Source organism: Saccostrea cucullata, unplaced genomic scaffold (genome assembly GCF_032062105.1).
Source record: "Saccostrea cucullata isolate Sc308-1 unplaced genomic scaffold, CSIRO_AGI_Scuc_v1 ctg1691, whole genome shotgun sequence".
Taxonomy (NCBI): domain Eukaryota; kingdom Metazoa; phylum Mollusca; class Bivalvia; order Ostreida; family Ostreidae; genus Saccostrea; species Saccostrea cuccullata.
The window spans coordinates 4,062-76,150 of NW_026918178.1; the positions used below are offsets into that span (position 1 = coordinate 4,062).

General features: G+C 32.3%; 5 protein-coding genes and 4 long non-coding RNA genes across 12 annotated transcripts in view; 4 read left to right on the forward strand and 5 right to left on the reverse strand.

The window, feature by feature from the left end:
- The first annotated feature begins 9,138 nt into the window (after positions 1-9,138).
- Positions 9,139-10,968, forward strand: LOC134258734 (uncharacterized). The gene is made up of 3 exons (XR_009990217.1): positions 9,139-9,439; positions 10,155-10,319; positions 10,834-10,968. It is a non-coding gene; the product is annotated as an uncharacterized LOC134258734 (long non-coding RNA).
- A 270-nt stretch (positions 10,969-11,238) lies between these two features.
- Positions 11,239-16,987, reverse strand: LOC134258726 (uncharacterized). Of its 2 annotated transcripts, XR_009990215.1 has the most exons (4): positions 16,687-16,987; positions 16,457-16,569; positions 13,196-13,305; positions 11,239-11,374 (listed from the first exon to the last, which is right to left on the reverse strand). It is a non-coding gene; the product is annotated as an uncharacterized LOC134258726 (long non-coding RNA). The 2 variants fall into 2 exon arrangements; XR_009990216.1 differs by lacking the exons at positions 11,239-11,374; positions 13,196-13,305 and adding an exon at positions 14,970-15,009 and having other exon boundaries at positions 16,687-16,966.
- A 9,609-nt stretch (positions 16,988-26,596) lies between these two features.
- LOC134258756 (uncharacterized) lies at positions 26,597-30,416 on the reverse strand. Its single transcript, XR_009990219.1, has 4 exons — positions 30,291-30,416; positions 29,402-29,631; positions 28,137-28,376; positions 26,597-26,949 (listed from the first exon to the last, which is right to left on the reverse strand). It is a non-coding gene; the product is annotated as an uncharacterized LOC134258756 (long non-coding RNA).
- Positions 30,417-36,134: 5,718 nt separating this feature from the next.
- On the reverse strand, positions 36,135-37,916 carry LOC134258750 (uncharacterized). The gene is made up of 3 exons (XR_009990218.1): positions 37,630-37,916; positions 37,170-37,395; positions 36,135-36,375 (listed from the first exon to the last, which is right to left on the reverse strand). It is a non-coding gene; the product is annotated as an uncharacterized LOC134258750 (long non-coding RNA).
- A 9,824-nt stretch (positions 37,917-47,740) lies between these two features.
- Positions 47,741-50,429, reverse strand: LOC134258737 (uncharacterized). Of its 2 annotated transcripts, none has more exons than XM_062741311.1 (4): positions 50,321-50,429; positions 48,670-48,842; positions 48,528-48,555; positions 47,741-48,408 (listed from the first exon to the last, which is right to left on the reverse strand). In XM_062741311.1, the coding sequence occupies exons 2-4, from the start codon at positions 48,840-48,842 to the stop codon at positions 48,010-48,012; spliced, it is 600 nt and encodes a 199-aa protein (XP_062597295.1). In that variant the 5' UTR covers positions 50,321-50,429; the 3' UTR covers positions 47,741-48,009. The 2 variants fall into 2 exon arrangements, with proteins under 2 accessions (XP_062597295.1, XP_062597303.1); XM_062741319.1 differs by lacking the exon at positions 50,321-50,429 and adding an exon at positions 49,274-49,352.
- Positions 50,430-50,882: 453 nt separating this feature from the next.
- On the reverse strand, positions 50,883-54,155 carry LOC134258662 (uncharacterized). Of its 2 annotated transcripts, XM_062741208.1 has the most exons (9): positions 54,110-54,155; positions 53,925-53,990; positions 53,684-53,785; positions 53,274-53,318; positions 53,103-53,168; positions 52,423-52,458; positions 52,099-52,167; positions 51,808-51,876; positions 50,883-51,510 (listed from the first exon to the last, which is right to left on the reverse strand). In XM_062741208.1, exons 1-9 carry the CDS (start codon positions 54,131-54,133, stop codon positions 51,136-51,138), a joined length of 852 nt encoding a protein of 283 aa, XP_062597192.1. In that variant the 5' UTR covers positions 54,134-54,155; the 3' UTR covers positions 50,883-51,135. The 2 variants fall into 2 exon arrangements, with proteins under 2 accessions (XP_062597192.1, XP_062597199.1); XM_062741215.1 differs by lacking the exon at positions 53,925-53,990 and having other exon boundaries at positions 54,110-54,153.
- Positions 54,156-54,514: 359 nt separating this feature from the next.
- LOC134258678 (uncharacterized) lies at positions 54,515-55,136 on the forward strand. Its single transcript, XM_062741226.1, has 2 exons — positions 54,515-54,590; positions 54,683-55,136. The coding sequence occupies exons 1-2, from the start codon at positions 54,588-54,590 to the stop codon at positions 55,103-55,105; spliced, it is 426 nt and encodes a 141-aa protein (XP_062597210.1). The 5' UTR covers positions 54,515-54,587; the 3' UTR covers positions 55,106-55,136.
- A 969-nt stretch (positions 55,137-56,105) lies between these two features.
- LOC134258689 (uncharacterized) lies at positions 56,106-56,835 on the forward strand. The gene is made up of 2 exons (XM_062741233.1): positions 56,106-56,155; positions 56,272-56,835. The coding sequence occupies exons 1-2, from the start codon at positions 56,117-56,119 to the stop codon at positions 56,680-56,682; spliced, it is 450 nt and encodes a 149-aa protein (XP_062597217.1). The 5' UTR covers positions 56,106-56,116; the 3' UTR covers positions 56,683-56,835.
- Positions 56,836-71,161: 14,326 nt separating this feature from the next.
- LOC134258701 (exosome complex component RRP41-like) overlaps positions 71,162-72,089 on the forward strand; it is a 2,187-nt gene continuing 1,259 nt past the window's right edge. Inside the window, exons 1-2 of the mRNA XM_062741243.1 lie at positions 71,162-71,364; positions 71,625-71,831. Coding sequence (XP_062597227.1) covers positions 71,194-71,364; positions 71,625-71,831 — 378 coding nt within the window. The 5' untranslated portion in view covers positions 71,162-71,193. The remainder of the gene's footprint in view (positions 71,365-71,624; positions 71,832-72,089) is intronic.

Sequence of the window (72,089 nt, forward strand, 5' to 3'; positions counted from 1 at the left end):
TCTGGGCGGTTTTTAATGTCTTTAATAGGGGTACAATGCATAGCATGTAACGTATAGTTACATAATGTAACCATTGCAGTTCTTCATTGATCACATACACATTAGTGTATGACTGTTTGCTATGGATTGTTAGTTAAAGAGATTTATGCCGTATTAGTGTTTTATTTTAAAAGAAATAAATGTATAGGTGGTGTCTCATCAAGTCGTAACGGTATAAGTTATATACTTTCTGCAAATAAGACTATTCCACTCCATCACTTTTAAAAGTTATGAAATATTATTAGGTAAAAATTATTTTCTCTCTGAGACGGATAATAAACCGCCTCTTATTGAAATATTCATGATCACGTGGTTTCGCATGCTCACAGCAAACAATGGTCCAATCTCGTGAATGAACCGAAAAGCATAATGGTCTATACGTTTTTACTACAAACACGTGAGTTAGGGATTGTCAATACGTGAGCACACCTCAGAGGTGGTTGCTTTTTGTACCGAGGAATAATCACGTGCAATTGTCTTTTTACTAGCAGTACAGCACGATGAAACTCGAAACAAACGGACCTGTACAATGGAGTGGGGAAAACTTTAATCTTTATCATTGTTAATCATTTGTAGGCAAATATGAGCATGGGATTAGTAGATAATAAATGTATATTTCCTTGACCTGATTATTCTCGCGATGCTTTTCCGCGCACATGCGCAGATCCAGGATAAACGGTCAGTCCTATAAATATGCATGAGAATATCGTGTTCTTTTCCGGACCAGTACTTTGTTAATACCGAACAATATTTCGTCGAATTTTCAAGAATGCTTCATTTTTGATAGCTTATCAAAATTCAAAATTTTTTGTCCGGTTTCAGCTGTGCAAAAATACTGCTTAACACGGCACACGTATCTTTATGCTTACAGCTTAAGTGTTGTATTATTTGTCTATTTTGATAATGTGTGAAGAATATACTTATATAAAGCTGCTACAATAAGGTAAACATATTTGAAAAATAAGCCAACTTAACACATATTGAGAGGGCAAATGTAATAATTTGATATGCTGCTTAAGGATTTGAAAAATAAGCCAACTTAACACATATTATGTAATTTTGAATGTTTGATATGAGAAATATCATTTAATAGAGCAAACACGTTCTTTCATGTAGTACTAGTACTTTGCATTTCTGATTATCATTTTCACACTGCATGTGAAAAAAATATCACTTATATTCAATGGACGAAATATATTGCAAGAATTTCACTGTTGAAAATGATGTATGTATTGTCTTAATTCACGAAAGCAAGAAATGCTTTGTTAAAAGGGGGTTTAGTGGAGTTGTAAGTTTTGTCAAAACTCAGCATTTTTTTTTTGTTAATATTTAGTAGAACTACGATTGTATAAAGATAAAAAAAATATTTGGAGTTAATTTTCTGACGTAAAAACCTGAAAATCCATGGGCTTACAGGGCTTCGCTATAAATGGTTTATCGAGTTACTGAGATTTTTTTATATACATATAATAAAATAATTCCATGGTCATACATGTATAGTCAGGGAGATTTTGGCTATAAGTTATAAAACTGATTCCTGGACTAAATCCGTTATTTTGCGTAAACGGGGAAGAAGGGATATTGGCAGGTATAACAAAGTAGTGGCGCTGTGGGGCCGTAATAAAACGTACAGGGTAAATTGAAGATGCCGTTTTCCTTATGTATATATAGTGAAGCAAAAAACTGTCTTTTGAACACATCCACCTCATTCCTTAAAAAAAAAACGTAAACCCCACCGACAGCGCATAGAAATAGATTATTTTTACACGTTTGGGAGATGATATAACATGTTTTTTTTTCCTTATTTATTTTCATTTGCTATTGCTTATTAAGGAATTTCTGGATTGGAAATTTTTGGACTAAGGATAACCCTTTCCCACATTGAGAAATCCCTCAATCTGCGCGTGAAAAGATAAATAAATAAACATGTCCAACCATCTTCCAAACTTAAATTTATAAATATGTCCCCATTTCTGTTCTTTGTGTATGAGGGACTGAGTAAAGGTCCCCAATTCTGTAAGCTTATGAGAAGTTGGGTCCCCTACATTTACACAGAGGTCCCCATATTGGCACTTCCGGGTCCCCATTTTCTAAATTTATGAATATATCATTCTAGCTCAAAGACTCAGTTTATTTACTTATTCCAGGATACTTACGGGGTAAAATAAGTTAAACAATACCAATTCTGCCACGAAATCGCTTAGTCCCCATTTTAAGATTTTTTGGCAGGGTCCCCAGATCGAAGTCCAAACACGTATGTGTGTGTGTGTGAGGGTGAGGGTGTGTGTGTGTGTGTGTTTTATAAGTTAATTGACTTTTCTTTATTATTTTTTTTGTAAATAAATTGTTTTTCTTTGAAGAAATTCTTGTTTTTGATTTGAAAAGGAAAGCCTGGCTCATTCCACGTTACATATAAATAGTGAAAAATTCTCGAAAGGAAAGTGAAACAATATACAATCAATCAATCCATGTAAATATATATATATACTTCATATTGCGTTAATAATACTCTGAATTGCAGACATGGAACAAGTTTGTCTAGATTTAAGATAACAAAGCATGGAAATAGGTCCACAAACTTTTAAAGAAAAAATATGTCTTATGATTTAAAGAGAGAATGTCTTTATTTTACAATAAATCTAATGTGACATACCTAGAAACACATGAATTTCCCCGAGACAACAATTGCTGACATCATTGAATGATGCTAGTGATTTGTTTTCTGTGTTATAAACTGTTATCGGGTACTGTTGATCATCAAAAGTGACACAGGATGATGTGCTTATCTTTGTGACTCTCTTGACGTATGGTGTAGAAAGAAAAATATCACGACAGCAGTTTGGATGCGAACATTTTACGTTCTCGAATATTGACATGTTTTGTCTAAACATAAATTGAAATTATTTCTCATTCAAATCCTTCTGCTTTTGTATCAACCAAATACTAAATAATGGGTTTAAATTATATATGTGTTTTGAGCATATAAATAAAATCTACATAGTATATATATAAAATTTGATCCAGAATACTTATCAATATAAAAAATTATAAGTTTATTGTATTTGAGTCAAACACTTAAATCAAACACGATATATAAATCAGGATACCATACCTGCTTACAAGGAGTCCCTTCTAATCTCTGACACCGATTTGTTTTGTTTGTGTTTCGGTTTTTTGTGTTTTTATACTTAAACATGTTTAAAATGTCGGCAATAATCTATTTTAACCTTTTCCTGAATGAATCAGATGATAACGTTAGAAAGTGTGACTGTGTCAAACACAGTTAACCACTTATATTTGTCAACGTAGAGTAGTTATATCACCAAGTCAAGAATGATGTTATGTAGGATGCTAAGTACATGTAGTGCTACTATGACGAGGTCTTGGCGTCAGATTACAATGTTTATTTTATTAATGTATATTTAAGAATATAAAGAAGATCTAAAAATGGAAATAAGAATACGATTTTCTATCAATAAAAATAAAATTTTATTGACACATTTCTAAAAAATTGAATTTCCTCTTTTCCTCATAGCCCCTCAATTGAGCTAATCTGCAATTCATATTTTCTTTCATTTTCAACTTCACTTCAATTCCGAAATTCATAGAAAATATATAAAATGTTCACTTCAAACCAACTTTCATGCATCATCATATTAAAGCTCAAAGGGGAACAGTTACTGTTAATTATGTACCAAACACTTAAATTTCTTTTAATCAAATGTGCCCCAATGAAGTTTCTTGTTCAATATCTTATGGCAGGGCCTAGAAATTCGCGATTATGATAGGTTAACAAGACTTTTATTGAAACGTTAAATACACTAAAACCGTCACTTTTTGATAAAATTAACTGCATGATAAGATTTAAAAAAAATAATTCAGTGTCATACAATGCTTTAATCTTAGGAAATATATGTATATTTTCTTAAAGTTTAAAGGTTAATGTTTTTTTTTAAAGTTGTTTCTTCTTTTTGTTTTGATGCCCCCATCCCCTTGATAAACGTTGCTTTCAGTCGTCTATCTTCTGTTTTTGTCTCTCCTACTTTGATCCTCATAAGAATAGTTCACTTACTCAGACTTGGTAGTTATTGTTCAAAAATGTTATGGGTTTATTACCATTTATAACATTGTTCAAGAACTACGCAAACTGACTCCCAATTCCCAACTACATTTTACCCTCATCTATTAAAACATTTTTGTCCCTTGAAATCCGGCTTTAAAACATTACCATATTTAAATATGCACGGAAATGGATATATGCCCCTTAAATCTTTCCGTTAAACTATGTAAAATTCAAAGTATAGGATTTATAGAGTACTATAAAACAATACAATTGAATTTGAATTACGGTATCTTTATTAAGGAATTTCCATCCCTTATGGGACCACCCTTAAATGTCCATCAAGTACATAGTACTCTGCTATTATATTAAAGCACTTTATAGTGGAAAAGGATCGCTCGCGAGAAAGTTTTAAAAAAATCATTAATTAAGCAGTAGTTAATTAACAAAGATTGTATTGAGGTCTATGAGAGAAAGCTTTTTTTTCTAAATAAAAATTCAAATAATTCGAATATCTATAAATCCTGTGGCGGAATGATGCACTGAAACATTAAAAATAGAATGACAATTGAAAACAATTTTTTACCGGCTAAATTTTTTTAATTGATTTTTTTTTTTCATTAATTAAAAAAGAGGAGATAACTCTTACCAAAATTCAAGGTCATAAATTAGGACACACCCCATTATATATACGAATAGAAATAAATGGGAAGTATGCCTAAATAGACTGAGTATTTGATGCCTACATATCTGTTATGTATTCAATTCACTGAATGTGTTCCTATTAAGGATTGAATACCTTAATTTTCAAAACTAAATACATGTACTATGTAATAAAATTTTACGACAGATACATTGCTGAGTCTTGTAAATGATATACCAAATCCTTATCCTTAATCCTAATAACACTGTTTCGAACTACCGTTGTGCATTGCTAGGAAATATTCATATCTTGTTTTGAATCATCCACAAATTGCTTTGTTAAAAAGAAACATAATTGTTTCTACTCTCGGGTACTCCGAACTCGTACTTGTTCCAGATGGGGTCTTCCAAAAATTATTTAAATTCCATTGGGCATTTATTCTGTTTGTTAAAAAGGTTAACTGGTTTTTTTAATCTTATGAGGCAGAATTTATTTTTCAAAAATGTACTAGAGAAAAAGAAAATTACTGATTGGCCTTCAACTTGACATTACGTTATATTGACAAAATACCGGTATGTTCGATAAACAATAATCAAGTCGACTCGATTTACCCTAGTGAAGGACACCAAAAATCAAAATTATACATTTGGTTCATATGTGGATATTTTACTTATCACTTGACGATAAACGAAACGACGTTGGGTATACCATCGTCACTTTTCCCTACTACCGTTGTTATATTCCAATATTACCAGCATATAGTGCTAATTAAGGTCTAACAACTGTACAACTTTAAACTGATTCAAACCACTAACAAATAAGTTGATGTTACAGGAATATCTACAAAGTAGCTGAAAGGAAGCATTTGCAAATCTAGACCTCTTTTAAATGACTTTGTTGGGGAAAAAAATCCCCATCCATTAGTCACATGCAATCTATTATTGTGTTGCATAATGTTTCATACAAATCAGGTCTTTTTTTTAAGAAATAATGAAATACATGGACATAAAATAACAATATTCAAGCTGAAAAATCTATTCAAATAATTCAACTCCGGAGCAGTGCATACATAAAGCTCTAACACATTATAGTCTGGATCAGGTGCCATGGAGGAGTGAGTCTCACCTGCCGACCACTCACACCCGCCGTGTACTCCTTGTCATGATCGAGAAATAATGTTAAAATCAATCGAAAATTCAGTGTGTAACTAATAGCACCAAACAATAAATAAGAAAAATTCAGTCAACGCTTGATTCAATGCTAGATTGTATGTGCTTTAATACAAGGTCACTTTATGAATCATAGAACTTACGAATAATGACTTTAAACGAGGTTTCTGATATACTTTTTCATAAATTTTTTTTTAAATAACTTCCCTCGTTTTAGAAATTGTTCATACGTAGAGCATCCTCTTGCGTATCGAATCATCTGAGAACTACAACCAATATATCCCGTGATAGGGGTATACTGCTGCATAAGTAAGGGACAGTAAGGATTGAAAAGTTACAATTATCATGTTTATCGTAAAGAGTATATCGCTGCTTAAGTAAGGAAAGTTAAAGATTGAAAATTTACAATGATAATGTTTATATAATGTAATAAGTAAGGAAAATTAACGATTATTTATTGTAATTTGTTTATCAGAGAACGTTGTTGTTAGGTTACTTTTGACGTTTTTTTTTTTTTTTTTGGTTAAATATCCTGATATGAAACAGAAGTGTCAGACTCTGTGGTATCTTTTATCCCGTCTCAAGCTCACTGGAATATACAGTGTCGATAAATAAATGGAAATAACTTTTTTTAAAATTCTGTTTCATATGAATACAAAAAATAGTTCTAATAACGGGGCCCGATTGATACCCCTAGAAATTCTAACAAATCTTTGCTATATTTACTTCGAATTATTCCGTTGTCTGATTATTAAGAAGTAAAAATGATTTATGGGAGACCAAGTATTCTTAGCCGGCTGACTCAACATCTGTCTAAAGGCATATGTTTGTGTCCCTTTACTTTTTTGTTATTGACAAAGGGATATATGACATTAATCAAAGTAAGGGGTTTTTTTAAATTGTCATTTCAAAAGTTTATCCGCCGAAATATGGCTGAAATATTGCCGACTCGGCGTTCAACAAAAAACAATCAATCAATCAAAAGTTTAAGGAAAATATAATATTTATTATGAAGGATAAATAATTATCAAAATTTTAATTTGACCTACTCCTTTCACTCATGATTTTCAATATAAGACTTAAAATTGTTTGAAACACAAAGACATTCTTTTCCATCTGAAAACAATGTTTAGAAATCAGAAGTCGATAAGAAACTTATTGTAGAATAGCTCTACAAAGAATCATATCTATCTATTGAATTTGAAGCTTTATTGAGATCTTTATTTATCGCTCTCAAAAAAGTCAGGCGATTACTTCACAGTATTGAGGAGTTTCGTTGGTTATTGAATGTCTTTGGTTTTCGTTCCTCGTTTTTGTTACTGGTTCTACGTATTCAGTTGCTAGATCAGTTCCTTCTGGTTCTACGTATTCAGTTGCTGACCCAGTTCCTTCTGGTTCTACGTATTCAGTTTCTTGATCAGTTTCTTCTGGTTCTACGTATTCAGTTGCTGACCCAGTTCCTTCTAGAGGTACATCTAGCAGTGTATATACACTATCAATCTGTCTTTGAACGTCTCCAGCGGCCACGTATCTAAAAAATAAAGGTACTTACTCTTCGTTTTCAATATTTGAATTTTTCTTATTTCGAGTTTATAATTAAAATGTTATTGTGAACTTAATTAACAATACAATTTAAAGATGCTCAAGATCCCCAGCTAAGAAAAGAAGGTTTTTGTTTTACTTTACCTATTTATAAAGTCTGAAAAATAAAAGATGGAAAAACTGAGATGACGAGTTAAAGTGGCGAGGAATTTAAACATCCGAATTCTTTCTTCGTTAGTATAGGAACAACAGTTGCTTCTTTGCATAAAAAAATAATAATAATTTTCCGTGGTAACCGTATTTGAAAGATTATGCGTTATTTTTCAATATAGCGTATTAGCGTTATAGTTCAAACATTTGGCTTTAAAATGGTTCTAACTAGATAATTGTTGATAAATTGATTACTGCAATCAGTTTTCAAAAGACATAAAGGAGAGAAACGTCAGAGGATGTTAATACTTGTATATTTACATCGAAAATTTATTATGAATTAATAAAATAATAAATTAATTAAAAGAAATGTGTCCCTTGAGCGAATTACAACTCTTTCCATGGATTATTCTCCAATCACTTACTCTTTCTTTATGAATATTTGTGCCAATTTATGTTTTAAAAATTATCATTGTGTTACCAGTAATGTACATGTCAAATGTGAAAGTCATATCTCTTCAAGTTATCAGGAAATATTTTTGAAAAGTAGGTCAAACTTCAAGGTCACAGAGTCAAAAGTCATGATACATTTCGAAAGGTCGTATCACAGGTAATATACATGCATGTATAATATGATTGCCCTATCTTTTCTCTTTCAAAATGATCAATTTAAAACAATTTTAATTTTTTTTTTTGCAAGTAAGTCAAACTTCAAGGTCAAGGTCACGGTTTAAAAAAAATCATGGTATATTTAGAATGATATTGTCACAGATAAATACTAACACACATGTTTAATATGAAAGTCCTGCCTCTTCTCATTCAAAAGATATGACCATGATGAGCACGGTTATATTTATTGTGACTGACGGACAGACTGACATACAAATAAGATTTAACGTCCCCTACCTTTCGCAGAAATGGGGGACAATAAATGTCCTTGCTGTTCTTGTGAGAAGGACTATATGATGATGATTTTATTCTGTGCATGGATAAACCTTGATTCTGTTACTTTACCACGGCCGAAAGGTCGAGTGACGCCTCGGTACAGGTATGATGGGCAGCACTGGCTAAAACTGCGCACAAGTTACTTAACGCACTTTCCGAAAATTTATGATAGAAAAAGTCCCCTATTTCTATGTAAATTGGTTGAAATAAGCCCAGTGGTTCTCAAGAAGAAGCTAAATATGTGAAAAGTTTGCTGCCAAACAGATGGACGACAGAAAAAATGTGTTTGGGGAACTAGAAAAGCTCAAATAGCTCAAATGATTCACAATTATTCGGAAAGGGTTACATATGGCAAGCCCTTTTACTATTTATTCGTAAAATAAATTTTTCTTTCAAAATGAGAGATATCTCTCTAGCATAGAGAGATATCTCTTTAGCTTAAGGAGATATCTCTTTAGCTTATAGAGATATCTCTTTGACTAATAGAGATATCTTAATACTTTAGAGAGATATCTCTTTCAACAAAAGAGATATCTCTTTTTGAAAGAGAGATATCTCTTTTAGTAAGAGAGATATCTTTATAAGCTAGAGAGATATCTCTTTAAACGAGAGAGATATCTCTTAAAGTTAGAGAGATATCTCTTTAACAAGTTTAAAAGAGATATCTCTCTTAATTAGAGAGATATCTCTTTAGATTTTCAAAAAGAGATATCTTTCTAAGCTAAAGAGATATCTCTTTTAATGAAAGAGATATCTCTTTTCCAATCACCCTTAAAATAAAATAACTAATTCTCCCGTTAAAAACGAAAGCGAAACAGGAAGTAATGTCTGTTAAGTCGTTCGTTTTCTGGTTATTGAAAAGAAGAGGATAAAATGGACCGATTGATACAGGTAAACAACGTTTAATTGCTTTATTGTTTTAAGCGAAAGTAACAGGATTTCAAACCAAAACGTCCCCCAAAGATTGGTTCCATATTATATTTATTTCATTTATTTAACTCACAGGACAGCTGAGCCGGGGATATAGAATGCGAAGTCAATAAAAACAAATTCGAAATAGGCCTACATGCACCCAATTTCATCGATCACAGGAATACAGGATTGATTACTACGTCGATTAAACATAATCCTGATAGAATTAATGTTCTTTTTTAATTAATTAATACTCCAAAAATAAAAACGTCCAACATTACTTCTTTCATGTAAACAGGGATGTATTATATATTCAACTTCAATATTAACTGTTGGACGTTAAACGACATACATGTACGATCAATATATTAACTGTAAAGCCTTATGACCCCCTTCCCAAACACAGGCACCTGAAGTATGGATAATACCCCCTTTTTTTTATAAAATTTAACAAAAAAGGGGGGGGGGGTTATTACATACTTCAGGTGCCCGTGTTCCCAAATACTCTTACAATTATGAGAAAGACATTTTATTTTCTTAATATAGGCATTAGAAATAGGAATTTTCTTATTTGTCTTAGCTAGAACAATCCCCAATTTATCCAATGTTGTCACCAAACAGGTCTGCACTGGGTCCATAAGACATTCATCATTCAATGGTAGAACATTTTATCTACATTTGTCATATTTTACAGAGATCCAGGAGGTACTGAAAAAGGGACAATGCTTCGACTGAATGTGTCATCCATGTACCAGTATAGACCTGTTAAATTGTTAATGAGGCATATCCAATAATTCTTATACTCATGAAGAGTGCGGCAACTCCCAAGTAGTTAAGGATGGCACTCATTTTAAATCAGGTACAGGATAATTTTTTGGGCTGCACTTTTCTTTACTTCAATATTTCTTAAGTATCAAGTCCACAAAAGCTCAAACACCATGGTGAATCAATGGACCATAATGATAGTTAAATTTGTCATATGCTTTCTTATTAAATTATCAATTTGAAATTTGATTGGTAAAAAACATTTATTAACAAGTACAATTCTTCTACTGTGTGCCTGTCATCCCAACAATTGCAAATGCACATTGATACATGTAGGTTCTCCATGAAAATTGCTAACTGTGCAGAATGGTTGCACATTTTTTCAATGAACGACATTTTCTTAACATTGAATCCTTCAGTATCACAAGACAAATATTGCATGCTTATTTTAATACAATATAAATAAACTTAAGAACAAATTTAAGGATTGAAGTTTAATTTGTATATATGGTAGTTACATGCGTAATTAGTTTTATATATAAAGGATGTACACAAGCATTTTATAACATTGAAAATATTCAAGAAAGTATTCTCTTAATTTCTTGTAGATCCTCACTTCTAGGATGTTTTCCATGTTCTTGTGAAAAGTGTTTTACATGGCACCATTCAGCTACAAATACTTTGCCGGTGGAACTGTGACATCAATCAACTGCTCATGCCACTGCTAATTGGCAGAATTTCCTTTGGGACAAGCAAATTGTTTCAAATATTTTACACCTGCAAGTTAGTACTTATGAAATTTTGTTTGCAGGAAGCTAAAAGCTAATGAGTACTGAAAATACAAGCCAGATGAAGTACAAAAGTGTTGATACAAGTCATTTAGAATTTTCAATTCTTTGCAGGTAGTGATGAGTGTACTGGAAGTTTTTTCGGGATCTTGTCCGACATCATAGGTACAACTGGTCACTGTGCTTTCTTGGTTATATAAGCAGGCATATTGTTAAAGCGGTGACACATGTAGCTTCAAACGATGCTTGACTGTTTAAGTGTTTTTCTTTGATTTATAAGTAAACCTGGATTGATCTCTGATGCAGTAATATAGAGCCATGTCCATTCTTTAATATTCCATCATCCCACTGTCACAAAGTACTGAAATAAAATTGATTTTGATTTTAAAAATTTTTGGTTTTTATATGTAACATAAAATTCTACAGAAATTCAAATATTAAAACTACTTCAAAACAAGATGTGTTTGTGAAACACTATGCACCAGGCGGCAACAAATTCAAACAAGTTTTTTTAAGCATATAGGTCATAGTCAAGGTCACAAGGTCATTGGCCTTGGTGTCATTTGAAAGAGCTTAATTAGTGGAGTATGCAAATCAAATATGAAGTCTCTATCTTTAACGGTACAAAAGGTATGGTGAAAGTTCAAAATGGTATTTATAGCATTAAAGTCACATTAAAGGTCAAAAGTTCACTGGCCTTGGTGTCATTTGAAAGAGCATAATTAATGAAGAAGGCATTCCAAATATGATTTCTCTATCTTTAGTGTATCAAAAGTTAAGGCGAAAGTTAAAAAAAAAGCTATTTTTAGCATATATGTCACAGTCAAGGTCACAAGGTCATTGACCTTGGTGTCTTTTGAAAGAATTTAATTAGTGGAGTAGGCATATTAAATATGAAGTCTGTATCTCTCATGGTTCAAAAGTTATTGTGGAGGTTAAAGTTGACAAAAGACAAAAAGACATAGAAACAGGATATAAACAATAGACAATAATTCACTTATTTTATGATTGTGTATATTAATGTGACTGAATTTTGGACTCATTTTGTACAAAGGTTTAGTGTCATTGAAAAAGATTACAAAATATCCAAAAGAACTGTTTTACTTGTTAATATAGAAGGAAGTTGTTTAGAAAATTTTCTTTTATTAGTTGCAAAAAATTTTATTTACTATTCAAGATCACAAGATAGTAAGCCATTATTTATTGATGCAGTAAAGTTATTCAAGTATTACAGAAACATAGAAAATTGTTGTGAAAAAGTTTTTCAATGTAAGGACAAAATACTCAGTAAATGGGTCCTGTGTGATAATGTGTACAACAAGTGATGAAAAAATCAAAATTGTAATTTTTTGTTAATTTATATCTACACATTCGGTACATCTGTTTTGTTTTTGGATAAATTGTATGTTTAACTGTCATATGTTTACATATATGTACATTTATTATGCCCCCCCCCCTCTTTGAAGAAAGGAGGGCATATTGCTTTGCTGCTGTCTGTTGGTCCACTTAGTCTCCATTCATTTTCTTCACAACCATTGCACTGAAATGAAATTTGGTATACAGCCTTACAGGTATATCAGATGAATATCTAGGTCAAGTTCTGTTTTGGGTATGATCATCGCACCATTTTTGACAGAGTTATACCCCTTGGCTTTAGAAAAATTCCAATTACTTGCAGTTTCTGTTCATTTCCTTTGCAGAGGTTGCACATAGTGAAATGCAATTTAGTATACAGATTTATCAGATGATCATGAATATCTAGGTCAAGTTCTCTTTTGGGTATGCTTGCACCATTTTTGACAGAGTAATGCCTTTTTCGACTTAGATAAAAAATTCCAATGTGGGGGGAGGGGGGCATAAGTATTTTACAAACATCTCATTATTTTTAATTTTAGAAAGTGCACTGTGTGAGTGTGTGCAATTGTGGTGGTGAGTGGGTGAAAATTGTCTTGTGTTTGTACAGTGTATATATGGATATGGAAAATACTTCAAAATAAAGCATTTAAAAAAAAGTTTTGGAAAGTATGGCAATCATATACCATGCAGTACTCAGAAATGCTAAATAAAAGGCTGCGTAGAAGAAAAAAAAAAATTAAAACTACCAATCAAATAAGTATTAAATGTAAATCTTTTAAGACGAAGGTTTTGCTTTGTCAGATTCTTTGCTTATAGGGACACTTACCTTTAATAATGTCATGACAGGTGAGGCACATGGCTGGTCTTCATGCTGGATCAGTTCTTATTTAAAACCATCCAGTATTGCCCCAAGATTGCCAGATGTACAGACAAAACCTGTAATTTAGCAAGCTTCTGTAATATGCCAATTGAATTATTACATAGGCCATAGTTGTATGTGCAACTGATAATGATGTAGGACTAAGGTGCCTGACAAATAATGAGTTATAAATCTTATAAATATCCATTTATATGATACAAATCTTAACTTTCTTCATTAAATTTTATCAATGATTTTACAAGAAAATCAGAATAAAAATTGTCCTTTTTATACATAAAAAATATTTTCATTTAAAATCTTTTTATTTAAAAATATTTGTTGCATTTTCATATTTAGGGTACCCTTCCTAGGCCAACAATAAAAAAAAATGATTTGTTTGATGTACTCTGACAGACCTGTTAAAATAGCCCCTACCCATTTGCATTCATTTCTTGGGGGCACTTAAAATTTTTTAACACCCCCCTTAATTTCCATAGATGTTAAAGATAAGGTATCATATTTTTATAGGATGCTTTTTAATTTATAAATACAAAGTCTTTGTAACTAAATGAAAACATTAACAGATTTCTGAGTCTGTGGTTTTAAATATGACAGTTATCAATTTATTCAATGCTGTAAGACATAAGAAAAAAAAACTAGAAATATGTCCACAGGACAGGAATGCCCGCCAAGGGTATATTAGTCATCCAAAATGAAAATTTGTATGAAATTGGATCAGAATATCTTGAAAAATGTTACAGTTGAATTGCTTACATCAGTATGTATCAGCATATGAAGTTTGACACGAATTTCAGAGATGTGAGGTCAAGGTCAAATAAAAGGTCAACGTCATGTTGATGCAGTTGAATTGCTTACATCAGAATGTATCACCATATGAAGTTTGACACTAACTTAGGAAAATTGAGGTCAAAGTCAAAAGAAAGGCCAAGGACAAAAAATGTTTGTTTCAGTTGAAAAGTTCTCATCAGTATGGTAAATTTGATACAGTAAATCTCGTTTCGTACGAACACGAATATTGCAAATTCATGGGTATAGCGAAGTCATCTTGGATTCCCTTGAGTTATAAAATTTCAATGAATTTCTTATACGATTATAATGAATTATGGATATAGCGAAGTAATTTCATAGGTCCCAGCAACTTTGTTATAACCGAGTTTTGCTGTAACACCATCTTGAATGGTATGTTTAAAACTAAGTTAAACACTAATTTAAGAAAAGTGAGGTCAAGGTCAAAGGAAAGGTCAAGGACAGAAAATGTTGATGCAGTTGCATAGCTCTTATCAATATCTATCAGCAAAGTTTGATGAAATATCCTGTATAGTTTCTTTGAAACTGGGCTTTGAACTGAGCTAAACGCAAAGTGTGACGCATGGACAGAAAGACAGAAGACAGACATGACAAACACTATATGCCCAGGCCATAATCATGGTGGGGCATAAAAAAACTACCGGTACCTACCAACCTACCTGCCAACCTTGATAAAAGTGGGTAGGAGTACATCAAACAAATATATTTTTAAAGCTGGCCAGTTGTTGACTAGTATATTAGTCATTTTGATATGCTATGTCTTATAAAAAATAAATTTTATATTTGTCTTAGAACTTATTTGTTGCATCAATTTCATACCTGTATTTGCATTGTTTTGGATGCTGATAATTCAAAGTCATGATCAGACTGCAATTTGTCCTTAGGTGCTGCTGACTTTGGATCTCTTAGGAATTGCATCTTTTATCTGTGTTACTGGTTCTCTTGTACCTCTGCTATAAATAAGTTTTAGTGTATACAGTTGTGTAATATCAGTGAATAAATTGAACAGACAGATTGATTGTTTATTGTTTATCGTTCCTCTCAAGTATTTTTCACTCATATGGAAACGACAGTGGAGAGCTGCAAATTTTGTCCTAATGACCTATACTCAGCACTCAGGGCCATTGACTGATTGAGCAGGAAGGGATCTTTTTTGTGCCAACACCTGACCTACTGCAACAAGGGGCCACAGTTATACTGTATCATCCCAAGGACAGGTCTCCACATCCCACAGTGGGATTCAAACTCATGATGTAAGGATCAACACCTTATTTCGCGACTCTACTAGAGCAGACACTCTAACCACTGTGCCATGCAGGCGAATTTGAACAGACAGAAAAATTTACCAAAATCCATAAACCATGTTCTATACACAGGGAACATACTCTCTAAAGTGAGAAATATGGTCATCTAAATTTTATTTTATGCAGAGAGATGGCAAAATATATGAACATCTTATCCTTGTGAAATAGATCTAAATTGCTACAAACATTTAATGCTCAAAAAATTAATCCACTAATACAAAGCAGGTTAAAATTTACTGAAAAACAAGATGTGATTGTGAAACACTGATGCCCCCGTACGGCAATTTAGCCACAGTTAAGCTTTCTCAAATGCAAATCAAATATGTTAATTGGTACCAAAGTAAGGTCTTTTCACAAGAAATGAGAAATGTAAACACTAACTACACCTGCTCCAGGGTTATGACCAATGTTAACATCTTAAAAGACAAATTCCGGGTCAAGGTCAAAGGGTCAAGGTTGTTGTGTTCTAAAGAAAGGCCTTGTCTCAAAGATTACGTATGGGAAGTATGAAAGCACTGGCCCTTACCGTTCAAAAGTTATGGCCAAGGTTAAAGTTTGTAAAAAGTAGGTCAAACTTTAAGGTCAAGGTCAAAGGGTCAAGATTCTTGATATCCAATGAAAGGTATTGTCACAAGGATTACACATGTGAAATATGAAAGCTAGCCCCAACTATTCAGAAGTTATGGTCAAGGTTAAAGTTTGTAAAAAGTAGGTCAAACACCAAGGTCAAGGTCAGATGGTCAAGGTTCTTGAAATCAAATGAAAGGTCTTGTCACAAGGATTAAATTTGTGAAGTATGAATGCCCTAGTCATAACCCTTAAAAAATTTCTGTCAATGTTGTATTTTTAAAGTGGGTCAAACTCCAAGGTCAAGGTCAAAAAGTCAAATTTGGTGGTACCCATATAAAGGTCTTTACACAAGGAATATTCATATGAAATATGAAAGTCATAGCTCCACTAAATCAAAAGTTATGGGCAAGGTGAAAGTTTTTGCAGACAAACAGAGAGACAGACAGACAGACAGACGGACACGACAAAAACTAATTACCCCCGAAACTTCGTTTATGGGGGCATAAAAAGTATATTAAAAAAGTACCCAAACAAAAGTGATGCAGCCACAATATCATAAATATGACGTTGGTTCCCATCAATGACAAAACTCCTCCTCTATAATCAGCTGATGAATAACATCTCGGATTCAAGAGAAATCTGTTAACAAATTAAGGCAAAAGATAATTTTGAAACTATTTCATTCGGTTAAGAATAAAACACTTCATTTTCCCTCAAAATAAACAAGAAACGGATGACACTCTCTGATTTGTTTACCTGTATTTCGATCGAAATATTCCTGGTGGACGCTCGCACCCAATTTCTTATGACATGAAATTCATACATCGTAAGTCGGACAACCCTTCGGCTTTGTAAAACTATTTAATTTCCCCCTGAAAGCTGTGTGTAAACCAGAAACATGCTGAACTCAACACACATTCACCATGACCATGTGCGAGGAAGTGAAAATTATCGTAAAATCTCGCGAGTCACGTGACGAGACTTACAGACTCTGGACCGAATTTTCTCAGCTTTTGAAATAATGAATAAAAAGTTCACTTCCGGTAAAGGGAGAAGTCATTTCAAATGGAATTTAAATAAACATAATGAAGAGAGATATCTCTTTGCAATAAAGAGATATCTCTTTTTGCTTCAGAGATATCTCTTTTAGACCCTTTTGAAAGATATCTCTTTCACTTTGAGAGATATCTCTTAAGATAAACCTAGAGAGATATCTCTTTTACTTAAAGAGATATCTCTTTAACTTGGAAAGATATCTCTCTAAGTGATAGAGATATCTCTCTAGGTGAAAGAGATATCTCTCTAGTTGAAAGAGATATCTCTCTAACGATCAGAGATATCTCTTTAACGTTTAAAGATATCTCATCACGAAAGAGATATCTCTCAAGGAGAAAGAGATATCTCTCAAAGAAAAAGAGATATCTCTCTAAGTATAAGAGATATCTCTCTAACTTTAAGAGATATCACTTTCTTATGGAGATATCTCTTTAGAATAAGAGATATCTATTTAAGTTGAGAGATATCTCTTATTTTTAAGAGATATCTTTCTAAAATGAGAGATATCTCTGTAATTTTCAGATGAAATTTATTTTCCGAATAAATAGTAAAAGGGCTTGCCATAGTTACAGTATTTGAAAAGCTGTTCTTTTTTCATGCGTTTTTTGAGAAGCTGAAAATGTATGACATGTATCCATTGTTGAAAAAACTGCACATTTCAGAAAACAGTATGGCTGAAAATAGTCAATCTAGGCTTTGAGTAGGAAAATAAGCTAACCTGGTATAGCTAATTCAGCCACAGAATTTAGTCAATTTTAAGATGCACAACCTTTTCAACTCTCATAATAATTATTTTTAAAATATTTACTAGCATATCATTTCATTTCTGATGCAAATGAGAACAAGAGATAAGACCAGAAGTATATATTTAGATTAAAAAAATGTACATGTATACTTTTATGGTTTTTTCAGCAATTATATTTGTTTATTTGTTTTGAAAACATCTCTCTAGCTCGGAATTTTTTCACTCAAAAAGCACCAATTAAAAATAATGAAGACAAGATGTGTTTGTGAATTTAAGTTTCTCAAATATAAGTCAAATTTCAAGGTCAACGTCAAATGCTTAAGGTTGTTGGTATCAAAAAGAAATCTTGTCAAAAGGAATTCACATGTGAAATAAGAAATCCCTAGTACTTCCTGTTCAAAAGTCATTGCCAAGGTTAATTTTTTTAAGTGGGTCAAACTCTAGGGTCTATGTCAAAAATGTTTATACCTGTTGAAAAAGTTCACAATGAATACATATGTAAAACATGAAAGCCCTAGCACTGACTGTTCAGAACTTAGACCAAGTTTAAAGTTTGTTATTTTTCTTGTAAAAGTAGGTTAAACTGCAAGGTCAAGAAATCAAGAGGTCAAAATTGGTGGTACTCAAATAAAAGGTCTGGTCACAAGGAATTTACCTATTAAATGTGGAAGCCACTTAAAACTTATGGGCAAGTTTAAAGTTTCTGCGGACATACAAACAGACAAATAGACGACATAATATATACAAGAAACAAAACATGTAGTCAAATGGAAAAATTTTCTACTATTTTGGAGTCACAAGATCAATTGTCATTTCAGGGACAGGGAGTGGCTAGGGAGATCGGACACCCCCTCCTTGGAATTTGCAGAGTTATTTAAATAGGACTATATACTGAAGCAAATAAAAATGACTTTGGACATCCCCCCTTTGAAAACAAGAACCCCACCATCATTGTTTTTATTTTTTTTCTTTGCTTCTCAGGAAATTTGGGGCTGGAAATTGTTTGACTTAGGTGTGACCCCCCTCCCCCAAATATGTAATATTCGTCTACTGTGGCATGCTATGATCTTAGACCCCTTTTGAACTATAACCTACCCAATTGCATTTCGGTTCACCCCAATCTGCACTAAAACTTGTGCTTACCGACTGCATAGGCGTCGGAACTTTTTTTGCAAAGATAGACATTAAATAGGCATTGGAAATTGGGGTTTACTTTTTTGTTGGTTTACCCCCCCCCCCCCCCTTTAAAATTGCTTCCGACGGCTATGGACTGTCATAGGTCCTGTCAACTTCATGAAATATAATCCAATTAAAACACAAAATGAATTATTTCAACTGATATACACACTGCGCCATCAGCATGTGCTATCTCATTCGGCAACCCTTGGCTGATTCCGTCGCCTTCATCAGATGAAGTACGAATCGGCCGAGGTTTGCCAAGTGGTGCGATCTAGAAATATGATAATGGGTGACGCAAACCCAATATGATGTAGAAATTTTCAAAAAGGTTGTCACATGTAAACATATATAGTGCATTAACAAAATAATTTTAAATTATCATAGCAAATGATTTTTTAACATAACTTTATTTACCAGCTAGGCCTATTAAAAAAATGTGTATGTGAGAGTGTGTTTGTGTGTGTGTGTGGGGGGGGGGGGGGGGGATGGGCATTGACAAATTTATTGGGTTGGATTTTCAAGGTTTTATTTTTGCCTGATCAAATACTTAATTCAATTCTGTTATTTCAGACTGGTAATGGATTAAGTATATGAAATACATATAAGAGGCTCATAGGTCACCTGAGAACTTTTATGCTCAATTTGACGAATACATGCACTGAGTAAATTATAGAATTATTTTGACTTTTTCCTTGGAAAGCCCTATATGAAGGAGTGTGTATTTAGAGGCAAAGACCTTAGTGCGAGTATTACTGTCTCATGACATCATCTAGTTTTTATTTGTTAAACCCTAATTTATCTTATGTAGGTGCATTGCATCATTTCAATTAAGATGGATGAGTGGGCAGAAAATAAAGATTACTACCTTAATGTAAACACTTAATAAGAATAAACGACTTAAAATCCAAACCCATTGTAACGAGTGTAACCCCCCCCCCCCTTATGCTTTTTATTTTTACAATAATGTTATATGACGCAGTGTAGCTTATTGTTTCATCCATGACAGCGGTTACTTAACCATACTACTATCAATGACTGTAATATTTTGCTATTTTTGTATGTACTTGGAGCGGGTTGATTTTTCTATCGAATAGAGTCAATGACTGTAATATAATATTGTACATTGTGGTGATTTGGAGCGGGTTGATATAGTTTTCATACACCCTGTGCTTATAATCAGTTAAGATAATAAGATGTAAACAGCTTGTTTTTGAATTATATGTTTGTGTTATGACATGATGTAGAAGTCTAGAGTACGAGTTATTGTGTATCAGTATACGTAAACAATGTCGAGGAAATTCGGACTGTGCATGGATTCTATTTTATCTTTTGTTTCGCCTTGATTGTTGGTATGAATGATATTATTTTGTTGTACTTAGTGTTTTGTTACGTTTAATCTAAGTTATTTAATGTTACCTTTGTTATTTGGCCTGAATGCGAAGTGTATGTGCAGCCACATGTTTTTCTGTCTGCTCGCTTCCGGTTAGCTCACTGTTAATGTAGTCGATAAATGTACGCTCGAATGTTGATTGTTTGATGTGGTCAATAGTTGGATTAACATTGTGTACGATTGAAATTAATGACTGAAAGTTGTTTAATACGTATGATATCCAATGATTTAGTTATTATCTTGGTTTATATTGTACTATGTACGGAGAATTGTAGAATTGGAAGATGTTGAATATTGATAAGTTTATCACTTATTTACAGTGATTTCTTGTATCACACGTTAGGTGGCATTTTTCCAAAAGCGATTTTTTTGTGTTATCCTATCACGTGTCACGATTTTTATCACATGATTATTATCGATATTGCCGCGATATTTGACTGTATATAATTATATGTTATTGAATAAATTAATAAATGAATTACATTTTTGAAACGTTAATAAATCTTGATTATATATTGAGTTCATGGATTCTGCACAGGACTGATGGAATTGACATTGATTATATTGAGCACAATTTTTATATCTTACAACTTTAAAGTACTGCTGCGCTACTCAAGAGCTTATTAGGTTAGCTATAAATTACTGCTATCCCTGAGCGTTACACTCATAAATCTTCTAATGTGGCTTGGGGAGAAGGGGAAGATATTTTTTCTCAACAAATGAAAATTTCTCTACTTTGATAACGAAGTATAAGATCAAATTGCAGCATATAGTTCCTCATTGATTACATTAGAAGCAAATAATTTATCGCAGAGAAGGGGGATTTGCCACTTCTCTCCTTCGATACTATACGCCTCTTATAACTGCTGCTATCTTTTGAATGAGTCGCCTCATGGCGCAGTGGTTAGAGCGTCTGCTCTTAGAGTCGCGGTGTAAGGAGCTGATTCTTAAGTTGCAAATTGGAATCCACTGCAGGACGTGGAGACCAATCCTTCGGATGAGACCGTATAAACGTTAATAATCATAACATAATCACGTAATCGTCCTATATAATATAAAAAGTTCCGTGTTGCAGTAGGTGTTGGCACGAAAAAGATCCCTCATTGCATAATGGTATACATTTGAAGCAGTAGTGTCTCCACATGAACGAAAAATTCTCGAAGGGGGGGGGGAGCGTTAAACCAAACAAAAAACAAACTTTTGAATAACAACTTACTTAGAGTCACGATTGTGAGCTTTTCTCCAAACAACATAAAACATAATAAGTAATAGGAGAAGAAGTAGGATATTTATCGCCAAACTGAAAAGAAAGGGCACGTTGCTCATGCAGAGACTGTCTTCCTCTGGGCTGATTGCTGTTGAAATGAAGGCCAGGGTGTCTTCCTCTGGGCTGATTGCTGTTGAAATGAAGGGTGTTTTCTGTTTTCATAATATCGTAGACAAATGTGGAATTCTGTGTTGATATCTCATCTACAAAAGAAAATCTTGATATCTATATATCGACTCGATAGAACCCAGTGCACGTGAGCTTGAAATAAAAGTTAAAGGTTGAATAAGGGTGATTTGTTCTCCATAATACCTGTGCCTACATTTGATATTCTTAGAGGCCCACATTGCTTTGCTGACAATTTGTTTTGTTTCTTACGACTTAAGGATGATCACTTTGACAGTTATCTGCGTATTGATTATACAGTTGTGGAATGAAACAATTTTGACTGCATGTACACGAAAAATGGAATTTAAAGAAACACGTTTTTTTAATATTTATACTTCATTTGACATCATGATAATTAATATTCTTGCAAACATTGAGCAAATTAATAAACTATTATACATATAGGTTGACCAATATTAAAATATGTCTAGATTAAAAATAACCAAGGATGTGAATAGGACAATGACCAATGTAATCTGTTTTTAAACGAGAAAATACATTTTCCACTGTATTTTACAACGTACAAAACCAATTTTACATGCCTAGAAACACAAAAAGTTCCCCGTCACAACAATTTCTGACATCGTTGGTTGCTACTGATTTGTTTTCGTTACAATGCGCTGTTATCGGGTATCGTTGATCAACAAAAATGAGACAGAATGCTGTGCTTATCTTTGAAATCTTCCAAGCCTTTGATGCAATAAGAAATATCTTACGACAACAGTTAGGACGGGAACAACTTACCCTCTCATAAGGTAACATGGTTTTCCTGAATAAGAACAAGAATTATTTCTTCAACAAACCGTTTTCTATAGATCATTCAATTTTCGCGACAAATTTTTTCACGAGAAAGACATAAACACTTTGTAAGCGAGACCAACTTTTCACGATTATGTTTACTTATTGACCCTTCATTACTTTTTAGACACATTACATTTACATTTAGTCTATACAAACAGATTTCTCTAGCTTTACTGTCTAATTTACTAGAACTAGTATTAAAAACTCCTTTAAGATAATTACTTTTTTTCCTCTATTTACTTTTTATTTGCGATATCGTCGGAAACTCTTACATACATAAAAATGACAGGCAGACACACAGACAAGCGAAGTGAAACTGTGTTTTGAATATATCGATAAAATCTTCCAGATATCTTTATACTTTCTGATTCAAAATACTCATCAAAATAGTTAAATAAAGTTCATTAAATTTAAATCAAGCATAATAATTTAAATCAGTATTCAAAACCTGCATTAAATTTTCTCCTCCCTTACCCTTTCATTCTCTAGTCAAAAATTTCTTTGGTTTGTTTTTCTTTTCTTTTTCTGAGATATTTGACTAAACATATAATACGAAGTGTAGATTACTTCAAACACCCTATGTATAAAAGTGATCTGGAAGTAATCTATTTTAACCTTTTCCTGGATGAATCAGATAATAATGTAGAAAGTGTTATGTCACACATTTGTACCACTCATATTTTTTAACATAGAGTAGTAAAACACCAAGTAAAGTACTGTTAAGTAGGGTGTTTTTAGGTAGAACAACTATTGTGAGAAGGTCTGGACACCAGATTACAATATTTTTTTCATCAATGTGCAGTAAATATTACTTAGTAGACCTTTTGAAAGAAAGGAGGATATGGAGATAACGAACAGTATTCAATCTCAAAGTCCATTAAACAATACAAAATAGGAGCAGAGCAAACACAGACCTCCGAAACATCAGAGGTGGGATCAGGTGCCATAGAGGAGTGAGCAGCCCCTGCTGACCGGTCACACCCGCCGTGTGCTCCTTGTCATGATCAGGAAATACTAGTAACGAGAAATCCGTCGTCAATTCAGTGTCTAAATAATGGACTAACAATAAATATGGAAATCGTCAGTCAGCATTTGACTCAATGATAAATTGTATTTGTTGACAAGGTCATTGTATCGACCACAGAACTTACGAAATGATGACTTTAAACAAGACTGCTGATATTCTTGTTTCATCAACTTGCTTGTCAATATCTCTCAGGTTTTGCCAACCTTCATAGACACGCCTTTTAAAAATGATATACAATAATTTTCCTCATTTATATTGTCCCCTCAGTTGATTTAAATAATATGGATATTTCTTATTTCATTTTCAATTCAATTTTGAATTACAGAGAATAACATGTTAGTTATTTTGTGTTTGACGTATAGTGTTCAGTACTTTTTACTTTTTATTTGTTCATGTCGATGCTTGTTTTGTTTGTAACTGTCAACTTCACACTACTACATCATCTCACTAGTACTTACATTTTCTAAGGAAGACTTCTAATTAGTACCAAACAAATGATTTTTTGATATATTTGCATTAACTTAAGTGCCGGTTTTTCTGGAATATTTTATGTAATGGCCTTGATATCCAGCGATTATGAAACCCCAACAAGAGTTTTATTAAAACATTTTAAAATACACAAAAAGCCATAATTGTATGATAAGAGCTTACAACAATTCCGGGTCATGCAATATGCTTTCAGGAAAAATATGTACATTTTGTATAATGTTTAAGCAGCTAATGCTTTTTTCATGCTGTTTTTTTTTATGGTGACACCCCCACCTCCAAGGATAAACACTGCGTTAGGCCCGTCTTCTGTCTATGTCTCTTCCACTTTGATCCTCGAAAAAATAGTTCACTTTTTAGTTTTGGTAGTGATTGGATAAAGTTTAACTTTAACGGGTCGATTGTCGTTCTTGAGATTTTTTATCTGATATATTTCCGTAGGCAGCTAGTAACAAGCCTAATTAATAGTCATATAATCTAGAAGCAGCTTCTCAGATAATCAGACATTCTAGAGATGCTTAATTTACTCCAGGAAATAATTACATGTATTGTCTTACTTTTTATTTGAATCAAAAATGGTTTTTCAAATAATTATAAAATTGCTGTACAAATTTCCCAATGCAAATCCATGTCTTCCTGATTTAACTCCATATGGTAATCAGTAATGTACAGTAAACACAAATCCTGATGAAATCAAAATATAGTTTCTAATCATCTTGTCAAAGCTCCCTTAACAATTATACATGTAACTTGCTCCTGGCAACAAATCCTACCTCTATATCAGTGACGGATCCAGAAATCTTGAAAAAAAATGTGGTTGATCAGTTTGGGATCAGAGAAGGGACCCACAGCAACACTCCAAAAACGATTCATTAAATCTTGTGCATTTTGGACACAAAAGTGGCAGTTTAAGTCCCCCGGACTCCAATGGATATTTTTTAGGCTTATGCTTGCTTCTAATTTTTCCATGGACTTTTTTGCTTAAATAATAGGGTTTGTTTGTTTAAATTTCATTCCAGCATAAAGTAAAAATATCAACTTTGTTTACAAGGGTCATTTTAAGAAAAAATGTATTTTAGAAGAATTTTGTTTCAACTCTTCTTTTATAATTACTTTTATGTCTCACTGATCATTCTCAAAAATTAAACTCTTCAAAATAACATTTCGATCTTCAATAACATATACATCCCCGTCTATAAAGATAAGTTTAGTCTATCCTCCGTATACTGGATTCCTGAACTTCAAAAAAAAAACTTGCAAAAAATATTGATTTGTTTAGCAAGTGCTCCACCAAGCCCCTTTACTCCAAAGTACATGTATATCCATGAAGTGACTCAAATGAAATGTGGATTCTAAAAAAAACTCCAGAGAATCTTTTTTTCAGAATTGATAGATTGAATTGTTTTCTCTAAAGTGTCATTAATCGTTGACTCCATAGAGGATCATGGATAGATTTCATGGATATCTAATTTAAGAAGAACTTTTACTCATCAGCTGGAAAATATTATCTCCCTTTACTTTCGTAGGAAGAAAGTCTTAATAATTTCGTTTTAGTTTTTTTTAACCCTTTACATCCCAGTCAACGGCAATGAATTTGAATAACCGCATCTTAACTGATTTTAAAAACTAAATACTATATTGTGAAATTTTCAGTACAAACGAAGATACATTACTGAGTATTAAGTCCTTTTTCTTACTATTGTTAGTATTGTGAAGTAGAAACTACAGTCAATCATTACTTGAAATTATTTAATAAGTGGTGTATATTGAATAAGGATTCATAAATTCCACATTTTTTCAAAATATTTGGATTTACATATGTTTTACCCAAAATCAATGAATTTATTAAATATAACTTTACAATAAGTTACAGTCATTTCTCAATATTCATTGAATGCAACATTAAAGACAACTGCTTCTTTGATAGAATGGAAACTAGCAAATATTTTCCGCATAAAATGGTATTAAAAAGCTCTTTGATATTTATGTAGTCTTTGGTTGAGACCAGGTCTTTCGACAATCTTTTGAATATTCTACCTGTTTATTAGAACTTGCATTTTTGTTTTGTTTTCTTTTAAGGCAGAATTTCTTTAAAAATTTGTACAAGAGAGAAAGGAAAATTTCTGATTGCATTTTTCATATCGACAACGCTTATTATATTAACAATGGTTATTTTCATTTATAAGTTAAATCGATATATTCTAGTAAACATACCGGTAGTTATAAAATGCGCTAAAATTGTTATATGTTTTCCATAAGTGGATACTTTACTAATAACTTAAATTTATCTTTAACGGGAGTGGTAATGTCTGATTTTTTCATCTTCAGAGGGGAAGAATGGTCAAGAGGGAATGCTAGCCCTTTTAGGCACCTGATCCCACAACTGGTGTCTAGAGGCCTATGTTCACTTTTTCAACAAAAATATTTATGGCATTTATAACTTTCAAATATTTTTACAAATGTCAATATCAAAGTTTCATAACTTCTCAAAGCTCTCTATTTTTTTTTTTCATTGATATCTAAACTATGTCTAAATGATCATCAATAAAAGAATTAATTTTAATAGTTTGAAATCCAAAGCTTTTGAAATCAAGATTACAGAAATCTATAAGAAACATTTAGTGTACAATATCTCTGAAATTAATCTTATCTATCTTTCAAATTTGAAGCTTCGTTAAGAAAGGTTACGTTGAGAAGGGTTTTGTCTCGCTCAAAAAAGTCAGGCGATAACTTCACAGTATTGAGGAGTTTCGTTGGTTATTGAATGTCTTTGATTTTCGTTCCTCGGACGTGTTACTGGCTCTACGTATTCCGTTGCTGACCCAGTTCCTTCTAGAGGTACATCAAGCTGTGTATATACACGGTCACTTTGTCTTTGAACGTCTCCAGCGGTCACGTATCTAAAAAATAAAGGTACTTACACTTCGTTTTCAATATTTGTATTTTTCTTATTTTGAGTTTCTGTTTAAAATTTTATGGTGAACATTAGCGGTACAATTTTCGATAGTTTTTACGTGATTTAATGAGGTTCAAGACCCCCAGCGAAGAAAAGATGGTTTTTGTTTTCCTGATTTATAAAGTCTGAAAAATAAATGAAGGAAAAATTGAAATGATGAGTTCAAGGAGCAAGGAATTTAAGCATTAAAATTCCCTCTTCGTTAGTATGGGGACAACAGTTGATACAATGCCCCAAAAATTATTTACAGTTGATTTAATAGCTTGTGCGTAATTTTTCTGCAATTATTGCAAACGTTAATCCCTGCATTAACAAACAAAAAAAACTTTTACTTTTATTTATTTAGCAATATCATTTTTATAAAGTGGGTGAAGGTTCACATATAATATTGGTAAAAGAGTCTACCCCTAAAGAAATTATTTTAAGAATTTGGCTTTCAAATTGTTCTAACTAGTTAATTGTAGATAAAATGATAACTGCAATCCGTTTTCAAAACACATTAAGTAGAAAACCGTCTGAAGATGTGAATACTAGTTTATTTACATCGAAAATTTATCCGAGTTAAACTTGTAAGGAAATAATTTAAATAAAAGAAATATGTCCCTTGCGTAAATTGCAACTTTTTCCATGGATTATTCTCCAATAATTCACTTTCTTTATGATCATTTGTGCCAATTTATCAAAATTATTTTTTTTTAATTGTTTTATTTTTTGCAAATTTTATCTCTCAGATATGTTCGCAAAAAGGGAGCGTCACAACGTTTCTCCTTCGATACTACACGCCTCTTATAATTAAACTTATCTTTACTTTTGAATGAGTCGTTTCATTGAGCAGTGGTTAGAGCGTCTGCTCTGGAGTCGTGGAGTAATGAGCTGATCCTCACACTCCAAATTCTAATCCACTGCGGTACATTGAGATTAGTCCTTCGGAAGAGACTGATAAACTGAAGCTCGTGTCGCAGTAGGTGATGACACAAAAAAGGTCCCTCACTGCTTAGTGGCCCTGAGTGCTGAGTAAAGGTGCATGTTGTATAAATTTGAAGAAGGTGGTGGCATTTCCATATGAGCAAAAAATTCTCGAGGGGATGGGGGGGACCAACCAAACAAACAAACTTTTGAATAATAGCTTACTTAGGGTCACGATTGTGAGCTTTTCTCCAACCAACATAGAGCATAAAAAGCAATAGGACAAGAAGCAGGATATTAATCGTCAAACTGATAAAAAAAAAAACGACATGTTGCTCATGCAGAGACTGTCTTCCTCTTTGTTGGTTGAGATGATGTTGGTTGCTGTTGAAATGAAGGCTTAGGTGGTGTCTTCTGGTTTCTTAATATCGTAGACAAATGTGGAACTCTGTGTTGATATCTCATCTACAAAACAAAACTTTAAGATCTATATCGACTCGATATAACATAGTGAGCCTGAAATAAAACAAGGTCTAACAGATTACACCTGAATTGTCTGCGTATTCATACACATTTGTGGAGTAAAACAATTTTGACTGTGCTGTTATCAGAAATATTTTATGTACGACTTAATTGTCTATTTTGTGGAACTCTTTTGTGTTATTGTTTCCCTGTATTTCGCGGGTTTTCAACCTGCTCCTGTCCACTTGTTTTGCCATATTTTCATTATTTTTATTGATCCTGGTCAGCTCAAAATGTAAGTTTATTGATGTAAATTGTTTATCTAACAAAGATGTAATTTGCAAGATTTGTTTTTACTGGAGAAATATGAGTTTAATTGTACACAGTTTTCTATACATGTGACTTGATCTATGGCGGCCATTTTTGAACCTAATTTTGATTGATTTCTGTATATTTAATTGGTAAATCGGTAATTGTAATCATTTAAACCTAGTCTAAATTCTTTAAACTTTATTGTACAACTGAAATATGTTGAAATGGTTTTCCTTTGTATATCTTAATGTGATTTGAGATCAGTTCATATGTGCTATGTTTATACATGCATTCAGTGATTTTGTGTACATCAAGTTTTCTTGTATTTTGTAGCTTTTTACCATCGTCTTTACAAATCATCGCATCACATATCCATATCATCTACTTCATCAATAAATGATTAGAAATTTATATGTGCTGTAGTCCATGGTTAGCTCTACTGTTGATCCAACATTGACTGTATGTGCACAAAAGAGTTTAAAGAAACACGTTTTTCAATATTTATTCTTCATCTTACATCAATTATATTCTAGCAAACTTCGAGCAAATTGAACAAACTATGTTCCATTAAGGTTCAAAAATATTAAAATATGTCTAGATTAAAGATAACCAAGGATGTGAATAGGTCAATGACCCTTTAATGAAAAATATATTCTGTTGTTAAACAAGAAAATATCTTTTGCTCTATGTTTAACAACAAAACCAATGTTACATACCTAAAAACACATAAATTATCCCTTCACAACATTTCCTGACATCGTTGAATATTGCTATTGATTCGTTTTCGGTATTATTCACTGTTGTCGGGTACATTCGATCAGCAAAACAGAGACAGGATGATGTGCTTCTCTCTGAGATGTTTCTGGCCTTTGAAGTAAGAAGATATATATCACGACAACAGTTAGGACTGGAGCAACTTGCGTTCTCAAAAGCTAACATGGTTTGTCTGAAATAGAATTAAAATTGTTTCTTATACAAATCAATTATACTATTAGATCACTCAATTTTCGCGACAACTTTTTTTCACGAGAAAGACCATCTTGCTAGCCAAAGGTTTCCGATCCGATGTAGAGTAGGTATCGGATCAGAAACCCTTGGCTAGCGAAGATGGAGAAAGCATTAACACTTTGTTAGCAATAACAAATTTTTACGATTATGTTTACTTATTGAGCCTTCTTTATTTTTTAGACATTTACATTTAGTCGCTACAAAAATATGTCTCTAGCTTTTCTGTCATATTTACTTATTTTATCGCACTAGTATTAAAAAATCATTCAAGATAAGTACCTTTTCCACTGTTTTTTTTTTATTGAAACACAAAATTTCTAGATCTTGTCGGAAATGAAACTGTAATATACATAAAAAAAGACAGACAGACAAACAGACAAGCCTAAATAACCATCCCCCTTTCCGTGAAATCAGGGAACAAAAAGCAAAATAGATATGTAATGATACGATTTGGCTTAAGTGAAACTCTGTTTTGAAAATATCGATAAAATCTACCATATATGTATCTACTTTCTCATTCAAAATACTCATCAAAATAACAAAATAAAAGTTCATGAATTTAAATCAAACATATTTATTTAAATCAGTATACAATACCTGCATTCAAGACCTTTTTTTATTCTCTATAGTATTCACAGATTTCCTTTGTTTGTTTTTCTTTACTTTTTCTGAGATATCTGAAGTAAACAAAAAATACAAAGTGTAGTTTACTTCAAACACCCTACGTATATGTCGAGAGTCATCTATCTTAAACTTTTCCTGGAAAATGACATAATAATGTAGAAAGGGTTATTATTTCAAACAATTGTACAATTCATATTTTTCATCATAGAGTAGTAACACCACAAAGTAAATCACTGTGTTAAGTAGGATGCTTTAAGTAGAACTACTATTGTGGGAAGGTCTAGACACCAGATTACAATATTTATTTCATCAATGTGCAGGAAACGTTACTTAAAAGACCCTTTGAAAGAAAATAAGAAGTCCCATTCCTCTCAGTTGTTGTAAACCTTCATAGACACACTGAATAATATATAATAAATTTCCTCATATCTTTGTCCCCTCAGTTGATTTAAATAATTAGAATTTATTAGGATTTAGCTCATTTAAGTTAAATCGATTAATCAAAGCTAAATAGCGTTAATGTCACTTTGGGGGTTTGTCGGGTTTTTAGCCACCCGTAGCTCATTAGCAGGGACAAGCGTGAAATGTGACGTCACGGCCACCCTGCAGTCTCCCTGCATATCCTTTTAGCATTCAGCACGTTGAAATTCACCCACCCAACCCTCCCATAAAAATGGCGTTACCTTAAAATAATAGGTTTTTCAGAGTACTTGAACTATAGGCTGTAATTATTTTCCAAGTGTCTTTTGCTGCTTCATTTCTATGTGTGTTTTTTTTTTTAGGTAAAACCCTACCATGAGAGCCAACCCTTCCGTCGCGGCTGCTGATCTCTAGAGTGAGCGGATATTCAGCTTACCAGTAGTTCTCACCTGGACTTTTCAATTAAATTCAATAATAATATAATATAATATAATATAATATAATATAATATAATAATATCCGGGTGTTCATCTGTTCCCAGGGTTCGCCTTGGAACTGTTTCCGTTTTTGTACTTGCAGTCATTATGAGTGCAGCCGTGGCCATTACCGCCAATAAACCATTATAAAAACTTGAAATATGTGTCGGTTTTCTTCTTATGTTGAACTTGATATTGCACCCTATTAAGCAAGTTTTGTCTTTAATTAATCTCCATTTTCATTTTCAATTCAATTTTGAGATACAGAGAATGACATGTTACTTATTTTGTGTTTGACGTATTGTGTTCAGTACTTTTTACTTATTATTTGTTATATGTCGATGCTCGTTTTGTTTGTAACTGTCCACCTCACACCTACACTCCTACAGTATCATACTGCTTCTTAAATTCTAAAGCGGGAAGACCGCTAATTATGTACCAAACAAATGAATTTTTTTTTATATATTTGCATTAACCTAAGTGCCGTTTCTTGTGTAATATTTCATGCAATGGCCTTGATATCGAGCGATTACGAAAGCTCAACAAGAGTTTTATTAAAACATTTTAAAACACACAAAACCGTAATTATAGGATAAGAGCTTACAACAATTCTGCATGCAATGGTTTCAGGAAATTTATGTACATGTACATTTTTTGTGATGTTTAAGCTTTCTCTTGCTGTTTTATAATGGTGTCACTCCCAACTCCAATGATAAACACTGCGTTAGGCCCGTCTTTTGTTTATGTCTCTCCCACTTTGGTCCTCGAAAAAATAGTTCACTTTTTAGATTTGGTAGAGATTGGATAAATTTTAACGGGTTGATTGTTGTTTTTGATTTTTCAAATAATTTTAAAATTGCTGTACAAATTCTCCAATGTAAATTTATGTCTTCGTAATTTAACTATATGTTTTTTTAGGTTCTTTCTCAAACAGGGATGTACAGTAATCTGAACACAAGTCCCGATGAAATCAAAATATAGCTTATAATAATCTTGACAAAGATTCTTAAACAATTAAGACAATGATTCAAATACAAAAATCAGAAACAGCTGAAAACTTGCCCCATGGCAACTTATCCCTCCACCTATATCAGTGACGGATCCAGAAATCTTAAAAAAGGGGGATCGATCAGTTTTGGATCGGAGTAGGGAGCCACACCACACCCAAAAAACATTTATTAAATTGTGTGTGTATTTTGGACACAAAAGGGGCATTTTGAGTCCTCTGGTCCTCCTCTGAATCCAATGGATATATTATGAGTTTTATGCTTGCTCCCAATTCGTAAATTTGTCCATGGACTTTTTAGCCTAAATACTGGTGTTTGTTTGTTTAAATTTCATTCCAGGAGACAAAACATTTAAAGATATCAACTTACTTTACAGGGGTAATTAGAGGAATTAAGTTTTAATTTTTTTTATAAATGCTATTATCTCTCACAGATCAATCTAAAAAAAAATATGAACTCTTATATTAGACAAATTGGACATTACCCCTCCCGTTTATAAAATAAAGTAATTAGTAGTCGCCCCGTGGCGCAGTGGATAGAGCGTATTTAGAATAAAGGTAAAATTTGTGAGAGTGCAAGGATGTGTCAATCAAACCCATCCAAAAATTAAAAGTTTCAATAACTTTAAGATGAAACAAAATTTTTAATATACTAGTACTTTTATGCGATATGCTTTTTAAGTATATAAGTCATGATATTATACAGAAAATATTAACTTGAACAATGGTTATTTTCATTTATATGTTAAATCAATATATTCTAGTCAACAAAGACATAAAATGTATGAACATGACTAATTATTTGTTTGTTTGTGTGTTTAACGTCCCTCTGGAGAATTTTTCACTAATATGGAGACTCCACCACATATATATAGAGAGCTGTAAATTTTGTCCTATACTCGGAATTTAGGGCCATCGATTAGGGGAGATCTTTTTCGTCCCAGCACCAACTGCGACACGGGACCTCGGTTTATACGGTCTCATCCGAAGGACCGGTCTCCACGTCCCACAGTGAAATTCGAACCGGCGACGTAAGGATCAACTCCTTACTTCGCAACTTTAGAGCAGACGCTCTATCCACTCTATCCACGGGGGCGACTACTAATTACTTTATTTTATCATAAACGGGAAGGATGATGTCTAATTTTTCCTCTTCACAATGGAAAACATTGTCAAGTGCGAATGTTAGCTCTTTTATGGCACCTGATACCACATTCGGTGTGTCCAAAGGCCTATGTTTACCCCCCCCCCCCCCCCCCCCCCCCCCCGATTACACTTTTATTGACAAACATATTTATGGCATTATTGTGGCAATGCACTCTGAAAAAATTACGCACTTTGAAAAAAAATTTTCAAAGTGCGTTAAAATTGGGACAAAATCAACGCACTTTGAAATTTTATTTCAAAGTGCGTTAAGAGTGTACATATGCATTTTTTACCACGGGGAATTTTACGCATTTGAAAAAATATGCATAAAACAAAAAATTCTAGGCTTATATGTAAGTGATTGAGAAAATTAATTTGTAATAATTATATTTTTCGAAAAACTTTTGAATTTACATGTACTCATGTAACATCATAGAGAACAAGGAGAATTAGAGGGTCTCTCAGCTTAACTCTTTTTTTCTTATACATTGTACAAAGCCGTCGGTAGCAAATTGAAAGTGAGCCCCTTCCCCAAGGTAAGCCCAATTTTCAATGCCTATAATATGTATATCTTTGCAAGACATTTGAGTGTCCAATACCCCCTTCCGGTACCGATGCCTATGTTACACCCACATATATGTATTTGCATAACAAATATGACGTTGAAAACTTTCAATAAATTTTAGTTTACATAAAATCAAGCAAACTGGAAAAAATAATTACAGTAAAACATTTAAGAGAGAAAAGAATTTTCAAAGAATAGAAAAATCAAAATCGCTTACTTTCACATCCTGAAGTGACCGCATCACCGAAAAGTTATCAAAGGAATCAATAATTCATCATACCAAAGATTCGAAAGAATATTGACCAAGCACATTTTTTAAAAGTGCGTTAATATGGTCGATATTAACGCACTTTGAAAAGAAATATTATTTTTTCAAAGTGCGTTAATTTGGTCCCAAATTTAACGCACTTGGAAAATATTTTTCAAAGTGCGTAATTTTTCAAAGTGCATTGTAACATGGCACTTATAACTGTCAAATATTTTTATAATTGTTAAATTAAAAGTTTAATAAAATGTTACCTATTTTAATGGCCTAGATTTATATTAATATATTAAATACGAGGGCTGTTCAATAAATAATGTCCTGAACTCTATGACATACAACACCGATATCATATGCCATTAAGCTTGACTGTCTCTTATGATTGAATCTTTAATGAATTGATTTCAATTTATGTGACCACTTTTCATGTCATATTTTCATTGTGAGAAACTGGAAAACAAGTGCCAGGTAAATTTAGATGATAGCTCACTTGGTTTCTGACTACTTCCCATGTAAAACTGCGTTAGTGTCCACTTCCCATCTCATATTTTCATTGCGAAAAAATGCCAAACAAAGGCTATTAAAGAACTGTATCAAAAAGAATGGTAAAGAATCAGTAAACTAGAGTGAAATTAAACTTTTCATTTAAGCTGCTGTGAAACTTGATAAGAATCCAGAAAGAATATTAACTGAAATTTGAGAAATTAACAGCAACCAATGCCTGTTTTATAGACACATGAGCAGGTGCATTTCAATGAACAAAAATGATGTAGTGGGCATCAAAAATGGGCACCGTCTCTGGAGACAAGGACTTACAAGAAGCAATTTCTGTTTGCAAAAATTCAACAAATTATCACTTATGATGTTTGATTAACTTTAAAACACATAGCAAAAATAGGAATCAATTTGGGGTAGTTCACACTATTTTAAAGAAACATTTGACACTAAAACGCTATGTAATCACTGGTCACTCTATGTTTTAAAAAATGAATGAAAAAGACATCGTGTAAGAATATCTAAACAATTACCGGGTATTTTAAAAAATCAGAAATTGTAGTTATACACGTTTGTCTGAAATTCAAACAGATAATGAAAGTTGAATTTATTGCTTTATTACCCTCAAAACATTTTTACAGTAAGATGCACTTGACTAAAACAGCCTGAGGTCTGAAAAGAGCAAAGAATTAGAGGAGGACAAAGACAATTTTATATGCTTTTTAAAAAAAAATTAATGGTCTTGTCCAAACCCACACGCCATAAACAGTAAAGGAGTTTTGGGGATAAACAGAAAGGTAATATTTTGTCACACAATAATATTCACCAGATTGGTCACCCTTTGACTTGGTTCATTTTGCAAACTTGAAAAAACATCTTTCAGAAAGAGGGAACAATTCCAGAAAATCACAGGATCTGCCATTATCCAGTATCCGAGGGCCATACTCAAAAATGAGTTATAAAAACAATCAGAAATTGGATAGTAATGTTACGGACATGTTTTAATTCAAAGAGAATAATTAAGACTAAATTATTGAAAAGCGTCTTTTGCTTCTTTCCGAGCACCGAGGACATTATTTATTGAACAGCTCTCGTATGTCTAAATGATGATCAATAGAAGACTTATAATACCGTATAAGTGGAAATTTTAGCGAGACGCAAATTTAGCGATTTGTCCTTAAAATCTGGTAATTTATTTTTAGCGAGATGTTAATTTAGCGATTTCAAAATGCACATTAAAGTAGCCATTAGAAATAAAACGCAATTAATTTTTAGCGATATCTAATTTTAGCGATCTCGGCACCCTCGCTAAAAATGCCAAAATTAAATCCTCGCTAAAAATTCTATTTATACGGAAGTTTAAAATACAAACCATTTGAAAACAAGACAACAGAAATTTATTAGAAACATTTAGTGTACAATGTCTCTGCAGTTAATCTTATCTATCAAATTTGAAGCTTCGTTAAGAAAGGTTTCGTTGAAAAGGGTTTCTTCTCGCTGAAAAAAGTCAGGTGATAACTTCACAGTATTGAGGATATTCGCTGGTTATCGAATGTCTTTGATTTTGGTTTCTCGTCGGGGTTACTGGTTCTACGTATTCAGTTACTGGATCAGTTTCTTCTAGATGCACATCTAGCTGTGCATATACACTATCACTTTGTCTTTGCACGTCTCCAGCGGTCACGTATCTATAAAATAAAGGTACTTACACTTTTCAATATTTGCGCCCCTAATTTTTCGCGTTACTGCTTCAATAATATGGTGCACATTAGCAGTACAATTTTCTATTGTTTTAACTTTATTCTGTGAGGTCAAGACTCTGCTAAGAATGGATTTTTTTCTTTTCTTCAAAATGATGCTAACTTGCCAATTGTTAATGAATAGATAAAGCAATCCGTTTTTTATGAGACATAGAGGAAAAGAAGGTCGGTGGGTGTAAATATTGTACTGATTTAAAAAAAAAACTCAGGTGAAGTAAAAATAATTACATAAAAATCAAGGAATTCTGGCCCTTTCGTAAATTGCAACTCTTTTCATGGATTGTTCTCAAATCATTCACTCTTTCTTTATGGGTATTTGTGCCAATTTATCGAAATTCGTTTCTTTAATTGTTATGTTCGCAAATTGTATTCCTAGATCTTGTGTCATCAAATAATCTTAAAGCGCTTATACATAATTAATTGTTTGAAATAAATAAACTTCTTTTTTTCAAACTTTTAATTCTATATCCAAACTCAAATCTTCTAGATATGGGGAGAGGGGGATTTTTTCCTCAAGAAGTAAATATTTAGCTACATTAATTAGGAAAGATTTGACCAAATTGCCTCAGGTTGGGAAAGACCTTTCAATGAACATTTTCATAGTGGAGGCAAAAGATTATGTCAAAAATAAGAAAGACACCCTCCCCCTTCCCCACTTCCCATTTCCGAAAAAACACGCCTTCAATAACTGAAGTTATCTTTACTATTTGATGTTAACTTACTTAGGGCCACGAATGTGGGCTTTTCTCCGTTTGTGAGCTTTTCTCCAAGCAACTTAAAACATAGTAAGTAATAGGACAGAAAGTAGGATGTTTATCGTCAGACTGAAAAGAAAGGCCGTATTTCCAGTACAGAGGGCAGGTTCCTCTCTGTTGATTGCTGTTGAAATCAAGCCCCGAGTGGTCTCTACATCATAAATAAATGTGGGTTTCTCTGTTGGTATCTGATCTAGAAAAAAAAACCATTTTGACGTGTTATTATGAAATAAAATTTGATTCCCTCTTTTCGGTTACAGGTTAAGAAATTCAAATTAGCAACTGAGTATAAATTTCTAAGAATATTTAAAATTTTATTTTACTCATACTTTTTTTCTATATTTCATAAATCAATCAAATCAAACTTGTTCAGTTTGTATAATAAAAAGAAAATATGTTCTTACAAATGTTAGGTCCTTTAATTTACCTAAGTAAACAAACATTTCACCACCACAACACTGATCGGTGTATAACCTTGTTATTGATTGGTTTCTGTTGTAATATACGGTTGTCAAACTTAGATTCCCGCGCAAAACGGTACAGGAACTGCATTGTATGTATGTTACACTCCTGACGTCTTGTGAAGAGAGATGAATCTGGCGACAGCAGTTTGGGTAAGAGCAGGTAAAAGATTCATATCTCACCATTCTTTCTCTGCATTAAAAGTATTGATTGTTCCCATTTAATAAATCATTCACAGAAACAGGTAGAAAACACTCTCTTATGGTACCAGATCTCCTTTTTCGGTGAGACTCATCATATATATTTGCTTTGGCTGAGTATTTAAATCCTAGAAAACCTTTCTCAACAAATTAGTCTTATCTAAAATAAGTTTGACTGATTTTTGTTTGACTGCCATCTGAGAAATTTCACCCATGTTAAGACGTCTTCCTCTTCTTTGAAATGTCACAAATATAGAATTTGCTTAGGTACTGTAAGAACACTCCCAGTTTGTATTCAAAGATATATGATTCCAAGAAGATATACATGATTATAGTAAAATTAGGAAAACATATTACTCGTTTTCATGCTATGGATATAAAAGATATTTCCTTTATATCCCGTTTATTTTGTTGTAGTTGTCCAGAAAAAATAACCTTGGCTATGTGAACATGGAATATTATATTACAGCTCTACAACGTAACGACAAGACGACTTATGAAGTGCCTGGACGGCGGAAGATAAAAATGAATAGTTGCTTACCCAAGATTCCAGAAAAAGAGTTATGTATGAGAGTTGGGCATTTGTGTAAACCATTTATGAAAATTTGATAAGGTTCCTTAATTATCTAAGGAAGAAAAGGAAATACAATTTCAAGATGTTACATCCTTTGACATCTTGTAATTTGTGTCTCAGTCTGTTTATAATATTGTATTACAACAAGCTTAGTCTGTATTTCTTAACTGCAGCAAAAGGGTCCAAGAAACTGAACTTATCTGATTGCAAATGATCTCGCAGTGGAAAACGTTATACAATAGATGATAACAGAATAAAAAGAATACCCCGTATACTGAAACTCTTTAGGAACAAAAAAATTCCCTGTAACACCAGTCCTGCTTGTACCTCGGTATTTGATTATTAATAAGCAATCAATGTAATCCTTAAGAAAATAATGTAAAATTAGAGGTAAAAGTATTATTAAAAAATATCGATAAAAAAAGAAAAATGTTTACTTATTATAATGATCAAAGAATTTGCAAAATGTTGACTTTTAACGAAGAAGTTGAAAACCTATAACATCAACTTTTACTTTGTAAACGACCTAGGTTACGAATTAATTCTTCTTAGAGCATGCTGTTGCAAAGCAATTCAACACCCCATGCTAGTGTTCTGAATAAATATGATCATCACATTTGTCAATTAGTGAAAATGTTAGTAGGCTGCTTCATACATGTATAACGTAAATATAAAACATGATAAACTAGTGCTAATTGTAACGGGGACCGTTACAGATGTTCCCCAAACGCTCCCCAACGCCCATTTGGTGCCATATTCCCTGTAAGCTTCATTAAATAAGACAAACTCTATACATTTGAGACTTTAAAACGTTTACCCAAAAGTGTATCAAGTTCATTCAAATTTGAGCAATGCACGCGTGCGCATGTGAATGCATGTGCATTATGACCATATCATCTTGTCTACACAATATTAAAGTATTTAATCCAAAAGTATTAAAAAATACGCTCATTCAAGTGTATTTTTGATTTTACTCATTTCACGTGCACGCACATGCATACATGAGCATGGTGACCACACCTTCTTGTAGAGGTCCATTACATCTATCTATGTTCTAAATCCCATCCCGTTTGGTTGAAAACCAAGGGAGTTTTAGCTGTTTAAAGTTTCAGCCAATCAGATTGCAGCACACGTACACGCACGTGTATGCATGTGCATAGTGACCATACCTTCTTGTAGAAGTCCATTATATCTATCTATGTTCCAAATCCCATCCTGTTTGGTTGAAAACCAAGGGAGTTATAGCTATTTAAAGTTTAAGCCAATCAGATTGTAGCGCACGCGCATGCACGTGTTTTCATGATAATTGCTATATATCATGTTGTAGGATATCCTATTCCATGGCTATGTTCAAAATTTCAAAGGATTTCGTCAAAAAACAAGAAAGATATTGAGACTTTAGTTTCAGCCAATCAGAGCGAAGCGCACGTGCATGCGCGTGAGATCTTGCTATTTTGACCATGTCATATTGTCTACGCTACTAATATATCCTTATATTATGAGTTTCAAAGCATTTCATCAAAAAGGTAAAAAGTTACGCCTATATCAATTAAGGTCAAGATCTAGTAAATGAAAGGTGCCTACAGATTTATCAAATTTGAGAAATAAATTCCTTTATTGATGCTTTACAAATTTAGCTTGGTCAAATAGGTGTTTCGGGGCATAATTTGTAGGTAAACAAGATGAAAAACTGTATTTTGAACTGTCATTTTCAATGAAAAATTAAGAAAACCAGTCATAAATATGGAAGTTTTTTTCAAATTCGACAAAGGAAATGTATCCAGATTGCCTACAGTCTATCAGAAAACGGTAATTAGTTCGTTCATGGCCTTTTCTTTAAATCAGTATCAAATTTAATACAGGTATCCGGTTTACTTTTCATATGATTTGAAATTGAATGTCATGGAAATACCCTATTTTCTACACAATTCTACTAAAGCCGTAAAGTTCGGGAAAAAGAAAGTTGAAATTGATTATGACGTCATAATGAATCTAGCACCAAAAAGTTAGTCTAAAGTTATTTACTAGATCTTGACCTTAAATCGGTCATTTCACGTGTTGCACGTGCGCGCTCTTGCAAGCACGTGCGCGCAAAATGACCTTTGTTCCGCAAATCTACATAACATGTCTACTGACCCTAAAAAGGTTTTACCTAAGTCGGATGTGTAGTTTACAAGATCACTCCCGGACAAAAAAGTACCCAGGAAGAAGAAGAAAAATAACTAGTAGACTTATTGTTCAAAGAACAATAAGAGGTCTTTCCACCTTCTTTTAATTTCATTTTGTTTTAAAATTTAATTCCATGAATAAGAAACCAAAATTGTCTTAAAGGATAGAAAAAATTAAATTTTTTTTTAAAATGAAATGACCTTGACCTTTGACCTTGAAAAAATATTCAAGGTCAAAGGTCAAGGGTCACAATGCAATTGACCCCATGCTTCTACGACTTATATTTTTCAAGTGATAAGGTTAAATAGGAAGTACAAAGAAGTTAAAGGGCAATAACTCATATAAGCGGTCATCAGATCCTTTTGCACTTATACAGTGAAGTTAGGCCTAAAGACTCTAAGGACATTAGTGAAGGTTTAGTGTCTATACGGTCTACGGTTTCAGAGAAGTAGCGATAACAAGGTTTTTCGCACAAGGGGCAATAACTTTTAAAGGGATTATTGTTAGGGGACAAGAATGAAATCTTTGAAATAGTTTTAAGAGTACATATCAATGATGCATAGACATTAAGTATATGATAAAAGACAAAGCAGATATAAAAAGAGCCTAATTTCTCAGTTTTGGAATGACCTTAACCTTTGACCTTTACATGAATTTGAAGGTCAAAGGTCAATGAATCTTATGCAGTTGGTCCCATGTCTCTACGACTTGTCGTTTTGAAAATTTTTAATTAAAAGTAAAATTCAAAAAGTTTCAGGGGCAATAACTCATTGAAGGGGTCACCAAATACTTTCACAATGAATAGATTGAAAAGTCCCCTTAAATAGTCGAAGACATTGGTGAAGGTTTCATACCTCTACGGTTTACGGTTTCAGAGGAGTAGCGATAACAAGGTTTTTCGCACAAGGGGCAATAACTTTAAAAGGGATTATTGTTAGGGGACAAGAATGAAATCTTTGAAATAGTTTTAAGAGTACATATCAATGATGCATAGACATTAAGTATATGTTAAAAGACAACGGAGATATAAAAAAAGCTTAATTTCTCAGTTTTGGAATGACCTTGACCTTTAACCTTTACATGAATTTGAAGGTCAAAGGTCAATGAATCTTATGCAGTTGGTCCCATGTCTCTACGACTTGTCGTTTTGAAAATTTTTAATTAAAAGTAAAATTCAAAAAGTTTCAGGGGCAATAACTCATTGAAGGGGTCACCAAATACTTTCACAATGAAAAGATTGAAAAGTCCCCTTAAATATTCGAAGACATTGGTGAAGGTTTCATACCTCTACGGTTTACGGTTTCAGAGGAGTAGCGATAACAAGGTTTTTCGCACAAGGGGCAATAACTTTTAAAGGGATTATTGTTAGGGGACAAGAATGAAATCTTTGAAATAGTTTTAAGAGTACATATCAATGATGCATAGACATTAAGTATATGTTAAAAGACAACGGAGATATAAAAAGAGCTTAATTTCTCAGTTTTGGAATGACCTTGACCTTTGACCTTTACATGAATTTGAAGGTCAAAGGTCAATGAATCTTACGCAGTTGGTCCCATGTCTCTACGACTTGTCGTTTCAAATTTTTTTAATTAAAAGTAAAATTCAAAAAGTTTCAGGGGCAATAACTCATTGAAGGGGTCACCAAATACTTTCACAATGAATAGATTGAAAAGTCCCCTTAAATAGTCGAAGACATTGGTGAAGGTTTCATACCTCTACGGTTTACGGTTTCAGAGGAGTAGCGATAACAAGCATTTCTTGCGAAAGGGGCAATAACTCTGAAAGGGGTATTTGTTCACATTCGCAGGGTCAACTGCGAAAATTTTTTACGGAGTACATTCTTATGGATAAAAAATCTTTTCGATAAATCTTGAAACAAAAAATCACATGGCGGAAAAATAATAAAAAATAACTAGGAGACTTATTGTTCATAGAACAATAAGAGGTCTTTCCACCTTTTTAAATTTCTTATAGTTTTGTATTTTACACTCTAAATTTAATTTTAAGGGAAATGGCTTGAAAAAAAATGAAAATGTAAAAAATAAAATATTTTAAATGACCTTGACCTTTGACCTTGAAAAAAATTTCAAGGTCAAAGGTCAAGGGACACATTGCAATTAACCCCATGCTTCTACCACTTATAGTTTTCAAGATATAAGGTTTAATAGTAAGTTTAAAGAAGTTTAAGGGCAATAACTCATATAAGGGGTCATTTGATCCTTTAGTACTTATACAATGAAGGTGTGCCTAAAGACCCTTAAGACATAAGTGAAGGTTTCATGCCTCTACGGTCTACAGTTTTGAAGTAGTAGTGATAACAATGTTTTTCGCATAAGGGGCAATAACTTTTGATAGTGTCTATCTTGGGGAACAAGAATGAAATCTTTGAAATAGTTTTAAGTGTACATATCAATGATGCAAAGACTGATTGCATATGTTAAAAGACAAAGGATATATAAAAAGAGCTTAATTTCTCATTTTTACAATGACCTTGACCTTTGACCTTGACAAAATATTCAAGGTCAAAGGTCATGGGTCTCAATGCAGTTGGTCCCATGCTTCTACCACTTATAGTTTTCAAGATACAAGGTTTAATAGTAAGTATAAAGAAGTTAAAGGGCAATAACTCATACAAGGGGTCATCAGATTCTTTAGCACCTATACAGTTAAGTTAGGTCTAAAGACCCTTAAGACATTAGTGAAGGTTTGGTGTCTCTACGGTCTAAAGTTTCGGAGGAGTAGCGATAACAAGGTTTTTCACACAAGGGGCAATAACTTTTAAATGGGTTCATGTTAGGGGACAAGAATAAAATCTTTGAAACAGTTTTAAAAGTACATATTAATGATGCATAGACATTAAGTATATGTTAAAAGACAAAAGAGATATAAAAAGAGCTAAATTTCTCCGTTTTGGAATGACCTTGACCTTTGACCTTTAAATGAATTTTAAGGTCAAAGGTCAATGAATCTTATGCATTTGGTCCCATGTCTCTACGTCCTCTCGTTTTGAAAATTTTTAATTATTTGTAAAATTCTAAAACTTCCAGGGGCAATAACTTATTGAAGGTGTCAATGAATACTTTGGCAATTAATCAATGAAGTGTCTACTAAATTAGTCGAAGACATTAGTGAAGGTTTCATTTCTCTACGGTTTATGGTTTCGGGGGAGTAGCGATAACAAGCTTTTTTGCGAAAGGGGTAATAACTCCGAAAGGGGTCATAGTTTATATACGCAGGGTCAACTGCGAAAATCTTTTACGGAGTACATTCTTATGAATTGAAAATCTTTACGATAAATCTTGAAACTCAAAATCACACGGCGGAAAAATAATAAAAAATAATAAGAAAAAGGAAAAAAAGAAACAGAAGGAAATCAATAGGTCTTTCCACAGAAAGGTGGAAAGACCTAAAAAGGAAAAAAAGAAACAGAAGGAAATCAATAGGTCTTTCCACAGAAAGGTGGAAAGACCTAATAAAGAAAAAGGAAAAAAAGAAACAGAAGAATATCAATAGGTCTTTCCAGAGAAAGCTGGAAAGACCTAATGATGCATAGACATTAAGTATATGTTAAAAGACAAAAGAGATATAAAAAGAGCTTAATTTTCGATTTTTGGAATGACCTTGACCTTTGACCTTTACATGAATTGAAGGTCAAAGGTCAATGAATCTTATGCAGTTGGTCTCATGTCTCTACAACTTGTCATTTTGAAAATTTTTAATTATTTGTAATATTCAAAAAGTTTCAGGGGCAATAACTCATTGAAGGGGTCACCGAATGCTTTCGCAATGAATAGATTGAAGAGTCCCCATAATTAGGCAAGGCCATTGGTGAAGGTTTCGTACCTTTACGGTTTAGGGTTTCAGAGGAGTAGCGATAACAAGGGTTTTTAGCACAAGGGGCAACAACTTTTAAAAGTGTCAATCTTAGGGGCCAAGATTTATATCTTCTAAAGAGTTTCAAAAGTACATATTAAAGACATAAGATAGAATGTATATGTTTAAGGACATAAGAGCTATTAAGAGAAATTTATTTCTCATATTTGGAATGACCTTGACCTTTGACCTTGAAATGAATTTAAAGGCAAAAGGTCATTGAATGTTATGCAGTTGGTTTCATGTCTCTACGACTTTTCGTTCTGAAAATTTTTTATTTTTTGTAAAATTTATAAACTTTCAGGGGCAGTTACTCATTGAAGGGGTCAAAGAAAACTTTCGCAATGAATAGATTGAAAAGTCTCCTGAATTAGTTGAAGACAATGGTGAAGGTTTTATATCTCTACGGTTTACGGTTTCTGAGGAGTAGTGATAACAAGCTTAACAGTGAAAGGGCCAAAAACTGCGTAAGGGGTCTAAGTTAAAACATGGGGGGTCATTTTTCGAAATAACTTTAAATATCCAGTATCATGAACTATAAAGTTTTTCGATAAGTCTTACGGTGTCAAAACATAAGGTGAGAAATAAAATAAAAAACAGAAGCATTTCAAGAGGTCTTTCCACAGAAAGGTGGAAAGACCTAATAAGAAGAAGAAACAGAGTAAAAACAATATGTTCCCCAACTTCGTTTGGGGAACATAATTACTTAGATTTAGCAAAAACAAAATCACGTTTCTGTTCTTCCTTTTCTTTCAACTATTGACCTGCTGGACACATCATTATATACAAGACCTGAGAGCAATCATTTTATAAGGTTTCAAAATACAGTGAGCCTCGATCGTTCATTGTTGATGGTAAAATTTCATTTCAATTATTAGATCAAGTTTAGATTTCGTTCCGCTTCAATTAAGGCATAACCTTGGTTATATGAAAACAGAATTTATATAACTGTTTTGCAACTTACTGCCAGGCGACTTTCGAAGAATGAATAGTAGCTTACCCAAATTTCCAGAAAAAGTGTTATGTATGAGAATTAAGCATCTGTGTTAACCTTTTATGAAAGTATTGATAAGGTTCCTTTACTATCTAATGGAGAAAGGGAAATACAGTTCAAGATGTTACATCCTTTTGTGCCTCTGTCTATTTATATTTTAGAATTACAACAAACTTATTCTGTATTTTCTAACTGCAGCAAGAGGATCCAATATACTGAACTAAACTGAATAAAATGATCTGGCAGTGAAAAGGGTTATACAATATATATAAATGGTAGCAGATAATAGGATAAAATTAATCTATGGGTAATAAAATTATTGATATAAGTATTGTTAGAAAATATCGATCAAAAAGCAAAAAATGTTTACCGGTACTAATTACAATGACCAAAGAATTTGAAAAATGCTGTCTTTTAGCGAGAAAGTTGAAAACCCTGTAAAATCAACTTCTTTTTGTAACCTACCTAGGTTACGAATTAATCTTTTTGCGTACTAATTCAACACCATACGAGGGTTGTTAGAAAAGTTCGCGGACACATTGAATAACGGAAAGTCTATTGTGTACTGTGAAGAATGACCTATGTCTTAATAAATTCCTACATTTTGTTTATTAGTATGTAAAAATTCAGGTCCATTTACTAAAATCTTGAAAATTTACAACGATTTTTAGTATGATGTCATAGGATTCACGGAGCAATCCCTCGACGTAAGGCGACGTGACAACTAGGTTTCAAGCCGTTATGCCTTGTCGCAATTCTATAAATCTTTCCTTTTTTCATATTTTTCTTATCTTTTTTCTACTTTAAAATTGAATATCTATATCAAGACATGTTACCTTTCTGCTATAATGTCTTTTGTACTAATTCCGATTGCATTGATTCGGATATTTTTTAGATCTTTAAAAACGACTTTGCAGTAAATTGATCAGGTTTGAAAACTGCAAATCATATAGGCACAGCGTCCATGCGATAAGAGGGTATTGAAGTATCGATGGAGTTAATCATTCAAAATGTTAATCCTTACATTTATATGAAGTCACAATCATTTGAAAACTTTTGTCCTTTGTGTGTGTAGGAAATTTCCGGCAGCATCTTGAAAATTTTAATCTCTTTTTAGACATTTTACTGCCTACACACATAATTTGTACGTAGTGCAGTGCTCCATGACGCTCAATGACGTTCCGATTTTTGGCTGTGTTTTTACGTGTTGATCATTTATAAATGGCTATAAAACAGTCATATACCCTCCAATTTAATTCAAAATTTCTCCAAGTGACGTTTTATGAATACTTTAGCGATAGGTAAAATGTCATAAATCTCTTTGCGCCACAATTGTGCAATTTTTAATTTAAATCAAGAGTCTTTGTAATGTAAACGTGCCAAAATGGAGCATGCTCCGTGAAGCAAGATTTATCAAAATAAAAAAGCCGTATATTTTTCAATGATCACCGGGGAGCACCAAATTTTTGTATATTTATTGAAAAATAGGTTAAGATTTTATCTGGAAAGTTTGACCGGTTTCGTGGAAATAGCGCGCTCACAATAGAACTTGTCCGCGAACTTTTCTAACACCCCTCGTATGCTAGTGATCTGCATAAATAAGAGAATTATCATGATAGAAGAAAGTACAGGTATTTTTAGATGTCGTTATTTCTCATCGTAAACTCTTCCCACCCCTATGTCTTTGATTTAAGCATTTTTGGATGGTGATTATATATTGGCTTCTGGAACAATGTTATGCATAAAAATACAGAAACAGCTTGATCTATATATAGTATATAATTAAAACACTGTTTTAGAAATTAAAGAAATAAATACATGCGTTACAAAATCAATTTGTCAATTATCTTCACAATCATAAAGATTTATTTTTATTTCTAAATATTTCTCAAAACATCGTACTTTTTACATTCTAATACTAAAATATAACGAATAGAAAAGAGAAAAATAATATAATACGAAAAAATAACTATGACTTTTTCATGTAAACATTCATGTGATCTGAATGAATAGTGTAGAGTTTCTTTTGGTATAAGCATGTACTTATATCCCTATAACTAGATATTGATATGAAAAATATATACATAATTATATTCCAGATTGTGCCGTTCAAATGCCTAACAACTAGGTATGAAACAAGTCAGTCAAAATACGATCCAATGATAATGCCATAGAAATAACGAAATGTTGACTTTAAATGAAGTTGTTGAAATTATCTGTCATGCAGTGGCTTTCTTCTATTTAAAATTGATCGTACATGTGGCATGTTCTTTAATATCGAATATGTTTGGGATGTAAACACTATGTCAAGGTGATAGTAGGACATGACTTCTTTTAAAAATAAGGAAAAGTTGCCAATGAGTTGAAATCATACATGTAGATTTCATTTGTCTTAGAATTTTTATTTGGCCCTTATCCTCTATCAAAATATACATACAACACAGATGTGGTAGAATCTGACTCTAATTAATTACTCATAAAGGCAGATTCCTTGATGTCAGTATCATATTGATAAGTTCCTCAAAATAGTCCTCATCCATTCAAATGACAATATACTCCATCTAATTCACTGGTATGACTATAGGTATTTGTTGCATCAACTGAAGAAGAATCATGGGAATGAAGAGTATTATAAACACTATCCTGTGACTGTCTTTTTGTAATGAAATGATCATTCAAACTTTCCCTATGATGAGTCTCCTCAACAGTTTCAAAGGTATTGAGAATATAATTATATTCCACAGTGAAGTAATTATTTGGTTTCTTTTGAGCATGTATTTGTTGCGAACACTTCCGAGATAAACTTCCGTTTGATCCCTCCTCTTTCTCTAATACAAAGTAATTATCTGTCTGCATTGTTTGATTTCTGTTCCCGAGAGTTTCCGATAAATATGATTCACCAGATGCTGAAACCTCAACACTGCCTGGAAACTAAACCATTCAAAAGTTGAAAGTGCAAGATATACTTGTTTCATATTCTTTTAAATCTGTTCAAATTCGTGATTCACATAATCATTGTAAAATATATATGTGAGTATTATTATATCTACCCCTCTGCCGAGTCCTGATTTTACTTTCCTGAAAACGAAAATACTTATTTATACTATATATGAAAATTATTATCAAGAGAAAAAACGTAATACTTATGGGATAGTCCTCCCATAAAGAATATCGAATTTTAAATACTGATACCTATAATAACTACAGCGTAGGAAAACGGTGATACCGCTGATGAATAGCAAGCCCAAACAGACCAATAATATGGACAGTTCATTATACAGAGGATCGCGTGGTGTACCTGGGATCCCCAACACATCTCCAACGGTTGATCCTGTCCCTGCTGATGTTTCTGATGTCCGGTCCATCTTAAAAACGTTTTTTTAATTAAAAGAAAACATTCTTATAGATCTAGACACTGTCATAACTTTTTGGATTTAAGTATCAGATATATGTTTAAATTTCGTATTAAGCAAATGAGGGGCAATATGCAAACCATTTATCCTTGTGTTTTTTCTCTTATGTAATTAAAAAGTGGAAACAAATTAGATAGATTACACGATAAGTATGAACTGGTTCCAGCTGACTAAGCAGGTAATGAAATTTGTCTTTGTTTGTAAGGATCATTTTTTAAATTGTGTTTTAAAGGAACTTGGATTCAATTCTAGAAGTCGTAGCACAACTTTTTCCTATAGCTCCATTTCTGAGTAAAACAAAATCTTCAAAATCATATGCATGTGTCTGTTTATATATATTTTGAATATTTCTAACAATTAAAATAAAATTGAATATACCAAACCTATACTGGATTCCTAAACTTCAAAATATACTTATAAAAAAAATACATTTCGGGTTCCAGCTAATGTTCTACCAAGCCTTTCTTTACTCCTCATAAAACTAACAACAACAATGAAGGAGAATTAACTTAACATGTAGGAGTATAGCGATATATTTTAGACGTGATGTAAATCAGATGTTGATACTTAAAAAATTCCAAGGAACTTTTGGAAATTAAACTCGAAAAATTACTTACCGTGTCATTAGTCATTTACAAAATCATTTTGCCAATTGGTCTTCACCTCGACATTCATATATATCGGCGACGTTTTATCAATAAACAATATAGTTATTTCCACTTGTACGTCACAGTATTCTAGAAATAGAAGACATCCATATTTGGCCATTTTGCTTACTATAGATACTATAATGGCCAACTGAAAACTGATTTGTACGCAAAAAGAGTGGACTTCTCTATCGTCAACTTTTCTTCTTTATGTAATAATATTAGGGTATCATCTGCATATGGTGTTTATTTTCTTTCAACTTATTAGCTTTTTCAAATGCATGCTACGAGTATGATCAATTTGTAAGGTAGGCTACTCACACATAAGTTGATATTACTGGGACTTCAACAATATCGTTTAAGCTCAGCATTTTAAAAAAATCTATGGTCGTTATGATGTCCTTGTTAACAAAATATGAGTTAACACTGGGGCGAATTTGAATGTCTTGTACATACCATTGGTTAGATCTTTGGTTTTTTTTTAAATTTAATTTGTCTACGGAATGCTCCGTCTATATTGATTTTGTTTTCACTGACAATCGTGCAAAATAAGTCTTTCGCACACACAACATCAAATTTGATATTTGATGAAAATATCAAATTTGCAAAAATAAAGAAAGTTGTTTGGTAAAGGATAAGCTGCATGATTGTATTTCAAGGTTAGTTTTGCAAAGGATCATATGGGAAATGTTAGCATTTCTGGTATTTATCTAACGGCATCAAACAGCTTTAAAATCGGCAAATTTAAAAATAATAAGTCATTTTTGTATGTTATTAACTTACTTTTTCTTCCTTGATAATTCAATGTGATAGCTGATATGTTTATTTTTTCATCTTAATGTTTTTCTTAAAGATGTGCTTTGTTTTCCTTAAAACTAATGACTTGTTTATCTCAAGTGGCCAGGAAGTATGACCGTGTGTCAGTCTGTTGATTGTATGTCATGTCTATCGGGAACACCAGCTGACAAAATTCTGTGTATGAAGTGCTCTATTGAAGCAACAATGACAAATCAAAACATTTTTACTGATACGACTCATCTATATTATTGTATAATAAACTACAGCTTCATTTTAAAAATGCAGAACCTTCCTTAAATTAAGGTGTGAAGTGTCCTTCGTCCTCGGTGAATATTGTAATAGTTAAATCATTGTCTTGACCTCCAAGACATTATTTTGTGTATAATATTGCAAGTCTTTTATGATTTCAACCATGCCCCGGTAATGATTTTTGTGGGGTTTTTTTTTTTGGTTTTTTTTAATTAATGACCAATTATTTCTGATAGGATCAGCAGGACTTTATTATAATAAACAACAGGGATTTTAAATAGAATTAAATACTTTTTTCAATTCATCATTTTTACGCTTGAAAAATTTGCAGTTATTGTTTACGATTGTATATTTAAAAACTGTATATTTCAGCTTATGGTCTTAATTACACAAAAATTCTTCACTGCAATAATCATAGTCTTCAAATAACATATAACGTCTTCAAAATCTTTTTTTCTTTATGTTGTTTAGAAGTCATTTTCTATCATGTAACAATGTGAGATAGAATATTAATATTGATTCTTTTATTCTTTTAGAATCAAATAGTTTTTTCACATGATTTGACAACCTTTGTCCTGTGTGCCGGGTTGTGCAGGATTTTGTTGATGCTGTGTTTTGGGTTTTTTATGTGAATGTCCTCCCATTTGCTCTTTTATAAACGGCTCTCCGTTTTTCATTCGACAGATAAATTGATATTTTCTAGTTCCACTCGCTATCTTGTACATGTTGTCGTCCTCGTCATAGATAGTGAAGGAGGCATTCTTCCACACGCCGCTTCCCTCTTTCTGTAAAAAGTCGATGCAGGCTTGCAGTAGTCTTCGAAGTCCAGGTTTTTCCTCAGAACCTTCATGTCCAACATAGCGTATAATCATCTTTCCTAAACTTCTTTTGTTTATTTCGTCCACTTCGATAATTTCGTTTCGATACTGAAAAGAAAAGTTTATTTGATAAAAATTGCCTTATGCATATCTATTCTAAGAAGAGTCAGTATTATCATTTCAGTTGTTGAATTATTTATCGGACACATTCACCCTGTTTTACATCATTTATCATTAAATACCGGTTAATTAAGAGATTTCTCAATAAAAAAAAAAAAGACTGAGGTCATAGATACAATTTAGATTCATTTGCAAGCTGAAAAATTAAGTATGATTGTTAAGTTAAAATGATAAATAATATTAATTTTCTCTCGTGCATATGTAGATATGTCAAATTCAGCTTACATCAAATGTCATCCGATGGGTTCCGAGATTTTTAAGGATGTCCATTAGAGTTTGGTCTCCAGGTCTTGTCTAGATTCAAAAACTTGTTTTAAGTGATAAGAACGTTTAAAATTATTTGTAAGGCTTTACATTAAAACATTAAACCTACTATTAACTATAATTGTTGATTATTAATTAATTATATAATAACATTTGCTAAAAATTAAATGACACTCCGTAAAAAATACACCGTACGAGGGGTGGTTCATTTAAAACTGCTTTATCTTAAAAATAACGAAATTTCTCACTTACGGACATGACACCTTGAAGAATATTGGTAGCCATGGCAAGAAACTCGATTATATCTTCTCTCTCTTTCTCCTATTGCAAAAAACAGAATAGATATCGCTTGTAATTAAAACATTATCAAAGTCAAATATAAAATTTTATTTCTAATTTGTAAATACCCGAATACCGAGATTTATAATTTGTGGAACACATCGCCTCCAACTTGAATAAAATGCGGTTACAATGTAATAGGCAAACTAAAAATCATATTTCTTATTTTATCTATTTTACTCAAAGCACTGACTTCGTACCATTATGCAGTAATAAGACTATTTCAATAATACTTACTGTCATTTTAACATTAATGATTTGCTCTGGGGTAATCTGAAAGAAAGATAAACAAAGTCAGATTTATTATTCACGAAAGCTCGAATTGTTATATATCATATGATGCAAATTAATTAAGCTGAATTCAAGGTTATTTCCAACGCGTGTTGACTTTTTGTATAACATAATTTTCATAAATAATTAATAGAATTAGTTGGAGAATTTTTCCAACCCTCCATCACTCTTCATACTTCATGATTTGAAGAAATTTAGTCTATTTATATTTGTAATTTTTGTTCATCATGTTATTTATGCTTGTGCCATCTTACTTGCCATGTGGCAGTTTTTGTGTTTATGTTTATGTAGTTTTTATTTGTCAAAATATTTTTGCCAAACTGATGATTGTTTGGAACAGAAAAAATGCATTTGCCAATTTCTTTGTACTATGAAATAGATTTTAAATCTTTAATCATTGCATGATAAAACTGAACTTGATACAATAGCTTTAGTTCCATGGTCGTTTACTATCATATCCAACTGGCTATCTAAGAATACCAAAATGATGCATGTACATGTATAAATGTTGCAATATAATGTGTGCTTTGGATATGCAATTACTATTGGAATATATCTGTTTAACAATTCAGAAAACATTAAGTCAATACCAACATATATCAATAGGTTTAAATTGTAAACAGTACCTGAGTATTTGAGCGAAACATGGTCATCTTTTTATGAATACCACCAAGACGATTTTCTTTCACAGTCTAGGATGAAACAGTACATTTATATAATAACTTATCAATGTCAGATTGATTGACTGGATTTTCCTTATGGTTGCATTTTAACTATTTGAGAGTAAAATAACGTACCTTTAATTTATCCAAGTATTTTCTTTCGTGTTCTTCAGGACCCATCTGAATGATGCATACATGAACAATTTATTAAATATGCTCAGGACACAAAATTTGATGCTAACACTAATCAGGAAATTTTCATTAGTTTTCTGATGTATGTGAATTAATATTTATTACCAAAACATCTTACGGTAACTGATATCAAAGTGGAAACAATGATTATGAATGAGGAGGTTTAATATATCACTGAAGTGCATTCGATGACGTCATCTCTCATTGATTCATATTACGTGAGTTAAGTTATTTGTTAATGTACCTGTGTTTTTTTTTAATTAAAAAAGTTTTGACACCTATCTATTTTGTAATTTCAAAATGTCTGAAAGCTAAATTATAGATCAGAATCGATGACAGTTATTATTTGATACCTTTAAGTGACGAAATAATTCAAGAAAATCTCGATAGAGAAGTTCTTGAACATTTACTGTGTCTGTAGCTCCCACTAACACGTGCCTCGCAAGAAGTATTTCCTATAATGATTTCTTTGAATGAAATATATTTTTTAAATTTGTTTTGCAGAGGCAAACAAAGCGAAGCAATTATTTCTTTAACTGTAAATATGTAAATTTAAGAACAAGACACGAAAGATGAATATGAATTATTATTTACCTCAATAAAGGTGTTAAAACTCTCCATAATCTCAAAGAAAATATTTTGTTGTTGTTTGTCACATGCCTTTAATGAGTAATCATAGAAGAAATTGTAATTAGGATATGCAAGCACAATATCACAATATATATAAAAAAACACAATTAAGGATGAACGTTAAGAGAGAGAGAGAGAGAGAGAGATACCTGTAATGTCTGAACGAAGTTCATCGCATATATTTTGAAATTCTCCATCTGTTTGAAAAGAATAAAATGGAATGTCTTTTAAAACATTAATCGCCTTCAAAGCAAAAATGAATAATGGAGAGTAGTTTGCAAAGAACGATGAAATATTTTCTCAACTTAGAGCTACATTCCAGTAGCAGCTATTGTCATATTGTATAGTGTCTAGATATAGTTGAGTGCTTTCGTTTTAAAAAAAATGTTAGGAATTTTGTTTCTTAAGAGATCTCTAGGAAAGTACCTAACAGCTAGGAAGTGTATAACAGGTATGCATATTTTTAGTCTTTAAATCGTCCAATATGTTAAATAACCACGTGACAACGAACATTCTTTCCACGCCCACAAAGCTTCTAAAAAGCTCGATGTCGCAAGAGATTAAGCACCGTCCGTATGACAGGTTGTGCCACGTAAACAGTAAGCAACCATCGGTCCAAAGAAAAAAATGGTAATCCTTTTAAAGAAAATATCAAAGTTAAATTCAAACAAATATTCATTTGTTATAACTTTTTTCAGATCTTTTTTCAATCTGATTTTCAGTACTGCGAAGAAATCGACGATGAGGTCTTTCAAAGTGCAATCAGAAGAATCCCTGCAAGTGCAAGACGAAACAGCTGGATAACTTCTGCCTTATACGACATCAGAGATGACTTAAACAACACTTTGAGAGGATGTGCTGACAATGTCACTGTGGAAGTTCACATGGACGACTATCTCTATGAACCTATCACCATTCAAAGTGGTTCTGGGGGAAACAAATTAGCCGTCCATATAAGTGAATGGGGGAATGTCCAGTATCGCTGGATCAGACAAACCTGGGCAAGGCATTTCAGGAATGCTTATGAGACCGTACGGTCGATTGCCAGGAAAATAGTGTCCAGTGTTGGCTCGTTTTTTGGCAGGTTGTTTGGATCAAATAAAAGCATTGAAGGGCCATCTCGTGGCTATCTGACTTATTACTAATTCTCCTCGATTTTCAGGATTAAATTTCATAGGACGTCTTATACTTTTGAAATATTTTGTGATTAAACATGTTTATTTAGAATGAATAAAATATATTCAATATTCTCTATTTTTTATGTATATATTTCATTTTTTTTCTTGAGAAATATTCACTATTACTGTGAAATCACAGATTTTCGTAGGAGTTTGTTTGTTTCGAGGTAAAGAGAGACCTTCCAATGTATGACCACCACGAAATGTAACATTTCATATACATTACTTCTAAACATTCTCTAAGCACAAAAGCAAGTCCCCACAAACTATTTTTTTTCCTCAAACCTTGAAAATTTGACACCTGAAAAGTATGTGATTTACAGTAGTTTTAACGTGATCTTTTTCTGTACCTGACTATAAGAAACGGCTTTGTTCTGTGTATCTTATTAACGCGCATAAAACTCCCTATCTTCAAACAAAGTTACTGTCAAAGTCTGGAATACCCATTCTCATTAGTATAAAAAAGCAGATACTTTGCTACTTTATGTTTGAAAAAAGTTATAGATTATACAAAACAAACCCATTTCAAACACATTTTTGAAATATTATGTCGAAATAAAATTTGATGTAATCATATATATGCACTTTCCTTTTGATTCGATGTATCCATGTGTATTGAAAATATATATAAATCTAGCTTTTAATCTTATTTTGAGTTTGAAGAAGAATAGAATTTATATCCATCTTTCCATATATATTTGTTAGATCTCTTTATTTACCAAACTTTGAGAGAAAAAAGTCAGAAAGTCTGATAATTAATTAACAAATTCAAATTAAACTCTTCTTGAATATTTTTTTTCAGAATCTGATTTATACAAATAGTAGCAAAAAAAGAACGAGTGTAATGTACAACCGGCTTACCTTGTGTACTGTAAACGGTTCCTCTAGCGTACAAGATTTAATTGTTGAGAATTTGGGATACGTACTTGTTTGCACATGACATTTAATTTAAACCAATCGCTTTATTACAACGTGTTTATGTGTATTGAGAAATTAGTTGTATACTCGAAGATGGGGGTAGGTACATGTATTATAGTAATATGTAGAAAAGAATTATGTCTTACAATTGAAAAAAAAAATAATATATTAAAAAATATAATAATAATATCTTAACCTTATATTTCATATCAAAGGAAACTTTTGGCGAGATTACAGATGAAGAACTGAATGCGGCTTTTAATCGGGTTAAAGTCAAGGTTAATGGTTATGATGTTATGAGAGAAAGTTACTACGAAATTCGTGATGGGATTGGTGACATAGTCAAGACGTGCTCAACAAATGTGAAAGTTGTCATCTATGTGAATGATGTACTAGATAGTCCCATAACAGTGAAATCAGGAAATGCCGAAAACAGACTTAGAATTACAATCAAATCAGGCGGACGGGTGTCCTACAGTTGGACGAAGGAAACTTGGGGGAAAGTATTTAGAGATGCTTGGAATGGAATAAAGTCCCTTCTCCAAAGAATAATTACGTTTATTGCATCCAATGCAAGAACTCTTCTTGGACTTGGACAGGCGGCTTTGGCGGCAATCGGCTTTTAAAAATGTTTCTAAGGCGGATAATGATCTTTTTACATTTCAATCAAAAAAAAAATATTAATGTAATTTTTGAAAATCTGTACATGTATTATAATACATTGGATAATTGTAATATAAATTACCATTGTTTATTTACCTTTCAACATTAAAAGATTCCAGGACATCATTCATGCGTTACATAGTAATTTTATTTGGAAAATAAAACATTTTAAGGAGGGCTTCTTCTCATATTTCTTGTATTTAAAAATAAATGTTATTTTCGTAGATTTAAGAAGACAATGTCAATAAGTGATGGTATCAGTAAGATTGAATTTGACTGTTTTATATTAGAGGCAAGGTCGGGTAAAGGTCATTACCTTTTCCCTGGACATTAAGAATAAAAAATTACTTTTGCAAATCATGCAAAATCGATGCCTACTTTTTTTTTCAAAAGATTTAATGTTTTTCCTCTTGCATAAAAAGATATTACCATGTAGGGTCTATAATATGATGTTACCATACTGACATAAATAATTTAATAAAAATCGACAATGGCTAATCCGATTTTTTTCTATTTTTCTTAAATTTTTAGGATATATTATTTATCCCAACAAAACGTAATATTCCTATTAATTTAGCACGAAGAATCTGTACAATCATTACAGATACATGTAAATCCCTACGATGTAGACGTCTGGAAGAATAAAAATGCAGTAAATGTTTTGTGATATTTTTTTGGATTTTTACTTTTAAATATACCAAAAAAATGTACCGATTCTTCATTTTGTTTTGAAATCATTTATTTTATATATGCCTCATAAATATTCAAATTGTTCTTATTTTCACATATGATAAAGTAGTCATATGAAGATACAAAACGATATAAAAACAAAGAAAAATTGATAGATAAGATTTTCTATAATAACTAGGTTTGCCTGATCATTACCGAGGGCTCCCTGTGGGTGCGACCGGTCGACAGGGGAATGATTTCTCTTCCAAGGCACCTAATCAAATTTACTAGGGGTCCGTGTATTTGTCCCGTTTACATTCTATTTTTTTAAGCTTTATTAAATTTATCGTTGTTCATAAGTGTAAATTTTTTTAAATGTGGTATTATTACATTTTTCAGAAAATAATGTCCCATAGCATTAACTACTGAAAAATGGGAAACTTAAGACGTACATTGCTGCAACATATTATAGAAGTTGTGTAAATCAAATGCGGATTCTCAAAAACTCCCCAAAAAACTATTATTGTTCTGTATGCTATTAACGGGTGCAAATGGTTACTTGTTGGTAGTCCTGATCTCCAAAAACTGCAGAATCAAGTCAATCAGAAACTCAAGCTTCTTTTTGATATTAACTTTAGAGTATTTGTGAGTACATTCAGAATTTTTCTTTAATAAAAATAGACGTTCTAACTTTGACACTTGGGAGAATATCACCCAATCCTTGAAACTGTTTGAAATACACATTCTGTTTTAAACTTTTTATACAGAACATTTCCGTACCATATATGCGTAACGTCTTTTGCACTATATTGTTAACTTCAACAATTTCCAACCTTCCGTTTTCATGTTGTCAGTATTCAGAAATTAAAAAAATGTCAATGAGTGTATGTTTGGGGCAGTTTTTCTTCCATCTTTTTATTATATAAAGCACATTTAATAAAAAAAAAAAAAACTAAAATAATAATCGTAGTAATAAGTAGTAACAATTTTTATTTTTTGTACTTCAACGACGATATGAGGCTAAAATAACATTTAATAATGTGTACCTAGGTCATTTAAATATTAAACACTGCGTTCTAAAATCAATATACAAGGTTAATTTTCATTTTCGTTGAAACAATTTTCTTCCTTGTCAATAACCTGGAAATTCCTATTACCTGTAACTAATCATATAGAAAGTAATCATTATATTGTACAGGGTGTTACTATTTAAATAGCCAAAGGTTTGCTTTGGAAACAATCCATTGATATTTAAGTAGGTAGAGGGTACATAAAAAATTATAATCAGTTCATTCTGAGAGACAAAACTTCCTGATCAACAGGCAATTCCTTCGCAGTTTTTTGATGTTTTTTTCTGATTTGTTGCACACTTAATAAACAATTATACAAAAGTAACATAAAGTATATTATTATATATCAACTGATAAAGACCTTATTTGCTACTAATCTTTAAGAGATTGATAGATTCGCTTTTTTCATGTAGATTCAAATTTTGGGGTATACCATTTATTTTTTTCCTCCTTGGTAAATTATGCTCTGATGCTGCTTTCAGTACAAAAATTGGAAAGAAAAAAGATTTCAAAAATTCAAGTATCTTATACACACATAAAAATGAATTGGAAAAATACTGTTTTTACCTCATATCCAAAACATATTACAAAAACCACAAAATCGAATTAGACAATACAAATTGTGAGCACAAGTACGAACCTCTGAAAACAGATGGTGTACCAGTTTCATGAAAGTGTGAGCATCTCATAGATTAGAAATAATCTTTGGAGTACAAAATCAAGTTCATGATCAGCAAAATACATTTATTTAGCTTATATCAATTCAGGTGATGAATACTTCTTGGGTCGATAAAATCTAGTATTTTGTATTTTTTTCGATATATGCCTTGCATCAATTGTCTTAAAAAGCCTTTTGAAGTTTTTGGCATTGATCCTTTTGGTTACTCTGGCGAAGTAATAGATTTAACGATTGAAATTTAATGACGCATATAAAAATAAATCCAATGTAATATATGTACAGTGTATTACCCATTTTATTTTATTTTCAGAAATCAAATGTTAAGGTGATTCCACCATCACAATTTTATAGGTTCAAAGTACAAAAACTGCATTTATTTTCATTTTATATACTTTAAACTTTCCAATTATTGCAAAAAATGTATAGGTCACCATATTATTTCAGATGCGAAACATAAATAAACAGAAGTGTATGTCAACAAAAAAAATTGCACATTTTTTTTGTAAACCGTATTATGAAAAATATGTAAAAACTGGTTAAAATGTATAATTCTGATGCTGAATGTTCCTAAATACTTCCTACTTAAAAGATACTTTTGAATTGTGAATATCAGGGAAACTATTTTACAAAAAAGCAAATGCCTGAATGAAGAGACCTAAGAAGGAGTTATTGCCCTTGTCAACATTTTTTAAAGATTGAATAATTGATTAAATATAGAAAATATGCATTTTTTAAATTCTTAAACTTAATATTAATTTTATCATTACACCTATTATAAAGCATTGTTCCAAGAGATATTGTTCTATAAGGTATGAATTTAAACTAATTACAGTTTTTGCTAAAACCTATGACATCATAGGAGGGTGGAATTACTTTAAGGTAAGTATCAATAAGTATCAATCCTTGAAACTGTGGGTTATTCCGAGTGTAAAGACTTTTGAAAAAAGGAAACAGAAAGTTTTAATCAGCTTACTACCAATTTTGACTCATGAGAAAATAACAGGAATATACAAATAGCAAACAAGTAAAACAATACCTGGGCCTCGTCGATCACCTGAGAGCTAAAGGCAAAACTTAGTTCAATATTAAAATGTTCAAATATATTTATCTCTTCCATATGCTTAGAATGAAATTTTTTAAACATGTTGTTTTCCACACCTGCGTTATTTTTCAAAAATTACATACAGTATAATATGAATGAAAGGATTTTTTTTTCTATAGACATTTTATGAGTAGAAACAAGTGAATGGATGGAAGAGAAACATATTCTGTGTAAACATATTTCACACATTGATTGTGACCATATTGATTAAATATTAGAAAAGACAGGAGAATTTTCTACTTGTACTTTATTAGTAGTATTATCAGATTGGTAAAGTGTATTGCAATATTATCTTGGAGCGTTTTGTGTATTACATGTATTTCATTTTTGTGAATTCATGTGTTTATTTATGCAATTTTCTGAATAAATATACACTATTGTAAAATATTCTTCAAAATCTTCCCTGTATGATTTGACTGCTTTATGGATTGACCTTTGATTCCATTGTATTAAGGATAAATAAGTAAAACACTTTTTTCTTACAAAATTCATATATCTTTGCTAAATAAGGTGTCCTCTAACTTTAGTAAAACAGCTTAACGTTTGAACAAGTCGCATTGTTTGGTTAATCGTGCTAAAATGCAACTACAGTACATTTCACTACAAAAAAAGTTGAAAGTTTTTAAAAATTATTAAGTTTTTTTGCTTCAAAGTTTTTGGGGACATTGTGTATTTTTACATTTTACACCCTTAAAACTACTTATTTTTATGTTTCCATTGAAAGAAATATTGAAGAAAATACCAGCAACTCTTCTGTGTTGGAAATAAGAAAATTTGTTTGTGGTATGTTTCTTTAAAATATTTTCCCTTACACTTTAAAATATTTTCCCTTACATATTTCTATCGTTGATCCCCCATTGTGGTCCCACCCTAGCTCCCCCTGGGTCACGATTTGAACAAATTTGAATTTACATTTCATGAGACTGCTTCCATATTTATATGACTAAACATATGGTTTCGCTGATTATAAAAGAGTTTTGCTTTCTTATTCCTTCTGCATAAATTAAAGTATAAAGATATACTTTATTTGCACAATGAAGAGGCTTGACGGACTATTTATATCAATCCGAAGTCCTTTAAAATAAATTTTGCTTCATGCATCAACAAAATAAGTCTGACATGAACAGGGCGCAATTGGCATCTATGGAAATTCCGACAGGTTGTTGCAATACATGATCTCTAAAAACTACATAGATATTTGTCAGTCAGAAACTCAATTATCTTATGAGAGCATTTGTGTGTACAAAATGTACAGTCATAATGTTTCTTTAACAAAAAGAATTTGCTCCATTTTTGATACTATAATCGAATTTTGTCCCATCTTTGAAACTGGTTAGATTTGAAATACACATTTTGTTTGTCATTCTGTTTACTGTACATTTCTTCAGCATATATGCGTTACATCATTTAATTTACATAATGTTGTGAACTTCAGATTTTACTTATTTATTTATATTATACATGTTTTGTTTATATTTCATAATATATTTCACGGTGTTTGGTATTATCAATAATTCTTGGTAGTAAGTTGCTTCGTCGTTTATTTAGGAACATATGATGATTTAAATTCTAACCCTACGTTTTCATTTGTGGCAAATCAAACACAGTCACATCAGGTATTCAGAAATATGATAATTGTTTTACAAATATATAGAAATAGATAAAAAGTTTTCGTTGGTGTATATTTGGAACAGATTTTTTAAAAACTTTTGAGCAAATAAAGCACAATTAATATTGAAACAAATAGAGTGAATAATGTGTATTTGGTTTTTATTTAAGTATTCAACTACTTGAAAAATTCGAAAATATAAATTCCAAGACCAATTTTGGTGTCTTACGCAAAGTACAAATATGTAATAAAAATGAACTAACAGGTCATTTAAAACGAAGCTGCGTTCTAAAATCAAATAAAGGTTAATTTTTATTTTCGTGGAAGCAATTCTCTTCCGTGTAATAAGCTGGAAATACCCATTACCAAAATAGCTAAACGTTTGCTGTGGAAACCATAAAGTAGTCGTTATATGTTGGAGAAGGTGGAAGGCAAATGAAAATTTTCCCTTAGTTCAAATGAAGAGGCGAAACTTTATCAGACAATCCTCTCACACTTTTTTAAATATATATATTTTTATTCGTTGCAGAAAATTAAAGAATTCTGTGAAATAAACATCAAGCATAGATGTCTGATGTGACCAAGTATAAAACATATGGAGATAACGAACAGTTTTCAGATCAAAAGTCCATAAAACAATACAAAATAGGAGCAGACCAAACACGGACCTCGAAAACATCAAGGTGGGATCAGATGCCATGGAGGTGTGAGCATCCCCTGCCGACCGGTCACACCCGCCGTGTGCTCCTTGTCATGATCGGGAAATAACGGAAAATCCGTCGTCAAATCAGTGTATAAATAATGGAGTAACATTTAGTACAAAACATCAGTCAGCATTTGACTCAATGATAAAGTGTATGCTGACAAGGTCATTGTATTGACGTTAGAATTTACGAAACGATGACTTTAAACGAGACTGCTGATATTCTTGTTTCATTAACTTGTTTGTCAATAATTTACCTCGTTTTAGAAATGGTTCATACGTAGAGCATGTTCTTGTGTATTGAATCAACTGAAATATATAAACTCCGTATGCAGGTGATGAAGGTATATTGCTGCATAAGTAAGGGAAGTTGACGATTGTACATTTAAAGTCATCACGTTTATCATGAAAGAGCTTGGTTGTTAGAATTCCATTTACATCTTTTTCAAATAAATTTCAAATATGAAACAGAATATTTCGTTAACTTTTTTATGTTTTCGGCATCATTTTTTAAAGAAAAAAATTCTTAGAAAATTATGCTCAATGCTGTGTTTCAAAAAAAAGTTGGGAAAAGGGAATTTTCTTTAAATCTTAGTCTCTTATACACAGAGAAATTAATCGAATGATTATACTTTAGACCTGATATCCAATGAAATTTAGAAAATCGTTATCATGTTCAAAAGTATAAGCAGAGCAAATACTAACCTCTAAAAACAGAGATTGTACCAGGTACCATGGACAAGTGAGCAGTCCCTATCGACGGATCATTCCTCATGAACAAAGGGTCAGGTGACAAAACTATGGTCTGGGTTCCCTTTTCCTACGATGATTTACTAGTATAGTAAATCTACAATAATTTTGGTTATTTTCAAAACAGAGTGAAGGAAAATGACACCTTCTGAATTATAGTTCATGTTATTTATAATTTTTAAGAATATAGCACTATCCATGATTTTTTAGACGCTATACGATAGCAAAATGCGGCCTGGTTTGTGACCGTATGTCAGTTTATGAATAAAGATGAATAAAATAGGCGGATCTTAGTACAAAAGAGGGATCCATATGCATGTCCGAGGAATCTTCCTTATATGGCTATTGTACTATTGTTATTATTTCGCACATAGTTGCTTACAGAATTGTCTAATCCAATGATTGAATGACAAAAAAAGCTGGTTTAATAATTGTTTATTTATAATCACAGATACGTTGTAAAAAATTAAGGGTAATTTACACATTATTTCTATTGCATTTCAAACTTTAAATTGTCAACAAGTATTTTTATGCATGAATACCATGGAAACTCAGCGTCTATCGTTTTGGACCAAGCAATGCACATTTGTATTCCCGGATACCCGGGATACAAATAGCCATTTGTCCATAAACCGACTTACAAAACTAAAAATCATACAATTAATCAAATGTTTGTAATTATGATTCGCATTTAGTCTGTGATTGAAATGCATATGAAATTGTCTTTCGGAAAGCAAGTAAAAGAAAGCCACCTTTCAAGAATTAAATTTTCTTATTATTTTTATCGTACTCACTCGCAATGCAGCTGATTGGTCTGTTAGACATATCAGTGATTAAGTACATGCAAAAATTAATAAAATTAGTAAAATTCATAGCTGAGGAATATATATGAAATTATTGATCAGCAAATTCATTTTGTTTAGCGTAAAACATTTCAGGCGATAAAAAGTTCTTGGGCCGGTGAAATTTACTACATCATCATGTACATGTACTTTACTTTCTTTGAAACAATGTGAATTTAAATCTTCCTGGGTTATGCCTTATATACGTCAATTGTCTTTGAAAGCCTTTGTAAGTTTATAGCATAGGTCCTTTTGTTTACTCTAGCGACATAAAAGATTTAAAGATTGAAAATTTAATTTTATGCCATGCATATTAAAATAAGTCCGTTGCAATATTACCTATTCTATTTTATTTTTAGAAATCGAATGTTAAAACTTTGAAACTCTGGGTTATTCCAAATGTAAAATGGAGAACCAAATTTTGAAGAAAGGCAACAGAAATTTTTAATCAGCTTACAGTGTACTAGATAATTGATCATTGGCTCATGAAAAGATAAAAAGGATTAAACATACAAGATATGTTTTTTTAAATATAAAAATGTAAGCTGTCCAAACTTACCCAAGGGATGATTTGAATAAACTGTAATATACAGTTATTGACTGGGTATGAGGGCAACATATGATTTGTTGGACCTGAAGGTGAAAATGTTGCCCGAGGCCGCAGGCCAAGGGCAACATTTTCATCTTCAGGTCCAACAAATCATATGTTGCCCGAATCCTAGTCTATAACTGTTTTGTTATACCCTTCACTGCTCACTTAAGATTGATCAATTTTATCAATACACGCTATACTATCAATTATTTTATATGGAAAATTATGGCTTCTTCAGTAAATATAAACATCAAGCTGAGAAAGAACAAAATCAATTATAAGTCTCTTATATCACAAAAATTATTTATCACAAAACACACTCTTCCCTTCTACCTTACCTTGCTGTTAGCAGCAACTCTTAATAGCTCTTAACTTCGGCTATTTTCGCGTCGCCGATATTGAACGATGATTATTAATTGTGACGTAACAGACAGGTGACGTTGCGGTCTAACAATTCTTATGTAAGACCGGTCAATAGTGAAATTGTTAGACCGACGTAATAAACATTTCTTTTGTTGGACTTTTTATTAGTAAGAAATATATAGAAGGATATTTATAAGGGTGTAACAATCTACATTATCTGAAGATGATTTCATGAACCACCATATTTTTAAAATTTTCTGAAATATTCTTTCTTGAAAGTGGATAGATTTTTTTGGAAAGTCTTTCTCCAAAGACACATTTGAGAATAAAAAAATAGAAAATCTCCATTTTAAAAAATCCAGTAAAATTCATTTAATTTTCACGTTGACTTTATTTCAGAAGCAGAAAGCTAAAGACTCGTAGTTTGGCAAATATTTATATATACGAGTAGATATATGTCGACATGCTAGATACATGTTACTATCTAGTCCGAAATGTCTGACGTTTTCCTGGCTTTTTTACGATTTTGATATTTTACATGCCAGGAAAACGTCAGAACCGGTGTCGCATAATATTTGGTCCGCCTCATTTAAAGGTCCGGCCGGACCTAATACGATAACATATTTGGTCCGCCTGGCTCTATAAGAAAAGGTCCGCCCTCGGCCTTTTATATAAATTGTATGCATGTGGTTCATTCGATATTAATTGAAAAGCTAGTCTTTTAAAATTAATTAAGGATATATAGTCGTATTAATAGCTAGTGTTTTCTCCAAGAAAATGTAGTAAACAATAAGTAAGAAATCGAAATTTATACATAAATAAAGGAATGTATACTTTAGATTTATTGATCGGTTTTCCTGTCGGGAAGATGGGACATGCTTCTTTCGTTTAATTAATACACTAATGTCAACATTATCATTAAAAAAATATTAAGAATACAAATGCACTTACGTTTACCTTCACCGCCTTGTTTACTGGCAGATTAATCAGTATTGAATGAACAGAAAAATGTGCGTTAGTCCAACACGAATCATTTAGTTACACTCTCTTTCCTATAAACATGATAAACGTTTGACTAATCCATTCACAAAAACTAAAGTTCACATCTTTCAAAATATATTTCATTATAGTATTGATAAAAAAAATCTGTCATTCTTTACGTTTAAAATTGTTGTAAATAACTGGAGGGTCACTAGCTGTGACAGGGGCTTATGTCACGGTGTACTACCCTACACCCCTTATTGTAAAAACAACATGCCTACGGATTGGGCAGTTGGGGTTAGCCTATAATTGTTTCGTTTGAGAAAACCTAAAGTACCATATCCCCTGTGTTTTTATACATGTAAGTTAAAACTGTTTCTTACCTATTCAAAGGCTAATTATTATATCTACTAGATCTCTGCATTTCATTTCCTGAATTTAACATTGCAGACAATTTTTGTTATTATTTCGGAATCCGACAATTTTATTTTCATTTTCGACATTATTTATTTATTTTTTTTTTTTTTCACATTTTCGGATTTTTTTTTTTAGGATACCCTTACGGCAATTTAAGGTTAACATATATAGCAAAGATGGGAACAGAATTTTAACAGGGTATTGTATGTATGCATTGGATAAAATTATTTATTTCAAATCACGTTTTTTCTATTCATTACATACACTCTGTAATCAACATTAAGACTAGTTAAAAAGTAAAGGAAACAGTTAAGTTGAAACTTCACATTCACAATACATGTACCTACATCCGTTCCAGGGTAAAATTAATTAAGTTTCTTTGACAGCTAAGAGCAAAGGCTTTTATTTGAATAAATTATCTAAAATATTTTACCTTCAGGATTTTTAAAACGGATGTATGAATTCTTTTTTCATGGACGAAAAAGTACTGACATGAATGACAAATGTCGGAGATGAAAACTTTTAAAACGTAAAAACTTAAAAATGTCGGAAATTATAAGTTCAGAAAATTCCGGAAATGAAATGCGGCCTTCTAAATAATAATTACTCCGGGACAAGGTAAATGCATGGAGTGCGTATCATTACCGCTACATTTTCAAAATTTTCATTACCGCTACAGAGTCATTACCGCTACAAAAAACCTTACATTACCGCTACATAAAAAAGTATACATTACCGCTACATTGCCTCTTTCGTTAGCCAGCCACATATGCGTGTACAGTACAACCTATAAATGCATAAGACCCGTTCCCCCTGCTCACCACGGAAAGTGAAAGTAGGACTTTGAGCAGGATGGTTTTTTTCATTATTAAAATCAATTTTTTTCATAAATCACACACAAATGTCTGCAGTCGAAATTTAATTATTTAGCGTCATCTGAACATTTTGACCACAATTGAGAAGTTTGTTACAAATTGAGATATAAAGACCAAAATTATACAATGTGGTAGGGGTCAGCCGACTTTTGTGATTTCCTATTAATAGTAAATCGAGAACGGTCATTCATTTCAAAGTTTTTGTTTACTATGAGCCTAACTTTGTACGAACTTGTGTGAATGGTAAAAGACGTATAATACATTTATAAAACTTGTGTGAAAGAAGGAAATTTGCACACGATTAGGCTGGTACTTAAAATATTAATTAAGGAAGTTCTAAACTCTGCACAATAAAAAAAAGTTCTAATCTCTAGTTTTCAAGTTACGAAAATAAACCCTGTCCAAAAATTTCCCTTTATAACATAAAATATCTGAAATACAGAGGGCGGACCTTTTCTGATAACTGGGTTTTAAGGTCCGCCCTGTCTTTTTTTCTAGTTTTCAAGCTACGAAAATAAACCCTGTCCAAAAATTTCCCTTTATGACATGAATATTTGAAATACAGAGGGCGGACCTTTTCTGATAACCGCGTTTTAAGGTCCGCCCTGTCCCTTTCTCTTGTTTTTAAGCTACGAAAATTAACCTGTCCAAAAATGTCCTTTTATAACATAAAAATATCTGAAATACAGAGGGCGGACCTTTTCTGATAACTGCGTTTTAAGGTCCGCCCTGTTTATTTTTCTAGTTTTCAAGCTAGGAAAATAAACCCTGTCCAAAAATTTCCCTTTATGACATGAATATATCTGAAATACAAAGGGCGGACGTTTTCTGATAACTGCGTTTTAAGGTCCGCCCTGTCTATTTTTCTACTTTTCAAGCTATGAAAATAAACCTGTCCAAAAATTTTCCTTTATAACATATAAATATCTGAAATGCAGAGGACGGACCTTTTCCGATAACTGCGTTTTAAGGTCCGCCCTGTCTATTTTTCTAGTTTTCAAGCTACGAAAATAAACCTGTCCAAAAATTTTCCTTTATAACATATAAATATCTGAAATACAGAGAGCGAACCTTTTCCGATAACTGCGTTTTAAGGTCCGCCCTGTCCTTTTTTTTTATTTTTAAGCTACGAAAATAAACCTGTCCAAAAATTTCCCTTTATAGCATAACAATATTTGAAATACTGAGAGCGGATCTTTTCCGATAACTGCGTTTTAAGGTCCGCCCTGTCCCTTTCTCTTGTTTTTTAGCTACGAAAATTAACCTGTCCAAAAATGTCCTTTTATAACATAAAAATATCTGAAATACACAGGGTGGACCTTTTCTGATAACTGCGTTTTAAGGTCCGCCCTGTCCATTTTTCTAGTTTTCAAGCTACGAAAATAAACCCTGTCCAAAAATTTCACTTTATGACATGAAGATATCTGAAATACAGAGGGCAGACCTTATATTATACTGGTTTTAAAAATTTTTAAAGTCATATAAGGCTTTTTTTATAAGTTTAGACTAAAAATATGAGAAAGATCTTTCTATTTGTTTTGGTACTTTATATAACACTGTAAAGATAGGACTGCTGCATTTCATTTCCGGAAATCGGCATGGTATTTCAGCCTTTTCTTTATTTCATTTCCGACAATTTGTCTTTTCTTTTCCGACATTTATTTCTTTTCATTTCTGGAATGTTTGCAACGTACCTCTCCGGCAATTTAATGTTTACCAGGTACGTGTATGTAGAAATGGAATTTTGAAAGAATTCATTATACAAAACATTTTTGATATAAAAGTTCTGTATACATGTATATACATGCACATCTGTACATGAAGCACTAAGTCTAGTTGACAGAGTTAAATTGAACATGCAATTTTTTTTATCGTATTTAATGTTCACTAAATTAAATGTAAAGACTGCGCCGAACATTGATTTACTAAACAGTCTATGATTTATTCTTTAAAACTTTTCATTACCAGAAAGCACTTCCTGAAAAATGTCGGAGATGAACACTTTAGAATGTCGGAAATGAAAGCTTAAAATGTCGGAAATAAAAAGTTTAAAATTTCAATAAAAACAACAAAAATCCGAAATGGAATGCAGACTGAAACATTTAATGAAAATCAAACAATTTAAATCAATCGCGTTTCATAGATATCCGAGATTTAAAACAACGGCCGATTCTTATCGACTCGGAATTTAAATATCAGACACAGTTTTAATTCAATTAGTTTGAATTTAACTAATAGAAACGTGGGGATATTTAAGTTCAATATCGGTGAAAATTTTAATTTGAACATAAAAACCAAATCTCATGTAAATCTACGCTTAATCTTGTATTTTTAATTTTTAGCTCAGATACGCCATATTTAGCTTAATAAAGGTTATACATGTATGGTTATAATTATTATAAACGTCGCAGTTTTGAAGTATACGCCTGAATATTTGGTTCCTTGGCATAATTTTTTAAAAATAAGATAATAAGATCTGTTGATATGTAAAGCTAACACATGACCATTAGGTTCACCGACAATTCAATGACAGCGCCATCTGCCGCGGGCTCTACCTGTGGGTACCTGTCAGGTAAACAAATACGTCACACACCCATTGTTTTATTAGCTATACACACCGACAGATTTCACACCTTTAATCGTACTAATTTACAAAAAGCAAATTCTAAGGAAAAACAAACACTTGCATCATAATTGTAGCATGATTTTTAAAGAAATCATGACCCTTAACGGCACTGCTTAAAGCACACTATACGAGTAGATTCTTGTCTATCTAGAGATACATGTATGTTGTACAAAAAATAAAACACAACAGGGTTAATCCTTCTTTCATCATATAGTATAAACAAACTACCCGGTAGCCTTAATTTCTTATGTTAAAGTCAAGATTAAAACATTTTGCACCACCCGGACCTTAAAACGCAGGGGGACCTTTTCTTATACGGGCCGGACCTTTTCTTATAAAAGGCGGACCAAATATGTTATCGTATTAGGTCCGGCCGGACCTTTAAAGGAGGAGGACCAAATATTATGCGACACCGGCGCCATTACGTAAACTGGGAAATCGCCGCCTCCAACCAGAGGCGGCATTCTCGAGTTGATTTTAGGTACTTGCGAACTGAATTAAATTTCAAATTCAAAAGTTATCAATAGTACAATATTTAAAGAACTTACCAATATAGTTTTTATGGTTCATTTATGAAATAAATAATCCGTTGAAAAAGGTTTTATCACACTGTCGAGATTTGTTTTCATTTCGTGCATTTTAAAATCTTGAATGTCCTGTTACGAAATGTGGAGTGATATTTTCTTTTCATCGATATTAGTGAGTACTAGAGGCATGGTGCTTTTATGAAAAGTCTGATTTCGGCATTTAGGTCGGTTCACAAGTTTCGAAAATCAACTCCAGTTGAAGACGGCGAAATTTCCAGTTTTCGTAATGGCGCCGGTTCTGACGTTTTCCTGGCATGTAAAATATCAAAATCGTAAAAAAGCCAGGAAAACGTGAGATTTTTCGGACTAGTTACTATCATGCATCATCATTATTCTATACTCTTTGAAATGCAAGAAAATGTTTGTTCTCTTCATCTTTCATTTCAGCTTAGGTGTTATATTAGTTCCTTAAATGTCAAACAATCATATAGTTGGTATTATTCTAGTGGTTTAGCTTACAGGACTCTTGTATATATTACATTGGTAGGTCAGAAAAATACACGTCATGATTTGTCGGATTCTTTATATCCATCCGTATCCATTTTCTCGATTTCAATTTTAGCGAGAAATAGTGATTTCCCGTTTCGGTTTGCAAGCAAGCAAGCAAGCATGGCAGGCTTAGAGCTGCTCTCTGATCAAGGATTTCGAATAGACGGGAGGAGAGCGCACGAATTACGTAAAATTCAATGTAAGCTAGGGGTTTTCAGTCAAGCCGATGGTTCAGCATACGTAGAACAGGGAAATACTAAGGTCTTAGCTGCTGTTTACGGACCTCATGAGGTGATTTTCAGAATATGAATATATGGAAGAATCGTAGAATAAGTCTTCAGCTGTTCAATGTCTGCTTTATTTTGAAGTAGGAACCTTACATATATTAAAAAATAATATTTTATACTCTTCTGTGGGCAACACATTTGTATATTTAATACACAGGTAATCACTAGTATACCTCACTCTTCAGTACTTCTTTGAATAACTATGGAACTATAAATTCAGCTGTAATAGAAATAATCAGATAACCTCTTATACCTTTCCCGCAGATTCGAGGAAGTCGCAGTAAACTTCTGCAGGATAAAGTACTTGTCAACTGTCAGTTCAGTATGGCAACCTTCAGCACCAGTGAACGTAAAAGGCGACCAAGAGGGGATCGAAAATCTCAAGAAATGACAATGCATCTACAGCAAACATTCAATGCTGCTATCTTAACCAGTCTTCATCCCAGGTCTCAAATTGATATCTTTGTTGAGGTAAGAAGAATTTTCCTGGATATTAAAAGATGAATCTTGTGCAATGAAAGAATATAATTATCAGTTAATAGAGAGGTTAAGCATTTCACCGTGTACGTCCACTTGTACATGTACACCTAGAAGTGATTTTACACTACACATAACTATGGTCGTTTTCTGTTAAACAAACTGCACATGTACCGGTAAATGTAAAACGTCATTTCAACAAGGCACTTTACAATCCATTTGTATCAAATAAATCTATGACTTGAAATAAAA

Coding starts and splice junctions, on each gene's coding strand:
- LOC134258737 (XM_062741311.1), bottom strand. CDS start 48,842: ATGGACCGGACATCAGAAACATCAGCAGGGACAGGATCAACCGTTGGA. Junction 48,556..48,669: donor CTACGCTGTAGTTATTATAG/GTATCAGTATTT, acceptor TTTCGTTTTCAG/GAAAGTAAAATCAGGACTCG. Junction 48,409..48,527: donor AATCAGGACTCGGCAGAGGG/GTAGATATAATA, acceptor TGAATGGTTTAG/TTTCCAGGCAGTGTTGAGGT.
- LOC134258662 (XM_062741208.1), bottom strand. CDS start 54,133: ATGAACTTCGTTCAGACATTACAG. Junction 53,169..53,273: donor AATACTTGGATAAATTAAAG/GTACGTTATTTT, acceptor GTTTCATCCTAG/ACTGTGAAAGAAAATCGTCT. Junction 51,877..52,098: donor TTCTTCAAGGTGTCATGTCC/GTAAGTGAGAAA, acceptor TTTTGAATCTAG/ACAAGACCTGGAGACCAAAC.
- LOC134258689 (XM_062741233.1), top strand. CDS start 56,117: ATGTGTATTGAGAAATTAGTTGTATACTCGAAGATGGGG. Junction 56,156..56,271: donor TTGTATACTCGAAGATGGGG/GTAGGTACATGT, acceptor TTCATATCAAAG/GAAACTTTTGGCGAGATTAC.